The following is a 51,669-nucleotide window of genomic DNA, read 5'->3' as shown; positions in this document are numbered from 1 at the left end:
TAAGCTCAGACACTTTGACTTCTAAAACCCTGATTTCCTCAAATAATAATTTGCTTTTGGAATAAATATAAATTGTTGAGAAAATATAAAAAATATATTTCAATTGGATATTGATTTCTTATTGACAGGCTCTTCAGCTGTGGTAGTAGCTGCTTGCTCGTCTCACCGGCTGTTTGTTTTCAACCCGGCTTATTTCCACCATCAACCCGTCCACTGTGACCCCTGCTGCAGGCAAACTGGCCTTAGTGTTTTACATCAGTACAAAAAGACAACACCGAACCGCATGGAAACACAGCTCACTCACTCACTCAATCATTACAATCCGTCCATCCCACCTGACAGAAATGCAAAAACAAAACAGCACTCATCCACACGTGTAAAAGCTAGAGGGAGCTCCACGATTAAACGAAAGCTGTGATGCTGTGTCGCCATGGCGATACTGTATCCACACACCGTCATCTCTCTCCCTCCCTCCCTCCTTCTCTACCTGTTGCGGTCATGTCGTATTGCTTGGAACAGATGAGACCCTGAGGCAGCAGCAGCAGCAGCGTCGGCTACAACACCTGCTACGCTGCACAGGGCCTCAGGACTGGGAGTTTAAAGTGAGGTTGGAGTTACGTCACATAGTAGTGTTTCCTAGAGATGTGTGTGGATAATAAGGTGTGGTCCACTTCTGAGGCTGCTTTGTGTCCACTTAGGGGGGGGTGTATCTTCAGTGAGCAAGGAGAGAAGTTGCTTGCGCTTCCGGTCTCTAAAACTGTGAAAAGTGAAAACAGGTTCCTGAAAAAGTTGAGCTGTGCTTTAAGATTTAAGCCAAAAAATATGTAACCAAAAAAAAAAAAGCTCTGAAAAGAGGGAAGCTGGATGTTGGAGGTGGCACATGAACACCACGACCTCCTGTATATACAATGCTAACCAGCCGGCGCTGCAGCCGCTAGCACGTCAGAGACACAGTACAAAGTTTTCATATTTTTCGTGAGCTTGAACAAAGTTTCCAACATCATGTTCACCCATTTAAAAAAAAACCTTAAAGAACATTTAAAGTGTTTTTTTTTTTTTTTAAACATTCGTTAGAAAAATCCTTTTCACTGTAACAATTTCACTGACGGAACCGAACGCTTTTTATAAACACCTTTTGTTTCAATCGTTGGACGTAGCGTTAGCGTAAAGTGAAGTGTTTCTGTAGATGGCACCGGAGCAATGAGACCTCGATGGGTAGCCTACTGTTAGCTTTTTGATTAACACTGGTTTAACCTTTTGACCTTGTGTAAGCAATGCTGGTGTGTGGATTTTTTTTTCTTTTTACATATAAAACAAATATGCAGTCCTGTATTGCCTTGTTTCCTCACTCAGACATATCAGTCACAGAGTGGCTCGTCAGTCCTGATCCAGGACCAGCGTACAGTCTGGATCTGTTAAGAGTAAGAGCACTGAGAATATGAAGCTAGCTTTTTATGCATCTCCTCAGTGTGAAGTAGTCAGTCTAATCAGAGTGTGTGGCTCCTTCTCCACACATTATTTTGTAGACAGACTTGAGGGCGTTACTCAAGAAAGCAGTTTCATTAAAAACTTGTGTGTTTTCTACTCCAGAAACTGACATTTAAAATAACTTTGTCTAATTTAGTCACAGTGTTAACTCTAGTAGATGATATCCAATCCTGAGTCAGCAGATCTCTGTCCTTACTGTACATTGACATATCACACATTGTGGATTCATCCTCATGAAACTAATTACAGCAGTTAAACCATCAGTGAGTGGGCTGAGCTGATTAAAATGCAATTGTGTGCAACTTATTAAGACTTCATTTTCTCCAACTCACTGCTGCTGCTGTAGTTGTTTACAGGTGGCATCAACGTGCATACTGTAGTAACACAACAAGTTGTAAGACTGACATATATTTACATTGTTTTGTCATGTAATTATTATAAAAAATATAAATTACAGTTGTTTTGGATGGTTGCTTATGTGCACCACATGTAGGCCTACTATGCCCTGTGTGTACCCTACACTAAATGCATGTTGTGAATGCACTCGTGCAGGACAAATAAAGTTTATCTTAATTATTATAAAAAATATCAATTACAGTTGTTTTTGGATCAAAAACTGTTATCAACAAAGCTGAACAGCCTTAACATTAGCTGTTATTAGCCTGGCACCAGTCTCTGGGTGCGTCTTGACCATTTTTGCGTTTACATGGCTGTCTCTAAGTTTAATGAAGGTAAATTGTCTTATTTTTGTTGCCTCACATGTACAGTATACTGACATTTGATGATCCACATTTTTAAACAGTTTGTACGTGCTGCTCAGTGACTGAAATGTCTGAAGTTACAGGAGCTATAGCGATCCAGAACTGTGATATGTGGTACGACGTTTAGGGCTAATGAATATCATGAGCCGTGGAGGGGCTAGCTAACTCCCTGTTGGACTACAAAAAAAAAAAAATTGCACCATCGATGGACCAACTTATTCACCCAGTCGTGACCTTTGACCTTAATGACCCCCTGTGCTGTCTGCCTGTGGAGGGCAGCACCGTCTGAGGAGCTGGAGGTCGCCGTTCTCCTCCCGACAACCGCCAACGACGACAACCGCCATCACCATGACAACAACATCCAGCCATCCTCAACATCTGAAAACTAACTGGACGACATCAGTGCTTACTCCCTGTCAAACAGCTGAACCTCTAAAACATCAACTCTCCAAATATAATATAGTCATAAATCCAATCTGTTTGGATAAATCACTGTTTACATAAATATATATAGCCGTGTGTGTGTGTGTGTGTATCTGTGTATGTGTGTAATATGTATGTAAATGTGTGTGTATCTGTGAATATATATAATATTATTTTTGCTTTTTTTATACAAAAAGAGAAAGTATTTTGTTATTTATACATATATGTATGTACAGATATAGAAAAGTGACCACACTGAGTCTGCTGTGACGTAACCGTGGGCAACAAGACAGGACAGTATTTACACCAAACAGATATTACAATTCAAAAAAACAAAAAACAAAAAAAAAACATGGTGGTCACTGTGGCTTTTCAAAAGACGGGCCACAATTGCCTTTAGAGAAGAGGGAGGCGGGGCTCAGGTCACATGACTCAATTCAAACGAGTGAAAGAGAGAGAGAGTGCTGACAGTGAAGTGAAGCTCCATTGATTATTACTGTGTGTGTGTGTGTGTGTGTGTAAAACACTGAATACTGCTGAAACTGAGCTGATCCTGAGACACTTTCACCAGAGTCCATAAAAAGTCTGATTGAATATTATTACTGATATTACCTTTAATATTCAACGGAGAGTTTTATTGGATGTTTCTAGTGTGTACTGATGGCTTTGGAGGCTTTTATTCCCTCAGTAAAATACAAATAATAGTAAAAAAAAAATCCATTGGGAATATATTGTTAGGTTTGAAAGAGAATACAGATCTAATACATTTTTTAAATATTATTTACATCAACTCTCATGATTCTCTCTCCCTGTCTCTCTTAAAGTTGCTAAAGAGTGAGATAAGAACAAATTAAGGCATCCAGATGAAGAAACAAAGACCCAAAAATGAAGTGACAGACTGACACAACAGCAGTGTGTGTGTGTGTGTGTGTGTGTGTGTATGTATGTTCGTAGGTGAGTTGGTGCGTGTCAGTGTGTTTCTTCAGTCCTGATTGGCTGGTTGTTTTTTTTTCTGAGGTGCTGCGGCGGTGGTGTTCTGTGGTTTCTGGTTTGATGGTTTCATTTTTTGTTGTGGACATAAAAAGGCACCTAGTTCCTCCTCCTCCTTTGCTCATTAAGAAAAAAAAAGTGTTATTCCAACTCCCTTGTCTGCTCAGCCCGTCCCTCCGCCGCACCGGCAAGACTCACGAGAAGACAAGTCGTCCACTCGGAGCCTGATGTGTTTTTGTTTTATGTTTTTTACGGCGATTCTGGGCGAAAGGTTTCCCCACGGTCGTCATGGTCCTTCGCTGGAGACAGAGGAGTCGCGGGATGAAATAAAAAAAGACAAAAGAATGACTGAAGGGTGGAGGGGAGAGATTCAGTGGTGCTGTGTACAGGTGGTGAAGTGTACAGGTTACAAGAGGTGTATCCTTGCTGACGCTCCCCTCCTCTGGTTTCCATGGAGATGCTAACAAGTCGTCTGCTCCTCCTTTGGGCTGATGAACCAAAAAAAAATGTCCAAAGTTTTTTTTCACAGCCCCGTCGTCCTTCTCCCGACCTCCGTAATGTCCTCGCCCTCGGGCCGGTGGGAGCTCTGCTCAGCGGCACAGTTCCACCTCGTGTGCATGCACCAACACATACTCCATGGAGGAAGAAGAAAAGGAAGATGAAGAGGAGGTGCTAGAAGGAGGTGAATGTGTTTTTTTTGTGTGCTTCTTGTTTAAACTCCTCCTACAATACAGGCTCTTCTTCCATCGGCTCCTCTGTGGACCTGTGGACAGTTTGACATCATTCATCACATGTAGAAATATAGACAAAAGCTAATTCAAAAACTAAAGCCAAAATAAATGTAGGTAAATTGCTAAATACATTTAGCTGTAAAACAGTTACATGTAAGAAATGTATGGCAATTAATCATAAAATCACCCTATAGCTATGTCACCAGAGAATAAGGAATCATGTTAATTTGAAAAAAAGTAAATCCAGTTAGAATATCTGCATTTAAAAATGTATTTGCAGCTCTGTTTGTACTTGTTTTTTCCTGATAAGCTTCCTGTATTTTACTGTGTATATATTGATTTTTTTTCCTTATCTGTTTTGTTTTGTATATTATACTGCTCGTCTGCACTGTAAATGAGGCCTGGCCCTGGTCTACTCACAATTCTAAATAAAGGTAACTAAACTAAACTAAACTAAACTAAACTAAACTGAACTGAACTGAACTAAATTAAACTAAACTAAACTAAACTACAACACTACACTACACTTAACTAAACTACAGTAAGCTAAATTAAATTAAACTAAACTAAACTAAACCACACTACACTACACTACACTACACCAAACTAAACTAAAATAAACTAAACTAAACTAAACTAAGCTAAGCTAAATTAAAGCAGATATCAGTGGAATGTTTTTGTTAATATAAGTCCTAAATAGTCCTATTTTCCGTCAGCAATCACTTACATGAAGTATTTCAGCCTAAACACGAGTCTCTCCGTCACTCTGCTCTGCTGTAACCCGAGGAGAAAATTTTCCTTGTGGGATACAAGTGTTATCCAATGAGGAGAGAGAACGGCATGAAGGGCTGTGTGTGCAGCCAAGGGATGCGCGTGAATGTGGTGACGTAGCACGAGGACCAATTGATGCCTGACAAGGGCGGGGGCTGCTAACTCATGGTGCGTTCAAAGAAACTCGTACTTTGTGTTTTTCCTTCCTGTGAAGTCATACCAGTTCGATCTGGTACGAGTTCACGGGTCGGAAGTTACGAGTGGCCGTTATAGGGAACTTTCACAGACAACAGGATGGTAAAAACACGAGCTACGGGTTACCTGGAACGCTACCAAGTCGTAGTTGTGACTTGAAGCTGTAACTTACGGTTTCAAAAGCCTGCCTTGAACGCAGCATTAGCCGAAACGGCCGTGAAGCTGATATCTGCTTTAAACTAAACTAAACTAAACTAAGCTAAACTACTGTAAACTTAACTATTTCAGCATCCAGGATGCCAGTTCCCATTGAGCTGCAACTACAAGCATTGTGGATTATGTCAGACGTTACTAAAAGACCTCACTATGACTCACAAACATCTTGACAAAAGCAAAAATAAAACCAGGATCTGCATAGGAGATGTGTTTGAAAGATGGAGACGGCTGAAAGCGGAAAAGAACCTGAGGACAGATGTCGGAGTGGCTCATTTTCTCCTGGACACACACCTAGCTTTTTGCATAATATTCCTTTTTCTCAGTGCAAGTACACTGTAATTTTATCCATTATTTAAAAAGGTAGGGGTGTGACGATCTCACTCATCTCACAAGACGAGATGAGACATGACATTGGGTTCACGATAACGAGACGAGATTTTAAATTTTTTAATGTGCTGCAATATTTTGAATTTGGCCACATTCTTACATCCAGCTCCTTTGACTAAACTTTCCATCTAAAGCATCAGCGGTCCTGTCTTCAGCTGTTTGTAAATTGCCTCTTCTTTCTGTTAAATGTGGTTCGACAAGAGCATCAGGCATTGTTGACCATGTCTTATTTTCAAAAATAAGCAAGAACTAAAACCAATAAACAGCTCCAAAATATAATAGATGTAATGAGGGAATTTAAACACCTCAGTATAATGTTATAAATACAAACTGTAGACAGTTCAGAAAAGCTCTTTAAAGTCCTGCTGATATGCTGATGCCTTTAATTGATCCATCAGAGGGTGTTTTTTTTGCTCTGGACTCTTATATATACTCTATATATATATATATAATGATTATAATCCCAAAGACGCCCTGCAGGAAGGTACTATTTTAGTTTATATTACCCAGCCCTGAAATAGACAAAATACATTGTGGTAGATAAATACGCACAGCGCTTCATGCTGTGATAAATGCAACTGTGCTGGTTGCTGTGTGCTGTTGTCATGGTTAGGAGCCATTGTTAGACACTGCACGTGGGCTTTTATTGTACCTCTATTCTGCGTGTATCTGTACACAGTCTTCTTCATAATGGGATGTTATGTAATGTTATCACAGAGTCATCACAGCCGCTGACCTGCTGGTTTCTGAGTTGTCGGGAACGGAGCCCGGCTGCTCCACATCCACACTCAGGGAGGCCATGGCGCTGACTGTGTCTGCCTCGTCCTTCTCCGATTGGCCCTTAGCACCGAGGGGGCTGTCCAATAACGAGTGGCCGCTTGTCTGGGACAAATTCTGGAGACAAGACCAGTGTTTACCTGTGGGGACAGAGAGAGAGAGACGTACACAGGATCAGACATGCTGTACAACTTACTGTGCATTCTTACTGTATGCATGTGAGTGTGTGTGAGTGTGTGTGTGTGTGTGTGTTGGTGGGGAGAGAGTCTCACTCTGGATCTCTATTACTCTCTCCAGTGAGGCGCAGGCTTTTGGACACGGCTTCTCCTGAGGCCACTGATACACTGAGTCGCACTGAGGAGGACAGAGAGTGTGTGTTAATGTATGAAATCAACTGATAACAAAAAACACACATTAATCCGCTACGTCAGCCTAGCTTAGCATTATAGAGTATGGCCATTCAAACCTTAGATTCATTTGGTTTTACAGTTAATCATCATTTAATCACCTGATGAAAGACTTTTCATTCAATTTCAAATCATCAGTCATCATCACGCTAACAAGTTCAGTTTAACCGCGTACCTTATGAACACAGTTGTGTGTTTTCCATTGTGAGACTTACACAGTTGACTTAACTAGTCAGCAAAGTGCTGACTTGTGGTTATATTGTTGACAGAAAGTAAAAGTTAAGGGACTCTGAGCAGCTTTCATTTAATCTAGTCATTTCATGTATCAGTATCAGTGCAGGTAAAGTTTTAATGAATGAAATCTTAAAGTTTGAATGGCAAGGCTGTTGCACACTGTTTCTTTATGTCTGCCTCCTCAATCCTGACTTCAGCTCTTAGACGTGAGCGGGGTTAAGAGATGATGTTCATTTGAAGCTTGTTGGAAACTAGTGATTGCAGTTCTGTGTGAGAGCAACTTCCTTCTGCTTGCTACCAATAATAAGACCAAAGAAATGATGTATGGTTTTTTGATCTCTGACTGTTCAGACTAAAGGCCAGATTACAGTACTGAACATTACTGAACACTGAAAAGGCAGTGTTGTAAAATTGGCACAGAAAATGGCACCATGCACTTCATGCCCAAGACAAATTTCCATAAATGGGATAATAAAGTGCATTTATCTTATCTTAGTATTTGAACAAATTTCCCAAAATGTTGAACTATTCCTTTAAAATTCAAATGGTGGGGCAGTGGGCCCCAGTTGGAATCCTGCATCGGGCAGCCCTTTACTGCATGTCATTCCCCCTTGTAGTGCCACATTATGTAATAATGTAATACATTTTCACCTCGTTATGTAGTAGCACCACATTTTGTAATAATCTGCCACTGTTTGTAAAAAATTCTTGAACGCAGTATGTAATAAATTTTGCTGCATTTTGTAATAAGTTGTTACATAATGCAACAAATTATTACAAAATGCGGGTTTTGCACTTTTTTAAAAATTAAAATAAAAAATGTAATAATTCAGTGCATTATGTAACAACTTATTACAAAATGCAGCAAGGTTTATTACATATTGCGTTCAAGAATTTAATTACAAAATGTGGCAGATTAATTATTATTACTATTATTATCATTTATTTATTACATCATGATTTACATTTCTTTTACATTATTACATAATGTGGCGCTCCACCCCTCTCTCTGCCTCCCAATTTCCTGTCTCTCTCAACTATACTGTCAAATAAAGGCAAAAAAGCCCCAAAATATACTTATATAAACATAAGTATATATATAAAACTAATAACTAACTAAACTAAATTAGGGCTGGGCGATATAAAGATATTATATCGTATTGTGATATCAGACTAGATATCGTCTTAGATTTTGGATATCGTTATATCGTGATACGACCTCTTTTCCTTGTTTTCAAGGCTGCATTACAGTAAATTATGTAGGCCGGTGCATATTCTCATTTGCCCAGGTCATAGTATTTCAAAGTTATAATAACTAAGTCCAGTTGCTTTCCATTTAACCTCCTTTGAAAAAGGAAAGGAAATGATGTACTTACCAGCCTCTTCTATTATTTGTCTTTACCCACTTAGTCCTGATAACCTCATTACTGACGATTAGTTTTGAAAAATCTAATTTTGTTAATATTTTGTGAATGCACCAGTAGTCATCCCTTGCAATATCGAGGTATTTATCGAGGTTAAAAATATTATGATATTTGATTATGCCCCTGTTTCCCACCTGTACTATAAAATCGCCACATTTGCACCATTTGAGAATTTAGCCTACAAGATGTAATTTTGGAGAAAATGTGTATATTGCGATAAATATCGTGTATTCTGGGATAGCCTAAAAATATCAAGATATTATTTATAAGCCATATCACCCAGCCCTAACTCAAATGGGTTAGAGTCACGTCACATCAGCACAGAGCTGTGAGACGGTGGGCGACACCTCCAGCACTGAATGTTTGGAATGAAAACAGGAGTAAGAATGGATGGTAATCTGGCTGTCTCACCGGGTCTCCAAGAAGCGCCGACACACAGGCCTCCGACGCGTCACAAATGGCGGTGAGGTCGTGACCGCCTTCCAGCGCCATAACAACCCGCCCACCCGCCAGACCCATCAGCAGCTGCGTTAGCTGACCGAAGCCTGCCAGGCACACACACACCAGAAACCATGATTACAACCTTATTCTCCCATCATGTACCGCTGTTGAGACGGCGATCAAAAAGCACCCACCCACCCGCCCCCTGTCAGGTCGCTACGGTAACCGGAGCGGTACTCACACTTGGCGGAGACGTTGTAGCCTCCCAGAGGAGACTGATGACCCTCGACCGCGTCGAAGCCTGCGGACACCAGGACCACATCTGGGCTGAACTGCTGCGCGATGGGCATCACCACACTCCTACACACACACACACACATGGACACACAGTGGACATTTTTACAGCTTGTTTCCTTCAGGTGTTCTCATAGTGGACACACCACAACATCAACTCTCCATAAACAGTCCAAGCACCAAGTGTTCATAGGCAGTATGTACTAATTATAATGTGGATCAAGTCCTGCCCATTCTCTATTCTGCTCTTGTTGTCTGCACTTATTGACATTGTCCTAAATTTTAAACTTTATTGTACTGTTTTTTAAGTTTCTTAATTGCTTACTTTTTTTTTTACGTGGAGACGCACGCACAACAATTCCAATGTGCCTCTACTGTAATTTACTTGCGCAATTGTCAATAAAAACTCTATCTATCTATCCATCCATCCATCCATCCATCCATATCTAGATAGATATATAGATATATCTATCTATCCATCCATCCATCCATCCATCCATTCATCTATCTATATCTATCTATGACATTAAATCAAAAGGGTTAATTGTCAATTAGATAAATATCACACATAAGCTGAAATATGTTGAAGACTGCACTGCATAATGTGTACAGCATACAACATCAACTACATTGTAATATCAGTGTTTACCTGAAGGCAGTGAGGTACTCCACGTCACCCATAGGGGGCTCCACTCCTCCAGTCCAAGCTATGTTCACATTAAAACCAACACCTGCAGCCGACCCCACCTGCACAGAGAGATTACCCAATTACTTGTGTTATTGTTCTAATGTGTGTATTTTGTTAGTGTGTGTGTGTGTGTGTGTGTGTGTGTGTGTGTGTGTGTGTGTGTGGAAGTAATGGTAATAAATGAAATAATAAAATATATAGTAAAATATGAAACAAAACAACAGTATTTTTCCTTGGTCCCACTGGTTGTGCAGTGACAGATCAGACCACTAGATGGCACACAAACCTGTCACATAATGTAGCATCAGGAAGCTTGACAAATGAATGTTAGTATGTGAAGTAAGCAAATTAATTGTTTTTTTTCTCTTTTGAATAATTTAAATTATTTATATTATGTATAGATAGATCATATTATATTAACATTCTATTCTATTGAAGCCAGTTGAAAGTTGCAGAGCAGAGTGCAGGAGACAAAAAACAATTACATATACCAGCTCCTCTGTCCAGTCCAGCAGATGGTGAGTATTTAAGAAGAACTGGACCATGTCAAGATAATATCTTATTCTGTTTATGAATAACAGGAATATGAATGTACAGTCAGCGTTTTTGTAGAATTAAAATTTAAATGTACTTTTTGCTTCCACAGTTTGCTTCGTTTTCTATGGGATCTTTATTCTTAGTCGGAAAAATACCCTCTAATCTGAACAGAAATGATCAAATGTATTTTACTCGAAACCTTCCGCACTTTATCTGTCTAATTGCTGCCACTTTTATATTTCAGTGTTTGTTTTGTTATTGTTATCTATCTGTTTTTATTCACTATGACGTATGCTGTTGCCTTCCTCGGCCAGGTCACCCTTGTGAAAGAGATCTTGATCTTAATGGGTCTTTTATCTGCTTAAATAAATAAAAATAATAAAGTGAGATGAAACAGGGAGGATGCACATGTGTGTCAATGTCTGAACAAAAGAAAGGGCCCAAAAAAGAATCAGCAGAGTAAAGGAGGACGATCAGCAGGAGAAGAGGAAGCAGCAGTCGCAGCAAATTTTCACACTGTTTGACTGCTGGACAGCTGGTACTGGCAACGCCCCAAGAGATGGAGACGGGCTCCAGCAAAGGGACGACAGAACTCACTGTCAGTGTTGGGAATGCACACTTTAATATTTCTGCTTTGATAATGTTTGATGAAGGAAGGAAATGCATTTATCAGGCCATAAGAATACATGTGTTTTGGTTTGACACACTGAATGTCAGTATTATAGTTTTTCTCCACTGGTCTGGCTCATTTCACTAAACAGAAATTCTCAAAACTCTAAGATTTGGCAAAACAGCGTTACAGTTCACAACACCATAGATCACTTGAAAAAGTGCATCTCTCTCTCTCAAAACAGTTCACTCATGTGTTTAAACTAAATTTCCTTCTCATACAAATAGTCAGTGCCCCCATAATGCAGCGTCTCTTTGGCATTGTGTGAGCACTGCAAGTGGCCAAGTGGTTTGGAGGTTTGTCCATGTTGTTTTGAGAATGTAATTTCTGTTTCGAAAAATGGAGAAAAACTGTAATATGGGTAAGGGACGGTGCTGTCACCACTGCATTTATTTTTAATGAATTTCAGCCCACATCTGATTTATATTCAGACATTTTAGTATTTCTACTAATATTAGACTTTACTGAAGCCCCGAGGAGACAGGCAGCATGCAGCTCCATGTCAGAGGGAGAGCATCCATGACAGTGAGGGTCTCCAGTGGACCAAACACTGGTGTTATAGTTGGATGTGTTTCAGAAAGTAGGACATACATCGCAGGTTCAACTATTTCTGAAACCTCTACCTTGTGCGTGTGTGTGTGTGTGTGTGTGTGTACCTCTTCAGGAGCTCCGCTGCCTGGAAAGAAGTTTCCATTGTCGTACCGATGGAGGGAGATGTAGAGGACGTTAGGGTCACTGTAGAAGGCTTGCTGGGTGCCGTTGCCATGGTGAATGTCCTGCAGTGACAGGTCGCAGTGACATCAGAGAGAAGGTCAGTGGGATAAATACTCAAACCCACAGAACTTTATTGAAACGAGCAGAAATCCTTGAGACGACAACTGCCAGGCTGTGTTTTGGGGGAAATGTGTATAAAATTATGTTTTTAGTTTTATAGCAAGGTCAGTGTGGCACTGGTACAAACTGACCAAGCAGTTAGTGCCAGTTCAAAGCCCAGTTCATACAGATGAAAATGAATCATCTCCATAGTTTGAACTAATAAGCTCCAAAAATGAGCTAATTCATGTTTGTTTGTTAAGCTTATTTAAATATGTCTGGTTCCATTTTTTACTGTTCTGTGTCATACAGTATTTGTTTGGTTAGTTTTTTGGTTCTTGCACAAAATAAAAAATAATGAATAAGTATGTAAAAGCTTATTTAAATAAATAGCCTGCTATTCTTTTTAAATGAAACCTCGTTTGCAAAAAAAATAAAAAAGTGGGATTTTTCCTTCCCGGTGGGCGGGGCTTGGGGGCAAGGCTGACTGCTTCGCTCTGACATCACAAAGTTACAGAAGTCCTGACAGACAGCTGGTTTTAAGGCTCAGTTTAAAAAAAAAAAACAGTGCATTTCTCTGTGGACTGAGGCTTTTATATTTTCACAGTATTAAAGGTGGGAGATTATTTTCTGGAGCATTTTTGACTGTACTGCTTGAAATCCGCAGTTGCAACCAATTAATTTGATGCTTGTTCACAAAAATGAAAAATGTCACCTGTGGAACAGATAAACACCATCCGATCATTTTGAATGCCACCAACAAATTCATTGGATCGTTACGCATGTATCGAAGTGCCATCTGGACTAAAAATGTAGCCTGCTCCAACCGTTTTACCAGGATCTCCTACGCTACCTTTAATATGAAGCCTAGACCTGATTTACGATCAAAGAAGATAAGGAAATGTAACTTTTTACACCATGGGACCATTAAAATACTCACTAATTTTTTACAATTTTACAGAGCCTTTATTTTTTTCATCTCTACCTATAATCTCTATGAATGATTCAAATGCTCCCAGATAATATGTGTATTTGTGTATCAGTGCTTCTCACCCAATCCACAATTAAGATCTTGCCCACTCCGAGTTTCTGTTGCAGCAGCTTGGCAGTGATAGCTACTGAATTGAAGAAACAAAACCCCCTGTTCAAAGACACACACACAAACACACACACACACACACACATAAATACATGCATACAAAAAAGTGCACTGTTAGCCACCACCAAGATGTGAAGTAATGAAATATCTGGTTGTGTAGCAGTCATGTTGTGATTGTGCTTACATGGCCGTGGATTCCTCCGCGTGGTGACCCGGCGGACGCACCACTGCAAAGCCGTTCTGGTGTAAAAACAGTGAAGAACATGTCACACACAAAAGCTAACGTTCAGTGTTTGTCTCTGTGTGCGTACACACCGGTGAATATCTCTGCGTGTGTGTGTGTTAGTGTACCTTCAGCTCCCCCGCCGCCACCCTGAAGGCCAGCTCGATGACCGAGCCCACCGCCATGCGCACCGCCGCCGACGAGTGCATCTCGTTCCACACGGTGTCGCTGTCCACCTGCGGCGCAGAGCTCAGTGTTAGGCTTCAAACTGAGAGACAACAGAGCAGCGTCAGGTGCAAAAACTGAGAAATACTGTCTCACCCCTATTCCTCCACAGGGAAGAACGGCGTACATCTTCTGGCTGATTGGACCTGAAACAACCAATCAGCAGAAGTTTACAGGCACCGTAGCGTCTGAGCATCAGACAGGTAGGCAGGCAGACAGACAGACAGGAATCTATGAATTTTTTATACCTTATTTCTATTGTCTCTATTTGTTACTGATCACTTTGTTCTTTACCTCTTCATTTTTGCTCATTTTTGCTCATATAATGTTGATTATGTATGCACTTTATCTCCTTTTTTTTCTCTATGTTTATTTGTTAGCCATAGAAATTTGTTTTGTTGTAATTTGTGACAGGGGTGGAACTTATGTACAAGCCAATCGGCTTTGCTCCCTCCTTGCACCATTGAATATAAATGTGTGCTAAATAAATAAAGCTGAAACCTGAAACAGACAGACAGACAGACAGACAGACACCTACCCAGCAGTTTCTTGTGGTCCAGTTTGTGTCGGTTGAGTGGACTGGTTCCATAGAGCAGGGTGTGAAACTCTGAATGAACAGACTGGATCTCATCCAGAGACGCTTTACGCCCACGGATCCTCTGCTCGCACAAAAGACGGAGAGACAGACTGAGTGAGGTTTTGCATTTCTAATTCGCACATTAGGGGGAAGAAAAAAAAAATTAACTATTGTTCACTACTTATTGTTTGAGAGCTCTTATACATGAGATGGTGGGTGTAAACAGATACTGTATATACAGTAAACAATGATAATGAACTACCGTGAGGGCTTTTCTATGGGATAACTGTCCGTTGTGCAGCGACGGTGAATATACACTGTAGGTGGAGCTTTGCTGTGAGTGCAAAGGTCCAGTTTGGACATTGTTTGTTACATCTGAGTGTGTGTTTGTGGTTCTCATGTGGAGATGATCCTTTATTCCTAAGGAAAAAACACGGCTGCTCCTCACTGTGACAAACCTGCAGAGAGCTGTTTGAGGATTAAGGTTAAAAGTAGCTTTAGGAGTTTCTGAGGGTAAGGGGCAAGAGAATGTATTAACATTTGCCCCACAAAGCCAGAGGTACAAGAATGTGTGTATGTGTGTGTGTGTACACTTGTACAGCTATACATGTGAGGACCAGTTTGAGTTTTAAACCATCAGAGTGAGGACATTCTGGGTAAGTGAGGACATTTTGGCCGGTCCTCACTTTCGGTTCTTTCTGGCGTTTGTGAATGGCGCTCTCTCAAAGTATGACTTCGTTCAGGAGTGTGCCAGATTTCTATAGAGCCTTCAGGGCAAAAATCCAGCTAAAACACACTGTAAACAGGCGTTAATATGTAGCGGAAAAACCACCCGATCTGGCAACACCTATCGGCTGTTTGGATCAGCGGCGCTGGAAGAGGCGGAGTGATACAGCGCTTCGCGGAGCCTGTCTGTGTGGAGGAATACTGACCCAGTTGGTTAGTAAAAGATGAACGGGGGTTAGAGAGGGAAGTCCAAGTAATTTGACATATTTGAGAATTTTATAAAATAGTAACGCAATAGTTACTTTTCCTGGTAATTACTTTCATCACGTTGTAACTCAGTTACTTTTTGGGGTAAGTAAAGTAGTAACTATAACTAATACTGGTTAAAACTGCTAAAATAATTGCTGTCTGTGGTTCGATATGGGCTGAGTTCAGTTTTGGAACCGCGAACTTAGTTCAAAATTTTGAATTCTGAACTATGAACTGAACTAGTTCATTTTTAAATTTGTGAACTGAACTTTGAACTAGTCCATCTAGAAAGTGAACATTCCCAACACTGAAGACTTTATAATAACTAGGTTATTATAATTAGGTTTAAGTTAGGTTGAGAGTAATGATTAAGTTTAGGCATTTGTTTTGGCTGGTTAAGGTTAGGGTAAGGAGCTAGGGAAAACATTATGTCATTGAGTGTCCTCACAAAGATAGCTATACAAACATGTGTGTGTGTGTGTGAGAGAGTGTGTACCTCGCAGCGGCCCAGCAGGCCCGTCTCCTGCAGTCTGGACCAGATGCTCTGCACTCTCCCAGCATGCTCTGGGTGGATGTGAGCGTTGCCACAAACACACTGATGCTTCAGCATCAGACTGTCGTACACAAGCCCTGGAGGAACAGAGAGAGAGAGAGAGAGAGAGAGACAGATGTGAGAAACCAAACATCTTTGCAGAAAAGCCAATAGAGAGACAGCTGAGGTGTGTGACCGCTACTGAAAACTGAGCACAGAGGTCGGAAGTGGAAAACTCATTCCAGAGCATATCCCACCCCTCTCAGCTGGGATAGCCCCCCCGGCTTGCAACCTCCAGTATGAAATATGAGAAATACAAGATACTATTCACAATTTTTTTGTTTTAGTCCGAGCCCCGGCCCAACGGGACGATAACTTAGGCCTGCACTCAGCCTGTCCAACACTGTCTTTTTTTTTTATGTATTGTTTTATGGCTTTGTTGTAAAGCACTTTGGGTACCTTCTGGCTATTGTAAAGGGCTATACAAACAAAATTTAATTGATTGATTGATTGATTTTCTTGTTAAAATGTTTCTGCTCCATGTCAGAATCACGGATAGCTCCTCTCTATGACACTTGTACACTGCCTGTCCCAAAAAGAAAGTCACACACCATAATATTTCATTGGACCGCTTTTAGCTTTGATTAGGACATGTATTTGCTGTTGCATCGTTTGCAAAGTCACAACATTAATTTTTTTAAAGTTTCTCAATGGGGTTAAGGTCTGGACTCTGTGGTCACATTGGACCACATTTCTTTCTTGAAGAAGATGTTTCCACGCTATCCTTCCAGTTTGTAATAATGAGTTGGACAGTTGCAGTCTCAGAAATCCCCATAGATGTTTTATTTGCTTGATGCCGATAATTTGACCCTTCTGAAACTGATTTACATCTTCTCCACAACCACAGGATGTGTCTTCCAACATGGTTGTTTAAGAAATTAGATTGCATCAGTTAGGGCTAAATAAGTTGTCATCCAATCATCCATGCAGTAATTATCCAATGAGAGGCTCTTACCTATTAGCTTAGATAAATCCATATGGTGACTTTTTTTTTGGACAGGCAGTGTATCTTGACCAGTAATTTTGTTGTTTTTACTGATTTACTATGTGGTTCACAACTAGCCCCCTGGTGACGCCGGGTGTGAGCCTGTCGAGCTCCGGCTCAATATTGAACGTGATAAACTCGGGCGAGTCGGGCTCCGGCTTTAACTCGGTCGGGTCGTGTCGGGTTTGGATTTTCCAGCCCGCTGAGAACTCTGACGTCAACACAACAACAAATGCCATCACTGTTGTTTGTAGTGGCAAACAAACTCCACAAGAGGTCAGTGGTTACATGTGAAAGATGAGCGGCCCATTTCACTGCAGCAGACATACAGGGTTCCAGAGAAGATGTTGCAGTGTCAACAGCGTTCGGCCTCATTAAACAACCTGTCACTTCAGACAAAATGCCTCATTACAATTATTTTGCACTTCGCTGCTTCTCAAGCCATGAATATCATAATCATTGTTCCTCCTTTGAGCTATATCAGCAAATGTCCGTTACGTGCAGGTGAGTCTCTGAGATCTTAAGACTTAGTGTAAATGGGGCCAGGTGTAAATGTGGGTCTACAATTACTGATTGTGTTCCTTTTTACTGATAAATCAATTTATTTTTCAATAAAACACAAAAATAACACAAGAAGAAAAAGTTTGGTAAGCATTAGTTAAGCATTAATAAATACTGAATTATTCATTTATAACACATGAATACTCATTAGTATATAGTTTATAAATACAGTTAGTGCTTATCAATGATGAAAAACATTTTTAACTGTGTTTATAAACTACATACTAATCTAGAGGTCGACCGATAGTGGATTTTTAAATTCCGATATAATAACGATAGTTTGGAGCAGGAAAAAGCCGATAGCCGATTTATCGGCCGATACGAAAAGGACCTAAACCAAGTCGAGTAGAGCCCATAGAGCCCAACGTTGTAGTGTAAAGAGCCATTATTGTGCGTCTGCCCCAACTCTGAAGCTAAAGCGGCGCTCTCTCTTCCTCCTTCCCGTCTTTCTCTAGTTGTCCTTTCAAAATAAAAGCACAAAAAGCCGGAGGGGGGAAAAAAAAAAAACACTGACTCGTAAGCTGGTGGCGGTGAGATATTTAGCGTGGCAGCCGCCACCACATTATCTATGCAGGAACCCTTATATGATTAAGAGAAAATACTACAGTGTTTCTCATTAAATAACAAGAGAGTTTCGTTCCAGTCAGCCCCTCCACCTGCCGCCTCTCTCTTACTGCGGTCGCACCGCACCTACAGTACCCTCACCTGGGTCACTTCTCCGCTGCTGCCGCTGCACACGCCCCGTCTCTCTCTCTCCCATGCTCTGTGTGTGTGTGAAGAGCAGCCCCGCCCCTCAGTGATCAGAGAGACAGAGAGCGGCAGGGAAGAAGCAGTTTATGGCGCTGTGGAAAAAACTGCAGCCATCGGCCACTATCGGAACCAAGTTCCGCTGATTCCGATAGTTTGTAAAACGTCCTATCGGCGCCGATTAATCGGCCAAAACGATTAATCGGTCGACCTCTACTAATGACTATTCATATGTTATAAATGATGAATTCAGTGACTAATGTTTAATAGTGTGTACTTCATATAAAGTGTTACCAAAAGTTCAAGTGAAAAATATTTGTTCCAAACTCTGAGAAAAACAGCAAATATTGAATTTGCTGTTTTAAAAAAAGATTTTTCATGTCATAATAAAATCATTTTACAGAGGGAGAGTAGAGATGTCCCCTGAAACTCAGAAGCGTTTTAATTAGAAACAAATTCAGGGAGTGGTCTTTATATACATTATTAATAATTGAAATGACAACATCTTTAAACAAAGAAGAGAGAAAACGACAACAACAAAACAACAGAGAAATCATCAGCCGGTGATAAATCACCACAACAAATGATCAAATGTTACGAAACGCTACTTTAAATTTAGTGGCGTTTCATTCACTTCAGCAGAAATGAGTCAGGCCTCTGTTGCTAAGCAACAAGCATCGTAGCTTGCAGTAGGTGGTGGACCGACACCGGGACAGCTGATGTCGAACTCTCATTCAGTCACAAAGCAGATGCACACACATACACTACACACTACACACTATATACACACATACTGACCAGTAGTAAAGAGGTGTTTGATGGGATTGACGGTGGATGCGGGAGAGGACTGCGCTCTTCCCAGAGGTCTGTGGGGCAACGAGGACTGGAACACACCCAGCTGCTGCAAGGGCTGATGGGAAAAGAGACAGAGAAAGTTAGGAGTCTGAGCAGAAGGATGAATCACACATCAGTCCATTCACTGCAGTGTGTGTGTGTGTGTGTGTGTGTGTGGGTGATACAGTGAAACACCACTGCTCCTGTCTCTCTCTCTGTCATCACAAACCCCCACACACACAGACACACACACACACACTTAAAGTTACTGTAATGCTAAATCTCATTCATAAAAATCAGTTGCATGCTTTATAAATGACATGGATTGATTGATTGATACTGATTGGTTAATTGATCGCTAAACCTTGCAGCCCTTTTCATACATCATGACTCTGTGACTGACAGTCTGGATCAGCAGCCTCCACAGTGTGTGTGTGTGTGTGTGTGTGTGTGTGTGTGTGTGTGTGTGTGTAGGTTTGTGTAACCACAGCAGACACACATGTTGTGTAGAGTCTATATATAGGAAGTGTTGCTGTGCTCCCTGCTGCAAACTGGGTGACTCATCATGTGTGGGTGGACACTAAAACACACACACACACACACACACACACTTGTAGATATGCAGACATAAAGGAACGCACATACACACACACACACACACACGGAGCAGCGAGTCCAGTGGTTGAGTCATCGCCTTGTGATGTCACCGCAACGTCAACAATTGTGTGTGTGAGGTGTGTCAAGTCTCTGAGTTTAGCTCTGCCCAGACACCAACAAGTGTGTGTGCAATGTGTGCAATGTGTGTGTGTGTGTGTGTGTGTGTGTGTGTGTGTGTGTGTGTGTGTGTGTGTGTGTGTGTCCCTGCTGTGAAGGCGGTCTCAGGAGTTTTTTGGACAAACTCTGTGAATGTAAATGTGCAGTTTTCAGGTTTGAATCCTGCCCTTTTCACTTCCTGTAAAATGTCAAAGCTTTTTTCTTCTGATGACTCATCCCTTGTGTGTGCGTGTCTGTGCAGTTAAACGTGATCACACGCACACATTTTAGACCGATCCATTCAATCCCCCCCCCCGCCCCCGAATACAAGCGGCTTTTTTATTTATTTTTTTGCAAACACTGTCCACAGTGAAACTCGGGTATCATTTCAGAGCTCCGACTTTCCAACGACATGGCAGCCAGCACCGAGCTTACCCGCTCCATGTAGATATGAATGATATGAACGGCAAATTCAGAGCTGAAAGGAACACTTCAGTTTGTTGGTGGGGGTGATTACTGATTAATGAAAAACATACTTGTGAACGAAATAATCGATTTTCGTGAATAGATAACGGGAGAAGTTACACAATGTCCCTTTAAAGCACACAGGGTTTTTTTATCAAACATAAGTTTTGAATCCAGCAAGGGGAGGGGAGGGGAACAAGCCAGAGGGGTAAGGGTGGTATGGGTGGGATAAGGGTGGGACAATACTGTAGCTCACATAATTATGATATATACATTTTATGTATGTACGATGTACAGTGGTATATGTATGCCAATTATGTAGTTGTGAATATGATTTAATGTGGGCATATGGTAAAAGGTGTGTGTGTGGGGGGGGGGGGTGAAATAATAAAAACTTGATCACAAAAAAAAAAAAAACTTAAGTTTTGACGGATAATGGACAGATAAACATTTTATATGTCAGCTCTCTGTAAAGCATCGTGAACCACACACACAGCAGGATCTCTGGTCTACATGACAACAAGTTGTGTGAAGGTGAACAGCAGCTGCAGCTGCAGCCGCCTCAGGTTCGGACCCGAGTTAACAGAGGAGCAGAGAGACTGATGATGGCTGCGATGAGTCAGACAGTGAAAACATGGAGAACATCTGCAACACGGCAAAACAAAGTGAGAGATAAAACAAACGGAGGGGAGGAGGAGGAGGAGAAGGGGAGGAGGAGGAGGAGAAGGGGAGGGGGGGGTGATGATGCATTCGCGTGATTCATCCCTCTGTGGGACGAAGCTGCGTAACCAGTGTCCTGAGCTGGAGACTAACTCTGGACTCAATGCGGCGATTCCCGCCACATCTCACCTGACACACACACACACACACACATACACACACACACACACACACATCAGGATGTATCATTTATCCACCCAGCCATTATGCTCCAAATGTATTTAATCCAACTGATTTTCAAGTGACGTCAAGCAACTCTAAAAAAAAAAAAAAACGCATCATCATGATCATTTTAAAAGTTTCTTCTTTTTTACGTAAACTGAAAATCTTTTAATCTGGCTTTTATATAATGTCTGGAATTCTATGGTTTATAGCTACTCTATTACTTTTATCAGTATTTGTTGAATTTTATTGTTTTCACTGATTTATCGTCTTTTATTCTTGACCTTGTTTCTTTCATTTATTACTTTTTTGTGATGTTTTTATTCATTTTTATCTTTATTTTAATGACTGTTTCTATTTTTTCTAAATCTAATAACATTTTAACCACTCATACGTCATGGCGCAGTGTGCATTGGTCTCTGAGTCCTTTCTGATTTTACTTCATATGATGCTTATGTGTTTCAGTCAAACTGTAAAACATTTTGAATTGCATTTGATTTGTTTGAAAGGTGCTATTTAAATTAAATGTGATTGATTTTATAAGTAGTCCAACATCTTTAAACATTGTATTTGCTTATTATTCAGTAATTCAAAACATGCATTCACTATTTGTTAGCTAGATATTTCAATGTTCCTGCAAGTGTACTGTAGCTTACACAGCCTGGTGCATTCAAAGCAGGTAAGAAAATCTGATTTCGGGGAAAACTGAAAAAGTTCATTGAAAAACTATGTGGTAGTGGATCAAGACCTAGACTCACCACCACATGATTCTACCAGTAGTATTAGTATTGGAACTCTAAACATCCTAATTTCTATTTTTCTATCAGTGTGATGTCGTAACGTTTGATGTCAAACAGCTGATTGGGTCTGTGCGGAGGCAAAAACACGGTAGTTTTTATACAAACCTGCCCGTAGCTCCCCCTCTCGTCTTCGTCCCCCTCCCTCAGCTGGATGATGTCTTCATCCTCTTCCTCCTCGTCCAGCTCGCTCTCGGTGCTCTCTCCTTTGACGTGCATGCCCCCGTGCTCCTCCTCGCTCTTCAGGTGCACGCCCAGTCTCTCAGAGGAGGGGGTGCTGTCGTCGGAGCCCTCCTTCTGAAGCCTGGCGGTTCACAGTGTTAGGGCGGAGTTACAAACAATATTGGGTCAATGACGAGATGCAACCCACTGTCAGGTGGTGTAACTAGTATTTTTTTCATTCAAAAATCTATTTACTATACACAGGAAAATAACTTTTGCAATGCAACACTATTTTACAATATTTGTCACATGTTATTTAAAAGAAAAGCTTTTTGTGTTGAGGACATGTCCTTCCCAGCGTTGTTAAAATGCATTAAAATTTCAATTTAATGTTTTCAGAAGAAAGTATATTTTTATGTACACTTAAATCCACTGTAGGTGGATAAAATATATAATATTTATTATTCTAATACTATATTATTCTTTTGTGGTTACACATTTGATATTTTCAGGGCTTTCAGATAAAAAATGTCATTTCAAACGTAATAAAACCAACATGAATACAAAAATGTACATTTCAACGAATCTGATGCTTTAAAAACACTTTTTTACCTATTAATTCTCATTTATTTAAAACATTTTTTTATTTGTCACTGACCACTATACTGACTGATTAGTTCTCATTAATGCCCCACCTGTGAGGGCCCATCCCTCCGTCATCCTCCTGCATGTCATTGGTCTCTGTTAACTCCTCCTCAGTCTCCTCTGGGTGGGTGGGTGGCGGCCTGGGGAGTTCCGTCCCTTTTGACAGCATCTATACAATGCAAAATAATCTGACGTATAAAAACATGTGCACTTGTAGATGTTGTGTTTGTGAGTGTGTGATCATGTGTACCTTGTAGTGTTTCTCCAGGAAGTGCTGGTGCTGCTGCTGGACCACCAGCTGCTGGAGGGCCTGGGGCGACTGGGGCAGAGGTGCACTCTGGGTACGAGCCAGCGGGCGGTGGCGAGGCAGCTTGTTGACGGAGCGGATGCCACCGGACACGCCTCTCTCTGCCGTAACCAGGGGCGACTGGCTGTACATGGGGACTGAGCGGATTGAGGGTCAGAGGAAAAAGACGATGAGTCGGGTACTACAGGTGGACATCTGACATGGGGACAGTACATATTAATGAACAAACATCTATTTTTACATCCCCAGGCCCATTAGCAGGTTGGTGTTAAAAACAATTATAGCTGCCGGGCAGCGATGGGTCGGGTCCGGGCTATTTTTGGCAAATTTAAGCAATTCTGAGCACCAAACAGGAGAATAGCAAGTTTGGTGTCAATTGTGGAAAAATTGTGGGAGGAGTTTTACAGTTTTTGAGAGAGTGAGAGTGATGGACTTCATAATTTATAATGGGTTTAAATGTAGAAAAGTTTCTTCAATACTGAGGCTACAGTTTGATGGAAGTTGTGAAGCTGTAGCACGTATGTTTGATTTGTTATGAACTTTAGACGCTTGCTGTAGCGCCACCATCAGGACTATTGGCTTGAGTTTACAGCTGAGGAACTCTGGCATGGGACTGGACCTTTGTGCAAAGTTTGGTGAGTTTTCACCCATCGGATGTATGAGTTCCTCGGAAGAAAGAAGAAGAAAGAAAGAAGAATACCTAGGGACACAATAGTGTCTGAGCAGCTAAGCTAATGGCGGTAAAAAGTACAAAAGGCAGGACTAAGATAATAAAACAATGCACCTTGATACAGTATACCCTTGACAACAAACAAGAAACATATACTATACTGTAACATAAACAACATTCATAGACCAATAGCTAACTGGCCAAAAGAAAGGGGATCAAAAGATTACAGAAGAGTTATAAAGTGCTAGAGTGCTGATTAAAGTGTCATGTGCTAAAGTGACGAGTGCATAAAGTGCGAGATTGAATTGAATTGCACTTTGCCCATACCACAAGATGGCACATGCAGATGTGTGTCTAAATATAAGTTTGTATACAGTACATAAATGTACTATGTACACGCTATTCTGTGTGTGTGTGTGTGTGTGTGTGTGTGTGTGTGTGTGCGTGTGCGTGAGTGTGTGTGTACCAGCTAGCATGGCTGTCTGTTGTCTGGCCTGCTCCAGTAGTAGTACATGTTGCAGTAATGAGGAATGGGCGGAGTGAGAGCTGGGCGTCTCTGAGTCGTGCCCCACCCCTGCAAAAAAAAAAAAAAACAGAAAATCTTCCACAACTGTTGACAAGAATGTGTGATAATATACATCCCATGATAAGTAAGTGATATCCAGATCGTACCTGCAGGTAGGGAGGATGTGGAGAGGAACTTCCCCGTCAGAGCTCCTCCGCCTCGCAGCGATTGGATGGCTTGACGCTCGGCCTCCTGCTGGGTCGACAGCGACAGCTTCTGTGGGGCCTGGAGCGGGGGGGGGGTTACCACGGTTACCACACCAGCACACGCAGGCACGTGCACACATAGGGCCCAAAGGGTGCTTGAGCCCCTGCCCTTTTTGCCTCGTATTAAAAAGTGCCCTTTTTTTATGTTTTTTTTTTTTTTTTTTCAATAAATGCATTCCTGTTGTGCATGAGGATGTAAACAACCGCGCTGTAAAAATGCCACGGTTATCTACCGTACGCTTTTCCTTGTAATACACACGGTATTGTGTATGTACGTTGGTGTGTGTGTGTGTGTTGTCCGCTGCTGCTCCGCTCTGTCCCTCACTGAGGGGCGGGGGGGGCTGCCCCGCGGCGCGCGCTCCCTCACATGCACGTCCAGCACGTCCAGAGAGAGAGAGAGAGAGAGAGAGAAGCTGCTGCCTCATCGATAACCCGCACATATATGAGACGTGACAGTGGAGCGACTGTCGAATCTTGTGAGTTATAAATCCAACAACATAACTTCCTTGTCGGTTCTGACAAGTCGCCGTCCACTTATTCAACGAGCTTAATATGAGTCATATTTCAGAAAAGCACCATTTGTGTTTGTTTAGCTCACTGCTTGTTAAGAGTTAAGCCCCACCCCCTCCTCTGTCTAACATCACCTGAATGTAGTGAACAACAGCAGCAACAGGAGGAATCACTCACTCAGCTTGATTTCACTGACTATTTGAATTTGTTTCCAGATATTGAGTTACTGGTAATTGTGACTTTGCTGTTGTAAATATTGCTGCTGTTGGTAAATATGCACAGTAGCAGTCACAGTTGTCATTTCTTGGTTTTGTGTGTGTAGCCCGTAGGCTTAGCCTACTTTTTTTTTTTCCTGCAAGCCATGTTAATGTGCACCCAATACCATATTAGCCTTAGCCACCAGTTCAGAAGTCATGACTCTGTTTCGGGAAGTTGGGAAATTGGTCCAGCATGTTGACTGCAGTCCTGAAGGCGTGCAGGCTTTCTCTAAATAGTAACTGTAATTTATTTGAATTTATTTATTTTGATATTAAGGCCTGAAAAAATTGTACACTGCCCTTTTCTGATGTTGAGCCCCTGCCCCTCTATAGTCATGTGCACGTCCCTGAGCACACGATAACTTGGACAAAGCGATTACGGAATAATCACGTAGTAAATATTTAATCTGATAATCATGATACTGAATATATCCTGGAGCTTTATAAAGATGTTATTTACATGTCATTACAGCGTAAGAGAGATACTTGGAAAATCAGCTGTAAGATGGGAACCTGACTTCCACTTGAACTGGCTACAACCCAAACCTTGACTAGTAATTTCTAATACTAATTTGCTAGCTTGTTAATTTAGTTAATCATTGTTTATGCAATTAAAAAAAAAAGCTCAGGGATCCCTTGCTCTGTGTTTGGGAGTGTTATATACAGTAATGATTCCTGCATATTGTAAGCAGCTCCAGCCAAACATGCATTAGATAAGTTTTAACTGGCAAAAGTTATCCTCATCTACTAAACAACAGAGCACGCAGTTAAAACAAATAACAAACATAAAACCACAGTGTTGCTTGTTTAAAGGGATAGTTCAACATTTGGGCGGAGCAGAGCTGCGAGCTGCTCAGAGCTACGCTACGGAGGCTCATGGGATTTCTTGGTTTCCCTCATCAAACTCATCAAATACACAATTCCAAAACACTCTGGTGGACGTTCTGTTATTATTTCATAGCGTGGTGAATGTGCAGGTCACAACTTTTCCACAAGAGCGTTTTGGAGTTGTTGGATGGTGTATTTGATGAGTTTGATGAGGGAAACCAAGAAATCCCATTAGCCTCCATAGTGTAGCTCTGAGTAGCTTGCGGCTCTAAAAATAGCTTGCACCGACAAATAAAGGTAACAAACCTACTGCTAAAACTATAGGGATTACGGCATTGGGCCAATTTGCCAAAACTATCCCTTTAAATGCATCTTTCTATACATCTATCAGGGTTCAAAAATGGAATATAATAAGAAACCAGAGCAGAAAAGTTTTAAAATATATATAATAATAATCGTGATTGTTCAGTAGTCTAATATCAGTGCACCTGTGTGTTTTAGTGTGTGTGTGTTGACCCACCGTGATGTGTGTGTTCGCAGGGAGCCCCAGGGAAATATTTGGCAGCGAGGGTGAGGTGTAGAGACTCAGAGGACTCAACGTCCCATCAGCCCCCAGGGTTTGGTGGAGAGACCTCAGCTGCAGACAGAGAACGTGCAAAAGGTTAACCGGGGGTGTGTTTAGGTGTGTTGAAGCTTAGGTTGCTATGACAACAACCATTGTTTTAAACATTTCCTGTAAACAGTGACTGGCAGCATCACTTTCAAGTCAGTTCACTCTCTGAATCCTCCTGGATTTAACAACTATCTGAATACATTTACCAGAACTGTCCGGCATATTAAAGCTACTCTGTTATTAACTGTTCATGTATGAGCCTGATAATCCAACATGATAAAACAAACACTCCAACAAAACAACAACTGCAACTGTATATTGCACTGTACTTGAATTAGCTACAAAAACAATGTACTTGTTAACTAAACTCCTCATTATGACAATCAGAATGGGTCAAATTAGATTTAAAGGTCCAATGTGTAAAATGAGGGGAAAACAGTGACATCTAGCATTTCGATTATATTATTTATCTATTATCAGCAAGAATTATAAGGCTATGAAAACCAAACAGATTTTATTTTCTAGCGATTATACACTTGTACTAATATATTAATCGGTAGCATATTCCGATTTTGCCAATAAACCTTGACAAATATTGCACACAGGACCTTCAAAGCCTTTCAAAGGAAGTATTGATACTGTTTTAATCACATATTCTTTTTTTTTTAGATTATTTTGTTTTTAGGCTTAAGTTAGCCTCATACCTGTAGGTATTCAGTGGTTTAGCGGTTTTATTATCTACAACAAAAAACTGTTTCTCTTATAATCACTGATAATGTATAATCCTGCTCTCTCTAACGGCTCCACTTCACTAGTATTTTAGATACTGGGATCTGCTTTTAGGAAATGTGTATTTTTTAACACCTATCTTTGCTGAACTGCTTTGCCAACTGCTCAGTGGCCATTTGTTTTTCTCCCCCATGCACAAAATTGGCATTGGAGAACTGTCATTATTGGTAGATTTGTTTAAATCTTTGGTCTGCTGGGAAAAATAACACCCATGCAAACAGGATGCAAATCCAGATTCAGAGCCGTGCAGCAAAGTAAAACAGAACAGAAATTCTGCAAGTCATGCTGAACACAACAGAAAAAGCCTGACAGTTCAACAGGTATAAGTCCTTAGATTATGTCCTTATTTTGTTTTTATTAATTCTTATTCTGCTTTTACATTAGTTATAATGTTTTAATTATCTTGATCCTGTTTAACTCTGTTCTGTTTTGATGTATTCCAAATTTCTCTGTGAAGCACATTGGTCCTCATTTGTTTTTAAAAGTGTACCACTGCCACCACATTGACTGACTTGACTTGATAAACCACGGTGAACTGTAGGTGGCGACCTCGAGCTGTGTGGAGACCTGACTGACTGATGACTGATGAAAATGAAACCAGCCCCAACCTATTAAAAATAATCTGTGTGTGATTTTGTCTTTACCTCTGTCTGTATGTTAGGGACCGATCCCGTGTTGCCATTGGCGATGGCTGAATTGGAACTATTGGGACTGCTGGGACCTGAACCTGGAGCGCTATTACAGAGAGAGGAGACTGGTCGAGGGACACAAGGCCATACAGGGAGAGAGAGAGAGAGAGAGAGAGAGAGGAAATCATCATCAAGTTAATTAATACAAAATTATCTAGAGTGAGTGTGTGTGTGTGTGTGTGTGTAAAGTCCTTTGTCCTGAGCACTTGTTGCATGTGTTGTTCACCTGATATCTCTATAGCTCTCTTCTTAAAGGTGCTGATGACCGTTCCATCCTTCCTGCGCAGAAGTGGAGAGCTCCGCCTCTCGGCCACCTTCTGCTTCAACCGTGAACGCACCTTCAGGTTGGGCTCAGAGACTGGAAGAGAGAGAGAGAGAGAGTCAACACTGTGAAAACATCAGTCCAGGCCTGCCTGTGACGATAACGCATTTTGCTGGACGACATATTGCCCCACAAATTATTGCTGATAAACGATATTATTGTCAACATTATTTTGAGACCAAATTAACCACCATGTAATGATAATATATCATAATAATGCAAGCACACCTTTTCAAATGCAATCATTTTTTTACCATTGTAATTGAAATGTCTGGTCTATGTGCTGAAAAAATGGTGAAATGTGCCTTTATTGCATTTTCACAAATAGAATAAAGGTTTCCCAAATTAGAGACTGTGATTTATGAATCTTCAGGGTCTGTAGATGTATCTAGTCCAGATTTGAGAAGTCTAGGTACACTTGTTTTTGATCTGGACCTGGTCTGATGAAATAAAATAAAAGTTTCACAAATACAATAGCGGGTGTCAGTCAAATGTTTTCACATCAAGAAGTGTCACAAAAGTGGGCAAACACGCATGCATGGCTATATATCGAGGCTGGCATACTTATCGAGTTCATTTTCATTTATTGTGCGATTAATTGATTTATTGATTGTCATCCCAGGCCTATAGTACATGGGTCCAATAAATCAATTTTGTTATATTAGAAAAAAAAAAAGAAGAGGAAAATATATTTTATGTTAATGTAATGTGTGTTAATGTGTCATAATCACCACTCCTGCCTCTGCTGTTGTGTGTGTGTCATTGTGTAGTACAGTGTTTTGTTTGTTTGTTTTGTTACAGTGGGGTTAAACAAGGTGCCTGGTGACTTGCCAGCAGCAGACTGGCCATAATCCTACATCACTTGTTGGCCGGCCTGCTAGTTTGACTGCTGGATGAGCAGCGACAGCAGGTGTATTTTTAAGGTGGCTAAAAAGGCTAAAAGTCAAGGTGAAGAGCAAGGAGCAGGAAGAGGAAGAAAAATAAAAACATCCAGCTTTTGTTCTGCTTGAACAGAATCTGAGTCCTGGGAAACCTGCACGTTATACAGTATCACTGCTCACTGTTGGATAATGTGACATCAGGACGCTGATGGAGCTGACTGACCAATGGGACTGCTGCACACAAGTTGTATACATGGTAACATTATAAATCTATAGCAGGAACCCATCCTCATAATTATCATGTGTAAGCAAGCAGGAGCCTGGATACAGTATCCAATTACAAAGAAGACAGTACTGACTAATTCTTCTATTTAATTAGTATAATCAATGTTTAATCAATTCAACAAAAATATTGGTGATTGAATGATTAAAAAAAAAAAGTTGTGTGGGATGTCTGGTGAAACCTTTAAAGCAGATACCTCAAGTAACCGGCCAGTGTGTGCAGCCTGCCAACAAGTGATGTAGGATTACAGTAGTCTGCTGCTGGTAAATCAACAGGCACCTTATTCAACCCCACGTACAGTAACGCTCTGCCAAACAAAACACTGATACGTACAACAGCACAGATGTCAGGATGCAGGTTATGAGACAATAAGAAATAAAACGACATAAGGTTTAAGGTAAAAATCAGTAAAAGACAAAAAACAAGCCAGAAAAAATGATAGTTACAAATGACAGAGCTGTGTTTCTCTGTCTCTGTTTAAATCAGTGTTTTGTCTTGTTTTTTCTATTTTCTTTCTTTCGTTTGTTTGGTGTTTTTTTTATTGTTAGGGTTAGTTTTTGGTTTCTTTTTTTTTTCTTTCTTTCTTAAATATTTTTAATTTTGGTTTTCTGATCTATTTTTTTACACACGTACTGTATATACTGTATATTAAAAAAACAAAACAAAAGGTGATTGTTTGCCTACTAAGACCACTTGTAAAATGAATTGCTCTAATGGTTGTTGAATTACTATTGTAAAAGTGGATGTGAGGAAATAAAAAAGAATGGAAAGCTTGATGGACATCGCAGTAAGAGTCAGTGAATGTTTCTATGGAGACAAAACCAGGTCTGCACCCTGACCTCTGACCTCTGAGTTCACATGTTTAGAGAAAATGCGTTCACATGTTTTCAGACATGTCTGAAACAGTGTACGTGTGTTTTATCAGGTTTGGGCTGCGAGGCTACAGTACCTCCTCACTGATGAGTCAGACTGAGTCATCAGCACAGGTACACACACACACACACACACACACACACACACCCCTGTATGTGCCTCTGTGCCTCAGTCTGTCGTCTCCTACCTGTCTTGCGGAGCGGGAAATCGTCTTTACTCTCATAGTTGCCCAGCAGTGGGGGCAGTTTGTAGGAGGGAGGGGTTCCTGGTGTGTTACTCTGTGGAGGGGAGCTCTGATCCTGAGAGCTGTACTGGCCTCCCCTGCACACACACACACACACACACACACACAAAAACACAAGGAGAGAGTCAATAAGCTGGTTTGGTAAAACACTTTCACAATAAGTGCAGCACTAAAGCTTCTGTCAACCTGCAACCTGTTATTTCCTGTTAGTGTGGGTTTGGTTTCTCTGTGTGCCTCTTTTTCATTTGATTTGTTCCTATATCACAGCAGTGTTGGGCACATTACTTTTAAAAAGTTATAAGTTATAGTTACTAGTTACTTTCCCCCAAATGTAACTGAATTACTATATTATAAAAGTAACTAATTACCAGGAAAATCACTATTGTGTTACTTTTTTATAACATTTTTGATTACTCGTGACTGAAAAAACTAGCGCCATTACTAACGCTGTTCTTTTATAACGCCGTTATTCCCATCACTATTTCACAGCTGTTTTGTATTGGACCACATCTGTAATGGCTTTGTACCTTGTTTGAACGATGTAAAATTTGGTTTCACAAGCTATAAGAAAGAGTTAGATAACACATTTTTTCTGTCCAATCTTGTCATATTGTTCGCCAAGTTTTACATTCACAAATGTAAAGTATTGAAAGTGAAACCCTCTTTCTGTGTCTTTAAAAAAGAGATTGAATCCTATATTAAATCAATAACTGCCTCTTACAACACAAAAGCTATAAAGACGATAAATGTGCGCTCCAAATTCAATGTTTTCCTATCATCTTAATGTACAGTATAATAGTTATTTTTTTTCTATGTTTTGCACCAGCTTTATTTTATTTCCATTCTCTATCTGTCATACCCCTGGCGTTATATATCATTTTTGCAGTATACATTGTGTATATTTTGTTCTTTTCTATGATATTATTCTGTAATGTAACATATCCTCTGTACAAATAAAGTTTATTGAAAAAAAATCACAGCTGAACATGATTAAAAAGTGTAAAAAGTATTGACAAAATTTTTCAATGTTTCAGTTTCCAGAAATGAGCTGAGCATGACGAGCAGTATTCCTGCAGCACTCTGTAAAGTTAAGACATAGTTGGTGCACAAGGGTGGACAGAAGAGCTGACATTTACATAAAGATAAGAATAAAATAAAAAAAAAATCCAAGAATAAAGTTGAGGAATTTAGTTTGAGTCCTCACCAGCACTTTGGGGAGAAGGAATGGTTCAGTCCTCCAGGACCAGGCTCTTTCTTACTGAGGAGGAACTCCTGGAGCTTCAGCTTCACCTCAGTGCTGGCAATGGCACCTGCCCAAACACACACACAAATAATAATGAGAACACCACTAACACACACACAAGACGGCATGATTGTGGCCTGCGGGGCGGTGACAACAGCGGCAGTGGTGTGACCCACTCTCTTTGCCTTTCTCCTTGTTCCTCAGCAGCAGCAGTTGTTGCTCCAGCCTCTGCTTCTCCTGCTCCTCGTGTCTCTGCTGCTCCAGTTTCCTCTTCTGTTCCAGCTCCTGCTGCCGCTTCGCCGCCAGCAGCTCCTGTTGTTGCTTGCACACACACGGACACACGCACACACATTTACCAGAATGATTCTAGGGATGATTAATTAACAAACAAGATCGGAGGTGGCGATTTTTGACAATGCTCATTGTGCGGGGTTAAAGCCGGGCAATCTACCTTCAGGTGCTCCTGCAGCTGGACTTCGTGTTGTCTCGTCAGCACTTCGTGTTTTTTCTGGAACTCGGCGAACAGCAGCTGCTTCTGGAGCTCCTGCTGCTGCTTGAGGAGCACCAGCTCCTGCTGGAGCTGCTGCTCCCTCAGAGCCGTGTCCACCGACGGCCCGCCCCCGGACAGAGACCTGGGCTCCGTCCGCAGGTCCACTGGGCTTCCTCTTCCTCCTCCTCCTCCTCCTCCTCCCCCTGGGCCTTCTCCTGGACCCCCACCTGGAAAAGCAACAACAGCTTTACTCAACCTGACTCAGTTGTTGACTTAGCTGCATCTTTCTTTCTGTTAGTGCTGAATGTTTTTTCTTTTTTTTTTTAAAGGTACATTGTGTAGGAATTACTCCTATCTAGTGTTGCGGTTGAATATCGCAAGTTTTTCATGCTGCATTCACGTGAAATTGGGCAGACGGCAGACGGACGACAGCCGCTGCACGTAACGGCATAAACAAGCCTCTATGTAAACAAGTGGTCCGTCAGCACGAGGCAAAACAATACACATGACAATATGTTGTCATGGCGATGTCGTATTGTTTACCTGACCCACGTTTTACCGGCTTTCTCTCGACTTCTGTGACTAAAATGACAAATGGTTTGTTACCGACGGCCGTCTGCCCGACTGCACGTGAATGCAGCATCAGTGTAACGCTCCATTCCTCCTCACTGCGTTACCACGGTGACTTTTCACAGACGCCACCTCCACCTGAGCCGACAGCTCCGGTGTCTCCGCTGAGTTTCCGTGGTTTCCTACCGTCACGCTGCCACTGAACGTAAAAACATGGAGACACAACATGGCAGCCAGCACCAAGCTTACCCGCTCCATGGAGATATGAATGATATGAACGGCTAATTCAGAGCTGAAAGGAACACTTCAGTTTGTTGATGGAGGTGATTACTGATTAATGAAAAACAGACTTTTGAATTGATTCATTTTCGTGAATAGATAACAGGAGAAGTTACACAATGTCCCTTTAAATTTTCATAACTATATTTAGTTTTTTGACTGAGTTCATGTCTTCTGCTCCGTGTTCCTCCCTGCTGCCTTCCTCCATCCATCCAATCAGGTGACCCCGCATTTTCCTCCTCTCTCCGTATCTATCTGTTCACCTGTTCTCCATTTTCATTTTCCGTTTCCATCTGAACTCCCCCACCCACTCGCACACCTGTTCCCGGTTTCCTTATCGGCTCAGCCAGAAATTAAATTTGCCTTTACTACCTGCTCCTTGTCAGATCGTCTCTTATGTTCCAGTGTGTTTTCCAACGTGTCCACACTACCTGTGTTTAGTTCCCCTGCGGCCCTGTATCTGCTCTTCTTTCCACCCGTTCCCTGCTTCAGCCTGGTTCAGGTCTGTTTGGTTCCTCCCAGCCTTGACCGGCCAAAATGAGCCAAGAAACACAGTGCACACTGGGCTGACTGTCTGGTTGGTTTCTCACCTCACTGGCCTCTAAGGTAATATGTGGCTACTTAGAATTTGGAAACTAATTAGTTCAGCCTTTGTGAAACCATCTCCAGACACCAACGGCACCAAAGATACCTGGAACCTGCTGGAATGACCCTTATGCTCCAAGAGCCAATTAAAACCACATCTTATGATACTTATTAAAGACCAGCAAAAATCCTCTGGAAGGAATGGTTGTGCAAACTGATCTTATGTTAGTCAGACTGTCCCATCATCATTACCCTGTGAAATTAGCTACAGTATCATCCATTTGGAAAAACTATGGATGATAATGGATGATGTTTTCGAGACAAATGCAGAGACTTGCCAGAAAACTGCCCTGGACGGGAACGTGCATCAGCGGTTTTGCATGAATTTACCTCGAAAACAACTCTGTCTCGTAATACTTCATTATTATCTCATAGCGTGGTGAATGTGCAGGTCACAACTTGTCCACCAGAGCGTTTTGGAGTTGTTGGATTGTGTATTTGATGAGAAACCAAGAAATCCCATTAGCCTCCGTAGCGTAGCTCTAGTCTGAGCAGCTCGCGGCTCTGCTCCGCTGTTCTAAAACTAGCCTGCACCGACAATTAAAAGTAACAAACCTACCATAAGACTATAGAGATTATGGCAATGGGCCAATTTGCCAAAATGTTGAACTATCCCTTTAGGATTGGACATCAGCCCAGATATTGACTAAATAGCTAGATTGGGTATCAGATAATATCAGATAATATGATACTGTACGACACTGATCTATTCACTTCAGTTCTATGTTTGTGACTTGCAGTATGCCGATACACAGAGCAACAACGTTTGACAAAGTTATGACAGTATTATGTTAAAGTCAAGCCTGACGCCTTCACTGTCTCTCACATGGCAAGGTATACAGTGGTATTGAATCGGTATTGGGTATCGGCCGATATGCTAAACCAAGGTATCGGTAATGGCATTGGGACTGAAAAAGCTGGATCAGCGCATCCCTATGATAAACCCTGCTGAAAGAACCTCAGACACCTCTCAGCTGGTCAAGAGCTGGTAAAATGTGACAAGCAGCAGCAGCAGCAGCGGTAATCATTATCTTTTACAGAACGTTTCTTCTTAAATATTCATCCTGTTGCATTGAATTGCACAAATAAAGAGTGGGAAATTGTAGTTTGTGAAGCATACAACAACAGCCTGACAGAGACGTGCACAAACTTTACAAGTCGTCAGGAAAAACTCCAAAATTAGTCGGACTCGGCCCCAACTTTAACATTAGAACCGTGTGTGAGATGGGTTTTCAGACACTGTTCAATAATTCAACCGGTGCTTTGGTTGCAGCACACTGACACCCTGTCACCCTCCACGACAACTTCAGCTGACACTCTGGTATATTTGCCCAACAGGAGCTGCTGTGGATTCTGCTACATTATAGTGTGATTATAGTGTGACTGTTGCACAACAGTCGAGACCTCATTAACGTCAAACCACTGCAGAAAATATATCTCAAGTTTGATAACATTAGAGAGACAAACCAACAATAAATATGTGTGTGATGGAGAGAATCATATTCAAACTAAGGTGAGCTGATATTTTGAAGATAATTGGTCAAATGTTATGTTATGTTATACTTTGTTATGTTATGCTATGTTATGCTATACTATGTTATGTTATGCTATGTAATGCTATGTTATACTTTGTTATGTTATGCTATGCTATTCTATACTATGTTATGCTATGTTATGTTATGCTATGCTATACTATACTATGTTATGTAATGCTATGTAGTGCTATGTTATACTTTGTTATGCTATGCTATACTATGTTATGTTGTGCTATACTGTTACATTATGTTGCATTACGCTATGTAATGCTGTTATGTTATACTTCGTAATGTTATGCTATACTATGTATATGCTATGTTATGTTATGCTATGCCATACTATGTTATGCTATACTATGTTATGTTATGCTATACTGTTATGTTATGCTATGCTATACTGTTATGTTGCATTATGCTATGTAATGCTTTTTATGTTATACTTTGTTATGTTATGCTATGCTATACTACATATGTTATGTTAGGCATCTAATCAAAAGAAAATGAATATAACGTCAATTGAAGAAAAAAAAAACAGTTTCATAACATTAACCATCATGTGCAGGTCGTTAGTCATCTTGAATGCCAGGGTGCTATCAGTGAGTGAAATGTGACAATCAACACCTGTGTGGTTCCACAGCCAGGCTCCCACTGACTCTACAGTAAAAGAGTATGCCACTGTTTTAGCATTAAACCCCTCTACACATTTGGGCTAACAATTGGGAAAATAGAGGTCGAAAGATAATACATGCACCAGAACTAGGGATATCATGCTGTTTTACTTCATCTTCCTCATTCTTCCTGCGGTCTACATAACTCATGGTGCGACCCCCGAGCACCGATGGTTCCCTCAGTTTGCCTGGAGCTGCCCGGCCTCGAGCAAAGACGAGGAATGAGGAGTGAGCTCACTTCTCTCTAACTTTTCCCGCCCCAGATATTTTCACTTTCAAATCTGTGGTCCTCCGTCCCGACTAAAGCTGACTCATTTGACACCACTTTATCAGGACTTCATGCTTCTCCCTGTGGAGCTGCAGACGGATTTATACAACTTGTTTTTACATAAGCACAATCCCCCCAACCATCTGTAAACAGACCATCAACAGACTCCTCCCCTTTGAACACAGGACTTCCTCCATCTACTGCACCGAGCAGAGAAACACTAATGTGACTGACGTACGTCCTACAGAGGTGATGGGTGTTGTGCATTCTCTGAGGAACTCCTTTAAGTAACACTTGAACCCACCCGAGGACCTTCAAAATCCCCTAAAACCTCTTCCGCGTGCTGCAGATCCACTTTCAGGGGAGAATCTGACCCATTTGCTCAAACCCCCTTTTGGAGACCTGGATCTCCCCCCCTCAAGGACTCTTAGAGGACTCCCCACTCACCGCCGTCTCCTCCTCCTCGGTGCTCGTTGGCCGCTCCTACTGGGCTCTGCATGCCCGAAGGGAAGCTGCTCTTCACCTCCACTACTGCAGGACAGAGAAACAGAGAGGGAGGGAGGGAGGGAGGGAGAAACGAGTGATTGATTAGTCTGGAACATGTTGTCAGGGATACAGCACCGACTATTACATAATTCACTTCTACACACACACACACACACACAGGCAGTTCCCATTTTATTCAGATGAGCTGTGATACCGTTGTAAAAGAGTGAGGAACACAGCGTCTCGCCGCCTAAAAATAGCCACGAGCCTAGCATTAGCTTAGCGCTAGGTAGCACTGACATACTCGAGCGTTAGCCTAGCCTATATACAGTGAGGTTTGAGTATTAATATGTGCCATATATATGAATAGACACAAGTTCTGGGAGAAGCCTGCTGTTATTTATATCAGTACGGTGGAGAGTGATAAATTAATGAATAACAAAGAACAAAGGAAAAGGAAGCACTGCAGGGAGAGACAGTGCACGCTTTATAGAAATTAATGTAATGCAGGAAAATACTCAGACTAAATATGTCAGTCTCCTCCCCTTGATCAGCAGCGGTGCACCACCTCACACTGAGCTGAATACTGTATGTGGCAGCCGCTTGGACTGAATCACTACAGATCAATATTGACTTGTTATTCCAGGCATCAAAGAGGCGTCAGCTGACAGCTCACCTGATCAGATGAAAGATCAGTCAAAACCCTTCATCTTTTAAGTCTCAGTTGAATAAAAGCTTCAGTGTTCAGAGTTTGCATGAGGCTGTACCAGCAGTGACTACGGGTTTCATGTCGCACAATACAAACCATTATTAGGCCTACACATCTTTCGGACATGTTTTAGTTTGTCATCCCAAGTGGTAAATGTGATTAGATTTTTTTTAAATTATAAAACAGATGAAAACTATTGTTTATTTTTATGATGGGGTAGAGGGCTGATGGGATATATGGGCGGGATGGAATATATGGAGAGCCTCTGTGAACATTGAATGTATATGTTATGTTTGATTGTATTTGTACCTGCATGCAGGGCCGTTGTATAGGGGAGAAAGGTGATGATAATTCTAGGGGCCCAGCGCCCAGTAGGGCCCACAAAAACCCCAGTAGTCTAATCTTTGTATGACTGAATTATTCTGCATAAGACCCTGACTGATACTCATAGTAATGCTGCATTAGCATCAAAACAAAGTAGGCTAAATAAGAAATGATAATACATATGTAGTCTATGAAAAAAAAGTGGAAAAGTCAGGGGTCAGGGGCCCACTTTAGTATACTTTCAGGGGGCCCAGAATTCCTAGCAACGGCCCTGCCTGCATGTATCTGTGTTCTGGACCCCCTTGGAAATTAGATGATACATCTCAAGGTCCTGTCCTTGAATAAAATTTCATTTACTAACAACAACAACGCAAAATAAAAGACAAATTACAAAGCAGAGAATGCTTAAAAAAACAAACAAAAAAAACAAACAACAACACTAGTTTCCGGTATGTGCACGTACATGACAACAAAATAATAACTGAAAAAAACAACATGCAAACACAAGCCAACAGGCTGACACCAAGCTCCATCATCTAGTGACGCTATCAGTGGAAACCGGTGCTCACAGTGAACGACACCGCATGAAGTTATGAAGAAAACCATCACCAAACCATAACGGCTGGGTCACAGCTCACATGACCATATAGTACACAAGTGGCGTCCTTAGTCTCCACTTCCTGACAGCGTAATATTTACTACATCTTGTGTTTATGAGACAATACATAAGATACCATGTCCTTTGAGCAGCAGCTGATTGGACACTACAAGTATGATGACGGGACAGTGTGACTGGACGGTGACCGGCTGGTGAGCACGCTGACCACAGATGAGAAGAAGTCATAGAAATAGAAGCAAAACAAGAGGCTTTCAACCACAGCTCCTGGTGAGGAAAGGAACAAGTAAACATGTGTTGAAGCTGATGCTGGCTGGAGTTACAAATAGATCCACAACAAACTTACATTTTGTCATATTTACTCTGGGTTACCTCTTTAACCCTTCACTCTGTAGTCAGTACAACAGCATAAGTTGTGTTCAGTTTAAGACGCACACCTGGTAGATATAGGCCTACATTCCCTTTACATTTTATATATAAGTATATTTTCAATTTCTTATGTAAAAATAAGTTATCTGAGAGCTCAGGTCTCCTGGGTTTCCTGCTGCTTTGTTTCCCTTTTTCACTCTAAAACTGTAGAAAACAAAAATAATACACTGATGTTTCTTAGAATATTGAATGTTTCATGCTTAACTTCATGCCTTTTGGAGATCATTTCATCTTCCACTTGCTTAACTGTTCACATGTTAATTTTAACATTAAATTAATTTTGTAGTGGGGTAATGTGACTGATTAAGCAGGCATTTTATTAACTTCAGTGCAATTACAAGTTTATATGTTCTAATTTTACAATATTGCCTGTTTGTCATATTGTTTCAGTATAATTTTATTATTTGCCTGTTGTTGATGTTCATCTCATGTGTATTTTATCTGTATAGAACCTTGTGACTTTGTCTGTGATGCTATATATAAATAAACTTTACTTACATAAACCCACATACTGTACTGACATTTAAGTTTAAGGGGCCTGTACTTGACTTCAGGGCTACGTGATATGGATTAAATGACCATGTGCCAAATTGATGCCAAATATCTTGATAGCAGTATAAGAAACATCATGTGATACATCACACTGTTAATACATGGACAGACATTGTGATTTCAGTTGGTAATATAATATAAAATGAATGATGTGATCTTTGTTGGGTCTTGTACCAAGCAAACATGTCCCTTTCTGTCTTGAGGATTGAATTTCTTCAATCTCCGTAGCAACACAACACTTACGGTGCTGACAATGCACAACAATGTTGTGGCACATTTTCACTTCATTAAAAAACTGCAGCTCCTGTGGTTTGGATGTTGCACTCGGCCATGTTGGGATTTCTCTGACAATGTGATAATTGTGCAGCATTATAATACAATATCTAGCATTATATGAATACTTTGGATTATTTCAACATTTTATGCAACACTTTAAATGACGCTTTCACAAAACACTGCTAACACTTACAGTAATATTGACTACTATGAATGTTAAGCGTGACTGTGCTTTGTGTCAGTCTGACATTCACAGTGCAGATGTCTAATCAAGCTGGATGCTGTTCAACCAGAAGAGACATGACAGGATGACATTATGAAAAGACTCAAACAAAAGAAAGTTGTGCTTGTCGACTGTATGTTCCCAGGAACTTAAAGGGATAGTTCAACATTTTGGCAAATTGGCCCATTGCCATAATCGCTATAGTCATAGCAGTAGGTTTATGTTCTTGTTGGTGCAAGCTATTTTTAGAACGGCGGAGCAGAGCCGCGAGCTGCTCAGATCTACGCTACGGAGGCTAATGGGATTTCTTGGTTTCCCTCATCAAACTCATCAAATACACAATCCAACAACTCCACAACGCTCTGGTGGACAAGTCGTGACCTGCACATTCACCACGCTATGAGATAATAACAGAACATTTAAGTTGTATGCTTCATGTGCTCATCATGACTCATTGTTAAAGGCAGTGTCCTCTGCATTCTGCAGCGTTTTAGTTTTCCTCGTGCTTCAACTTCTAACAGTGTGCAACATTGATATATTGATTTTATTGACTTTTTCCCTGCATTCTCACTTGTGTTTTTTATGTGCAGACAGAAAATCTACACAAGGAAAGCATATCTATGGAAACACACTTTATAGACAGTATACAGTATGTGGCAGTTTAGGTTTTTACAGTATTCATGTATATAAGCTACAATGGTAAGACTCAGCAGCTCTTAGATCGGAAGCCCCAATCAGCTTAGCTGCTCCAATCAGCTTAGACTGATCACTGGATATATGTACGTGTGTGTGTGAGAGAGAGAGAAAGAGAAAGAGTCACATATTATCATATCAGCAGCACAGAGACTCAACAAGTCGTGAGCAAACAGGTTAATGCACCATGCATGTAATGTAATAGATAGATAGATAGAGAGACAGAGAGAGAGAGATAGAGGTTTCCGTATCCTATCTCCATCAGCTTCCACTCTGCCAGCGTGCCGTTGAGCAGGGCAGTGACCCTGACCCGCCTTAGACCTGTGGCGAGTGCACTCTCCTGGTCACGGGGCGATTACGATAGTGAATCAGGCTACATCCTGGAAGGCTCCACACCCGGCGTGGCACGCTGGGACGTCAGCAGGATGTTTCCTGTCTGCCGGGCCAGGGAGGAAATTCAATTAGGACGCACCTACTGAGTAGTCCGACCTCTGACCTTTCCGTACGTAAAAAAAGGCGCTCCGATTGGTCGCATCCCGCCCCCTCCGCCACACCCTCTCTGCCGTGACGTCCCACGTGGGTCCCAAGCTCATCAAAGCTAAACTAACTTGGACAATGAGGCTAAGGTGATTAGGCCTGAGACCGGTCAGACACAGATCTCAGCATGTCACGTCTTCACCTTTGACCTCTGGACGTGTTGTGTGCGTACGGTGAATATACAGATTTTATTCTTTTTCTTTCTTCTTTTTTTTTTTTTTTTTTACTTCTAACACACGGACAGACAGTCACACACACACACATCTACAAAGAAGCAGTCTAGTTTCAGACTCTGGTTTGTGGTTGCTGCAAGAAAAAGTTGGTAAAAACCAAAAAGCTGAGAGCTGTGTGTGTGTGTGTCTCTCTCTCTGTGTGTGTGTGTGTGTGTGTGTGTGTGTACAGTCACTCACATCTAAATTACCTAAACAAATATTCTGGCATTTCACTGTGACGCACGTGTCTCCCCTTTCCACTTCGGCACACACACTGCCTCGGTTGTGTGCGCGTTGTGTGTGTGTATGTGAGGGACCGGTCTGTGTGAGTGTGTGTGTGTGTACAACAGTCCGTTTGGCAACAGAGCAGCATTCCACAGCAGCCAGGGTCTGACGTCAAACTGAAGACATTTATAGTCTGGTAAACACACACACACACACACACACACACACACACACACACACACACACACACACACACACACACACACACACACACACACACACACACACACACACACACGATGAGGCGTGGATGAGGAACCCTTCCAGTCAATCATATCAGTCTCTAAATGAACACAGCAACACAGTTACACACAGTAAGTCAAGTCCTGCCCCGGGACAGAGACGGTAAAAAAGAATGAATGATAATGTTTGTTCTGGTTGATGAGCTCAGACTGCTGATTCCACCTTCATGTTGAGATGCAGCAGGCTCATACAACACAGGGGACGTCTTACACATATAGTTGGTAGAAAGTGATAAACTTAACATTGAAGTTGAAGTAAGTAAAGCTGTGTTTCTACTACATGGTACCAGCTCAACTTAAAGGAGAAGTTTTAATATTTTTTCATGCAAGAAAGTAAATGTTTAGATCCAAATGACGGCTGTTTAGAAGTTTGCTCCGATGTTTTTCAGAGAAGTTAAACTCCACCTGTGGAACAATGACTGCTGCAGAGCTGCTCGGCTGGCCAACCTACGTCGTCAACCCGGGGGACAAAACGATCGTTAATTAACTTACCCGCAGGTTTTTCAAGGTTTACCGCCGGCTGGTTAAATTATTTTTAGGAGATAAATGTTGGTCTCATTGATGAAATCTAACTATTGTGGTAGTAGCATTAGTTTGTTTGAATAAAAAGTGAATCTTCATGTGTGTATTGGACAGAGGAGCGGCGCTGCTCGGGGCTCTGTATGTATAGAAATCACCACATTAACATCAATAAATAAATGTTTAATGAACCGATCAGTCTGCATTACATTTTATTTTATTAAGTTATCCACCTTTTTCCGAACGTCAAAAACGTAAGCCGGTTTTGCTCTTCTGGTGGAATTTTATGTTTACGTTTCCATGGTTTCAGTAGTCGCGGTAAATGCATGGACTCATGGAAATCAAGGTGAATGTTGCATTTCTCATAAACAAGAGATCACGGGTTACGGGGTGCGTTTGTGTCGTGGTGCAGCCCAGATGAGAACTGGAACACCAGGTCAGAGGCTCTGATATTGCAAGGTTGGTTTTCAGTCATTTAACCATCACGAATACTCTGAAACTGTTTAATTAAGGTAAAAATCTTGCATAGTTCTGATGACAAATGAAGATGTACTGTCATTTAATTTGTTGGAACAAGATGAGGGAAGTAAAAATGTCCTTTTTTGTTTGCAATAAAACACCTTAAACTTCTCAAAGGTGCTTGATTGGTATTAAATTTCGTCTCAACACCGACAGTAACTCTGAATAAACTTGAGTCAAACCAATGACAACTTTTATTTGATATCAGATCCTCAAGCACTTGAAGATTTGGGCAGAGTGCCGAAACTGAATCAGCAGAGAAAACTGTAGAGTGAAAGGATCCACTGTTGGCCCGTATGGAAAACAATTTTTTCCTCTGCAAATTAAGTTTGAAAAAGCCGGGGTCATCTCATGCTTGAGGATGTGACAATTACACGGTCATTACATCAGGTATTTGACTTTCATTGGAGGAATCTCTCCCCGTCTGTTTGTTTCTCGGCAACCGCTCATCTGAGCGTCTTCAAGCTTGGCAGACGAAGTGTCGAGGAATATTTTAGGACGAGTGGTTCTTCAGAGAGCGTCGCACATTTGCCAAGTATCAGATCCAATATTCAGCGTTTACAATCATCAGAATTGTTGTTTCTTTTTAACCAACTGCCCGTAAGATGTATTAACTTAACAAGTGCTTCCAGGAAGACACAGTCAGAAAAGACCTGTTGATGTCACCATCACATCGTAGCAGCAACGTCACATAAAAATGAAGTTGTTCTCTTAAAAAAAAAAAAAAACATAAATATATTTTCAACCATTGTAGCCACTGGAGGTGGTGACACTTGACTGAGCTTCCCTGTCAAAAACTCATCAGACATTAATTTACACTGAGGGGAAATCCTACAATCCGACGACCTGCCAAGAGACAGAGCTGCAGCAGCAGCAGCAACACAGCAGAGACACGGCCGGGACGAACACACAAACACACACACACACGGTTCTCTGCAGCAGCTCAGCGTCACTTCTCGCCACGCTCACGCCACTCAGTGTGTCCCCCAGCCTAACGCAGCTGCACCGACCCGCAGCGTCCGCCAGGTGAGACGACAGAATTTGCAATTAAAATCACAAACTTATGAACAAGGTCAGTTGTTGATCCGACACACACCAGGGAAGACAGAACAGGAGGGTGAGAGATAGAGCGAGAGAGACGCCATTGCTAATCGCTAAGCTAAAGTAAACAGCAGATCTAAATAGCGAGAAAGTTGCTAAAAGAACTGGTGTAAGTTTAAATGTATAACACATAGTTTACTGTTGTGATGAAGAAAACAACACTGGGTTGAGACAAAGCAGGAAAAACACTTCCTGTATCATGTCAGTGATATTCAAAATGTCTTAGTATGTCAGCGATGCAGTTGCTACTCTTGATAAAGTTTGATACTAATACTGTTGGATCTTTGTGTGGTGTTTTGTGTGTAATGTCAATCCACCTGAAAATAAAATAAAATAAATTGGTCAAAAAAAAAAAAAAAAACTTATAGTCTAATGGTACTGGTCCAAACTTAAAGATACACATAGGAATTACTCCCATCTAGCGTTGTGGTTGTATATCGCAAGCAACTCAAGCGTATTTTTCATGCTGCATTCATGTGAAATTGGGCAGACGGCAGACGGACGACAGCCGCTGCACGTAACGGCATAAACAAGTCTCTATGTAAACAAGTGGTCCGTCAACACGAGGCAAAACAATACACGTGACAATATGTTGTTGTTAAATGACATCTGGTTTGTTACCGACGGACGTCTGCCCGACTGAACGTGAATGCAGCATCAGTGTAACGCTCCATTCCTCCCCACTGCGTTACTGCGGTGACTTTTCACAGACGCCACCTCGACCTGAGCCGACATCTCCGGTGTCTCCGGTGAGTTTCCGTGGTTTCCTACCGTCACGCTGCCACTGAACGTAAAAACATGGCGACACCACATGGCAGCCAGCACCGAGCTTACCCGCTCCATGTAGATATGAATGATATGAACGGCTAATTCAGAGCTGAAAGGAACACTTCAGTTTGTTGATGGGGGTGATTACTGATTAATGAAAAACATACTTTTGAACGAAATAATCGATTTTCGTGAATAGATAGCAGGAGAAGTTACACAATGTCCCTTTAAACGCAAACGCAGGTAACATCAATGTTCGCTGTTCAATAGTTTACAAGTACTGAAGCTCAATCTGCAGCCCTAATGCTGTCGATATTCAACCGGAGCTGAACTGTTCGTCAATGATTATTCATTTCAGCAAACATTCAAGTCATTTTTCAAGCTAAATGGAAAAAATAAATAAATATACTGTATACATATATCTATATATATCAGCAGTTCCAGCTTCTGAAATGTGTATATTTGCTGCAAATGTGGCTGCGTCTCCATTATTTATGACAGGAAACTGAATCTCTGGGGGGTTTAAGATGCTGGTTTAAATGTGAACTGGGGCTTTGAGAAACAACAATAAAATTTGAAAAAATAAATAAATAAATGAAAGGGCTAAAAATGTCTGTTTAAGATACAACATTCAGCTCACATAAACCACTTCAGACTGACTGGACGTCTTGCTTAAATAACCCGCACGGACCAAACAGAAATGATCCAGAAACCGCTCAAATATAAATGATCTTAAGGAACAAACGCTTGAGTTTCAGTGTCCCAGAATCTCCTAATGAGGTAAAGACTTGCTTTGTTTTTGTCTTCAGCACTGGACCACTTGAAAGAACCACTTCTTTACTACTGTCGGCTAACTGGGTATTTCCTACATCAGCCTTTTTCAAGGGAACACAGTGTGTGTGTGTCCTCTTAAAAGATGCAGGGATTTAGCCTATATCCAGAGAATCAAACATGCTGCATTAGGAGCTGGCCAAGATTTTTTTTTTTTTTTTTCCTGCTAATAATCCAGGTTGGACGTCTTTTCTCTGTCTCTGTTTCTGTTTCTCCTGCTTTAAATCACTGCTGCTGCTTCTGCTGCTGCTGCTGGGAGGTATTTCTGGAAACCAATATTCCTCTTTCGCTTCTTTCTCTCTCTGTCTTGTTCATTCCGTGTTGCTAAAAGAAAAATAGGCACTATGACGTCAGCCCTGCAAAACACTCTAAAAAAAAAAAAAAAAAAGTCAGGGGAGAGAGAGAGACACACACAGAGAGACAGAGAGAGAGAGAGAGAACGGGAGAAAGAAAAGACAGAGTGAGGTAAAAATAGTATAATGGCTGTGTGTACTTTAGACAAATTAGAAGCTTAGAGGGAGAGGAGTCACATTTGGAGCGTTGCTATAGAGACTGAGGGGTGGGTCAGAAGTATTATGGGCTGGCAGACTGTAGGTCATCCACTGATACTGTCTGTTGTGTTGCACCAAGCTTCACGTCTTCGAGAGCATCCATATCTCACAGTGTGTGCATGTCGTCGTCATGGTCAATATCTTTGGAATGGCTTGGTGGAAACTCCTCTCACCCAATCCCATAATTCTTCCCTTTGGTTGTGTGGTTTCTTGTGGTGTCTTTTAGCTTTGTTTTGGTTTTGCGACGTGCAGCTTTAAAGGTCCAGTGTGTAATATTTTGTCAAGGCAAAATCTGAATAATCTGGGCGTCTATTTTCCATTCAGATCCTATGGAGTTCGGCGCTCACAGCACTCAGCACCCTTGCGGCGCTCAGAGTGGTCAGAGTTGAAATATGTTCAACTTTTGGAACAGCTCGTCAAGCGGTTCAGAAGTGCGACGACTTGTTTTGTAACCGGGTAACGGCAGCATTGTGAGAGAGTGAGTGCTCCCAAAGTGCATTTGGTGGACACGGCCATTGGTCGCGGGCGCTCAGAGCGCTAAAAACGCGTCTGGTGGACACGGCCCCTTAATGTTTTGATTCTGTTTCAGCACTCTCGTTAAAACTCATATCCACGGCAACAGGAAGCTAAAACGGCTATAAGTAGGGGCGGTGTTTAGCTCAGTTGGTAGAGCACCCGCCCCATGTGTTAAGGCGATAGTCCTCTGCAGGCGGCCCCCGATCGAATCCTGCGTCGAGCGGCCCTGTCCTGCGTGTCATTCCCCCCCTCTGCCTCCCATTTCCTGTCTCTCTCAACTGTCCTGTTCATTAAAAATAAAAATAAAAATATACTTAAAAAAAAGAAAGAAAAACGGCTATAAGGAAAACGTCCAGTGCCGAACAGCAGCCACAAAAAGTTAGTCATCACAGAGTGGGCGATGTGATGACGATCTGACACCGTGGATCATCTTACCTCAGCGTGTCATCTACGTTTGGGATGAATCACACAGGTTTGCATCATTAAGAGATTCTATTGAGATTCTGTGTTGGTTAAGTGTTAAAACAGAACAGCTGCCGCACCGGTCCTCCACCTGAGCAGAGAACCCACCGACCAGCCGACCAATCAACCGCCATCGCCGCTGCAGGAGATAAGGCATGCAGACTCAGTGTCGGCTTTTAAATCACTTCTGATCTATCTTATCTCACAGTTTTATTCAGATGCTCTTTGTTTTACTGTACATTTTCTTTGGTTTTAACTCTTTTATCCCACCGTTGCTTATCTTATTGTATCTCATTTTATTTGTTTTTATCATGTATACCCCCCTTTAATTATTTTATTTAGATTTAGCTGCATCCTGTGCTCTAATTTGAGTTCTTGTATTGCCTGTGTTGCTGTAATGCTTGGGCGGCCCAACTCTTATGGTTTTATGGTTGTGACTTGTTTCTTCTGCATTGTTTTGTGAAGCACTTTGTAAACTTGTGTTTTTAAAGGTGCTATATAAATAAAGTTATTATTATTATTATTAATATTAATATTATTATTATTATTATTATCACCAGCTGCGGTCTCCGCGACGACAGACGACAGGAGCCAGGAAGCGGGGTGGTCGCCAGGAACTTTCTAAATAAAACACTTTAACGTACATCATCTGTTAAAGCAGAAGTAAGCGATATTTTTGTGTTAATATAAGTCTTAAATAGTTATATCTTCCGACAGCAATCACTTACATAGAGTGTTTGGACCGAAACACGGGTCTGTCAGTCACTCTGCTCTGCTCTGAGCCGAGGAGAAAACTTTTCTCGTATCCTACAAGTTTTATCCAATGAGGAGAGAGAACGGCATGCAGGGCTGTGTGTGCAGCCAAGGGATGCACCTGAATGTGGTGACGTAGGGACGAGGACCAATAGATCCGTGACGAGGGCGGGGGCTGCTAACTCCATTGGCTGACAAGACGTTATGGTGCGTTCAAGGCAACCCGTAACTCGTGTTTTTCCGACCTGTGAAGTCGTACCAGTTCGATCTGGTAAGAGTTCACGGGTCGGAAGTTACGAGTGGCCGTTATAGTGACTTTCACAGGTAAAACAGGTCGGAAAAACACGAGTGGGTTGCCTGGAACGCTACAAAGTCGTAAGTCGTGACTTGAAGCTGTAATTTACGGTTTCAAAAGCCTGCCCGGAACGCAGCATTAGCCAATACGACCAGATCACTTCCTTCTGCTTTAAATGAATAACTGTGCAAACATCCAAAAAATAATAGCTTCCTGTCAGGACTTTCTCAATAAAATCAGATCGGGGAAAACAAAGTGCAGATCAAGGATTGTCGTTTAATCTTTTGGCCAAAAAAAAAAAAAAAAGGAATAGAATATAGATTTAAAATGTGTTATGTGGACACAAACTCAGCTCCAAATGCTTCTCTGTATCTGGTGAATGTGTAAATAGCAGAAACATGGAACAGCTGATTTGGTGGTTTTCCACCAAGACCAAGCTGTGGGACTCCAAATCTCTCTGTTCAAGTCTGAACAGTTTTGTCCAGATTAGTTTTACAGATTTGTCATCACTGGCTGTGGAACCAGTATTCCCCTGAACAAGCGACTGCATGCAAACACACAGGAGTGTCACAGAACAACTAAAACCGCAAAGTTTTTAGTTGCAGTTTTAAATAATAGTTTTTGATAAATGTTGGGTTAGGGGTTAGCAAACTGAAGGCTAATCCTAGACTTAGACTTAGAGATACTTTATTGACCCCAAAGGAAATTCAAGTGTAAGTATATTTTCAAGTAATCTACTATAAGAAAACATGGGCTACAGCTACAGAGGATGCATCAACCTCCTGCACAAAATAATCTATGTGAGCCTGTGAAGTTTGAACACACACACACACACACACACACACACACACACACACACACACACACACACACACACACACACACACACACACACACACACACACACACACACACACACACACACACACACACACACACACACACACACACACACACACACACACACACACACACACACACACACACACACAAACACACATCTCCACTGACCTGGGTTTTGCCAGTCAGCCAACACTGCAATTGGGAAAAGCAGATTAGAGCGAATGTGCGTCCTAACTCTACCGGCTAACGACCCGCTGGCATGGCGCCTCGCTCCAAACCCCCGCTCACCTCGCTTTTGTCCAGCAGATCACACTGCACCCATCAGCCTCGCACAACACATGCACACACAAGGCGTCTAGCAATTTGATAATGATTGTAACTATTCCGACTGGACCGAACCGGCAGCTGAACGTTCAAACGGCAGCAGACTGCAGCTGCAGAAACTTTGCAGAGTGTGATTGACGGAGCGTTTCCGCCCTTTAAGAGGCGTCTTGTTTAGTGCGATTTTCAAAAAAACCATGAGGACTGTGTTCCTGTGCTACTGTACATATGTAGTGTATTAACCCTGATGGAAAATGCGGCAATCGGGTGCTGAGGGTTTTTTCTAAAGTGCCTTAACTGCTTCAGTGAGCTCCTGTGTGTGTGTGAGTGTGAGTGTGTGTGTGTCACTGCTGCAACCGTCCACCCCGACTATACAATCGCCAACTTCCTGTCGTTTTGCGGCCACCTGTCCGTCCCACCTTCCCCACTCCGCGCTATAACCTATTATCAAATCTTACATCCTGCTCTATCAACAAGACACACACACACGCCGAGACGCTGCACTCACACACACACACACACACACACACACACACACAACGCATGCACACCTCTTTCCCCCAGATTATGACTCACCGGTGGTGGGCATGGCAGTGCTGCCGGAGCCGGAGCCCCTGTTGCCACTCAGGAGCTCCAGAGGCTGGTGGCTGTCTGTGCTTGCAGAGGAAAAGCAGGACTCAGTCTCATAGATGGTCTGCAACATGGCGCACAATCCTGACACGGTGGGACGCAACAGCATGCCAAGACGGGAGGCAGCGGTCTCTTTTGTCACCAGAAACAACAAACCGGTCAGTCCCTCTGAGGAGACCCCACCATGGCCGAGTTTAAGGTCTGAGGGGGCGCGGGCATTGATTGAAGTGAAGTGTGCTCTCCGGAGAAGGAAAATCAGGGAAAAACTCACCTTTTTATTGTGAAATTAATAGAGAATGAACATGAATTCCATAAACTGAAACAAAATCCGAATTTGTACTGTGTAGTCCGGTCCGCATCCGTGACAACTGGTCACTGTGGCTGAGACATCATCCTCTTTTCTAACGTTACAGCTTCAGCTACAGGTCCCGGCGAATCAGAATCAGAATCAGAATCAGAATCCTGCAGCGTTCACAAGGAATGGATCAAAAACTGGAAGCGGCAGCGACCTGGAATCTTGACTCCCTGCATCACCTGGAGTCCCCCGATCCACACCGGGAAAGAAAAAACAACAACACTTTCTCCAGCTCCGGAGCGACAGCAGGGCTGGTGGTGTGTTCTAGGGTTGGGAACGAGTCACTCGCCGCTGCTAGATGGAAGAGAAAGTTTGTTTCCTCGTCTGCCGTGTGGAAATCCTCGCAGAGTCTTTACCGAGCGTGAGAGCCCGAGACCGGGGAAGGGAGGGAATCAATGAAATCTGATTGCTTGCCAGGAAGGGAAATAAGAAAAAAAAAACACAAATGTGTGTTTCCATAAGCTGTGAGAGATGTGATGGAAGAGACCGGTTCAAGAGCAGGAGCCGCTGCAGCCTCTCTCCCTCTCCCTCTCTCTGCTGCTTCCCACAGCCAGCACAACACAACAACAAGAAAATACCGAGACGAGGAGAAGCCGAATTCCCCTGCTCTTGGTGCATCAAAGGATCTTCATGCTGTTCTCCTCCTGGCTGACGAGAGAGAGAGAAGAGGAGGAGGAGGAGGAGGAGGAGGAGGAGGAGGAGGAGGTGGAGGAGGAGGAGGAGGAGGAGGAGGAGGAGGAGGAGGAGAGGCAAGGACGTAAATAGCTTTGGGAGAGCGCTCCCCGAGGTTCCATGCTTCCAAAATAGAACGAAGAGCTGAGAGAATGACAGTGAGAGGGAAATGGAAGGGAGGAAGGAGGGAGAGCGCAGTATTATAAAAAAAAAAAAAAAAAAGAGGAAATGTGAGGAAAGGGAGGCTGAGCTGGAGAAGACGAGCAGCGTGTTAGAATCCTTCCTCCAGAAAAAAAAAATGAAAACAGCACGTTGTCCTCCTCTCTCTCTCTCCCTTTGGCTTGAAAACAAACGCAAAAAAAAAGGACAAGACGAGCGGCCGGAGACAGCTGCTGGTCAGAGAGCTGATATTCACTGTGGAAGAGTCACTGGAGGTGTGTGTGTC

General features: G+C 41.9%; 1 protein-coding gene across 1 annotated transcript; it reads right to left on the bottom strand.

Annotated features, from left to right (window-relative positions):
* Window positions 1–2,046: 2,046 nt before the first annotated feature.
* hdac5 (histone deacetylase 5) lies at window positions 2,047–50,557 on the bottom strand. Its single transcript, XM_083977447.1, has 28 exons — window positions 50,144–50,557; window positions 36,952–37,035; window positions 32,501–32,766; window positions 32,226–32,370; window positions 32,011–32,116; window positions 30,750–30,883; window positions 28,430–28,561; window positions 28,159–28,268; window positions 26,633–26,749; window positions 24,419–24,536; window positions 24,213–24,320; window positions 23,020–23,213; window positions 22,820–22,938; window positions 22,071–22,266; window positions 19,030–19,141; window positions 15,843–15,976; window positions 14,333–14,453; window positions 13,891–13,940; window positions 13,698–13,805; window positions 13,531–13,586; window positions 13,301–13,388; window positions 12,091–12,210; window positions 10,189–10,286; window positions 9,487–9,605; window positions 9,216–9,349; window positions 7,012–7,093; window positions 6,699–6,879; window positions 2,047–4,425 (listed from the first exon to the last, which is right to left on the bottom strand). The coding sequence occupies exons 1-28, from the start codon at window positions 50,304–50,306 to the stop codon at window positions 4,386–4,388; spliced, it is 3,435 nt and encodes a 1,144-aa protein (XP_083833573.1). The 5' UTR covers window positions 50,307–50,557; the 3' UTR covers window positions 2,047–4,385.
* Window positions 50,558–51,669: the final 1,112 nt, after the last annotated feature.

This window comes from Trachurus trachurus (genome assembly GCF_905171665.1).
Source record: "Trachurus trachurus genome assembly, chromosome: 8".
NCBI lineage: Eukaryota > Metazoa > Chordata > Actinopteri > Carangiformes > Carangidae > Trachurus > Trachurus trachurus.
This window is presented reverse-complemented; position numbering and strand designations above follow the sequence as displayed.

Bases quoted from the DNA above. Each gene is read 5' to 3' on its own strand.
- hdac5 (XM_083977447.1), bottom strand. From the start codon at position 50,306: ATGCTGTTGCGTCCCACCGTGTCAGGATTGTGCGCCATGTTGCAGACC. The intron at 15,977-19,029 runs GTCAGTATGTGT...CTGTTCCTCCAG, and splicing joins CAAACACCTCTTTACTACTG to GGCTTGTGTACGACAGTCTG. The intron at 13,806-13,890 runs GTGAGACAGTAT...TCTGCGCCGCAG, and splicing joins TTCCCTGTGGAGGAATAGGG to GTGGACAGCGACACCGTGTG.